General features: G+C 38.1%; 6 protein-coding genes across 8 annotated transcripts; 2 read left to right on the forward strand and 4 right to left on the reverse strand.

Moving 5' to 3' along the window:
- The first annotated feature begins 12,931 nt into the window (after positions 1–12,931).
- Positions 12,932–14,574, forward strand: LOC104457258 (dof zinc finger protein DOF2.4). Its single transcript, XM_010072195.3, has 2 exons — positions 12,932–12,989; positions 13,162–14,574. Exon 2 carries the CDS (start codon positions 13,189–13,191, stop codon positions 14,269–14,271), a length of 1,083 nt encoding a protein of 360 aa, XP_010070497.2. The 5' UTR covers positions 12,932–12,989; positions 13,162–13,188; the 3' UTR covers positions 14,272–14,574.
- A 9,019-nt stretch (positions 14,575–23,593) lies between these two features.
- On the reverse strand, positions 23,594–27,660 carry LOC104457259 (L-ascorbate oxidase homolog). The gene is made up of 9 exons (XM_010072196.3): positions 27,500–27,660; positions 27,264–27,428; positions 27,018–27,127; positions 26,107–26,377; positions 25,263–25,359; positions 24,804–25,149; positions 24,349–24,714; positions 24,185–24,263; positions 23,594–24,068 (listed from the first exon to the last, which is right to left on the reverse strand). The coding sequence occupies exons 2-9, from the start codon at positions 27,405–27,407 to the stop codon at positions 23,865–23,867; spliced, it is 1,617 nt and encodes a 538-aa protein (XP_010070498.2). The 5' UTR covers positions 27,408–27,428; positions 27,500–27,660; the 3' UTR covers positions 23,594–23,864.
- Positions 27,661–32,204: 4,544 nt separating this feature from the next.
- On the reverse strand, positions 32,205–36,615 carry LOC104457260 (pentatricopeptide repeat-containing protein At4g37170). Of its 2 annotated transcripts, XM_039300533.1 has the most exons (3): positions 34,088–36,615; positions 33,692–34,002; positions 32,205–33,172 (listed from the first exon to the last, which is right to left on the reverse strand). In XM_039300533.1, exon 1 carries the CDS (start codon positions 36,536–36,538, stop codon positions 34,370–34,372), a length of 2,169 nt encoding a protein of 722 aa, XP_039156467.1. In that variant the 5' UTR covers positions 36,539–36,615; the 3' UTR covers positions 32,205–33,172; positions 33,692–34,002; positions 34,088–34,369. The 2 variants fall into 2 exon arrangements, with proteins under 2 accessions (XP_039156467.1, XP_010070499.2); XM_010072197.3 differs by having other exon boundaries at positions 33,692–36,615.
- A 4,679-nt stretch (positions 36,616–41,294) lies between these two features.
- On the forward strand, positions 41,295–44,047 carry LOC104457261 (transcription factor HHO5). The gene is given in 6 exon segments (XM_010072198.3): positions 41,295–41,760; positions 41,763–41,819; positions 42,090–42,241; positions 42,341–42,701; positions 43,245–43,321; positions 43,428–44,047. Coding segments are annotated over 6 exon segments (1,053 nt in total). The 5' UTR covers positions 41,295–41,621; the 3' UTR covers positions 43,695–44,047.
- Positions 44,048–61,081: 17,034 nt separating this feature from the next.
- LOC104457262 (LOB domain-containing protein 36-like) lies at positions 61,082–64,603 on the reverse strand. 2 transcript variants are annotated; one of them, XM_010072200.3, is made up of 3 exons: positions 64,530–64,603; positions 62,580–63,644; positions 61,082–61,369 (listed from the first exon to the last, which is right to left on the reverse strand). In XM_010072200.3, exon 2 carries the CDS (start codon positions 63,569–63,571, stop codon positions 62,657–62,659), a length of 915 nt encoding a protein of 304 aa, XP_010070502.1. In that variant the 5' UTR covers positions 63,572–63,644; positions 64,530–64,603; the 3' UTR covers positions 61,082–61,369; positions 62,580–62,656. The 2 variants fall into 2 exon arrangements, with proteins under 2 accessions (XP_010070502.1, XP_010070501.1); XM_010072199.3 differs by lacking the exon at positions 64,530–64,603 and adding an exon at positions 64,129–64,457.
- A 4,182-nt stretch (positions 64,604–68,785) lies between these two features.
- On the reverse strand, positions 68,786–70,363 carry LOC104416771 (protein LATERAL ORGAN BOUNDARIES-like). Its single transcript, XM_010028119.3, has 2 exons — positions 70,270–70,363; positions 68,786–69,793 (listed from the first exon to the last, which is right to left on the reverse strand). Exon 2 carries the CDS (start codon positions 69,734–69,736, stop codon positions 68,852–68,854), a length of 885 nt encoding a protein of 294 aa, XP_010026421.1. The 5' UTR covers positions 69,737–69,793; positions 70,270–70,363; the 3' UTR covers positions 68,786–68,851.
- Positions 70,364–71,839: the final 1,476 nt, after the last annotated feature.

Raw genomic sequence — 71,839 nt, forward strand, 5'->3', positions numbered from 1 at the left:
TACACTTGTCATACACTCTGGATTTTCATTCAAATGCTTTTCATGCAACCCTCATCTTCATCTTTGTCAAAAGAATGTGAATGCATGCGACGCAGTTTCGTATAACATCTGAGAAGTCGACAGGCATCAATAGATATAAGACTTTGACAGCTGATGGAGACCTGAGGAAATCACGATCCCACTTGCACAAGGACCACAAGCTACCGTGAAACTAATTTGTCTAGAGCACTGAATCGGTCGTGATCGTTGACAATAATGAGCCCAGCACGAATTAACATTCATATTACATAATCCTTACAGTGATCATCAATTTTCGTAATTTTTCCACAAAAGTACTTTCATCGTATTTCGTGTACCTCATGAACTTAAGCTCCTCGATCAAATCGTGCATCACACTGGATGATTTAATCGGAAGATGCCCTACGATGACCGCTCGATTCGGACTCTAATCAACTCTGCGTCTAAATTTCCTTTTAGGCAAGGAAAAAAAGAGAAGAAAAACTGGGTTCATTATAGAATTTCGCTTGCTCATTCCATGTACTATTGTCATGCACTGTTACAGATGCACTCTGTTAAAACGCAATATCAAGATGGAGAGAGCGAGAGAGAGAGAGAGAGTCATGCAAAAACGTGAGGTCGTTTTCGCTCATTCTTGACAAGGACCGGACCCGGGGGAGAAAAGCCGGGCAGCGGGCAGGAGGTGTCGGTCACTCCACATTCGGTCTCGCGGACCGGACGGCACGCGCGGTCAGGGGGCCCCCTGCAAAGCGCGCGCGCGCGGGGGAGTTCTCGAAGGAAGCGGGCGAGTCAAAGCTCGGTCAACAGTCCCTCAAACACGAGAAAGAAAAATTAAAATTAACAAGAAAAAAGCAAGTGGGAAACGAATATGGTAATGCTTTTCCATTCCCCCAATTTTTTTCCCCTTTCGCATTGTGATTTCACTTTCAATTTGACCGGAGCAAGCGTCCCTCTCTTATTGCTATTTATTTTTTATTATTTTAGTTTTTTTTTTTTTTTGTATTGCAGGATAATTCCAAAAGCGACAATCTAGGTTGTTGCACTAGGGTTTCTTTTTCTTTTTTAGTGTCTATCTTTTAAGAAAACTACTCATTAGGTTGCCATTGTTGGCCATCCTACGTTATACATCACTATATCAACAGATTTCGGTAGAAAACCGGCCGGAATTGTTACATTGATATTTCGTGCAAATAGTTATGATCAACAAGTAAAATTAGAAGGTTATGTGATTCTCGAAGGATGATCTCCGGCGATTCATCGGTTAACAAAAAAAAATGAAATTAGAAAGTTTAAGACGCTCATTTTGATTCTATTAGCATTTGGAAATGTTTAGGGCACAAGTTGAGGGCCATGACTTCATTCTTAAGGATGAGCTTCCCTTTACTTGGGAAAATTTAAAATTTATTGGGTAATTTCTTTTTTGTTGTCAATTCATGCAAAACGAAGACTATGTGTTAAACCCTAAATGAAGAATTGAACAAGCAGGGGCATGTGTTGAACGTGAGGAGGTGCTTATGCCACTAGCGCTATTGTTTTCACTTGATTATATGTTAATGGGTGTGGGTGGGAGTTGGGGAATGTGATCAATAATTGGGGTCAAGATCTAGGGGGGAATCGAGTCAACCTAACCCACCCTTACGGAATGTCTTTTAGCATGCAAGAATATGTATAGAAGCCGAGGCGCCAATTTACCCGGAATTGATGTTTAGCGACTGATTCCGCTAAGACTTTTCATTCAGAGGATATTTGACGATTTCAATTAAGAAGACACCCACTTTATTTAATGTGAACATGGGAATTTAGAATGGAAATTTTGGTTTTTGGCTGTCCACATAGCAAGAAAGCCGATTAGCAAAACACCCGTTGATTAATGCTAAATCGGAATTCAATTTTTCACGACAATTTTCAATAAGAAGAAACCCACCTTTTAAAAATAAAAAAAATGTATAACCAGGATGTGAACATGAGAACTTTCAAATGGAAAAAATTGGCAAACTTAATTAACAAGTTAGGACCCCGGTCTACGTGTTTGCTAAATTTATGGTGTACTTTATTGGGGAAGCAAATTTTTTTTTTTATAACATAGTATAATGATTTGATTATTGTAGCACATCCCTTTGAGGTCCGACAATTAACTAATTAAAATCATGGAATTCTAAGGATTAACTAATTTCCAAAGCAAGGGATACCAGAAGTCAATGAGCTTTGACATATCTTAATATTTTTTTTCCTTATCATGATGAAAACGCATTATGCTCAATATTTCAAAAACAATGTCCACAAATGTTATCTTCGAAGCCAAGTGATAAGATTTCGTTCTTCGTCTTCACTTATTTCCACGTTGCGATGGTGATTGACGAATGGTTGTGCCAATTGGGGGACAAGCGGACCCCGCCTTTTTCTCGCCTCTGTTGTTTTCACTGCTTTTTAATCTTATCATATTGTTTTTTCTCCCACGTACCTATCAATTTACGTGGTCCAAGGTTTTACAATTCTAACCACATCTTTTTTTTTTTTTTTTTTTTTTGGTCGAGGTAGCTTCGTTCACATTATCGTGACATTACTGTGGCATTTTGTCGCAACATTGGTCACGTTTATCGGGTCAATATTGAGAGTAAACTAATCATTTCATTAGTAGCGGACAATTTTAGGTGTTGGTTGATTTGATCCTCGATTTTTGTCTCATGCAATTGTCATTACGTATAACAGTTTCAAGGGAAGACCATAAACCTTCACGACTTCTTGTCAAAATTGACGTGTTGGGATCTTTCGCGTTGCCTTATTGAAATTCTTTTATCGACTCCTTTTTCCGTATGCTTTGGGCTGATGCGAATCAAGAACTTGCAAAGACTTGCTCGAATGCGCAGCCGATATTTCGAGAATCGGACCCGTTGTTTTTCATATGTTGCCTTGCCTTGTCTATACCTAACACCTCCAATCATGTCCATATTTTATTTTATTTTTGGAAATCTTTTTTAATTAGGATGATATTCATTTCCCCTTTTGAATTTTATCTTAACTTGAAGTGTTCATGGCTTTTTGGAATATAAAGTTTAAGGTCACCGGACAAGGATCGTATGGTGTATTTATAAAATGTGTTCAATGCTTGTAAGAAATATAAAATTGTTCTCATTAACTGAGGACCGTGAGGTGCATTTATCATAAGTCTCCATTGCTTAGTGAATGATAAAATTCTACTGAGAAAACGTATCAAATAATATCATCTTTATATAAAGATATTGTATATTGAAAATATAATATTACATGGGATATGAATAAGAGTACCAATTAAATTATTATTGCATGGAGTACTGTAGATTTTGAAGATGGCTAGCAATATCACATAGAGGGGGGCTTAATAGGTGATTTAAAAAACCTTGACAAAATAATGTGGAATTAGTAGAGCCAAGTTTGATGTAGAGTAACTGGGTAAAACAGAATTATATTCAAGTAGTCTTGTACGAAGTATTTATGAAGTAGTAACTAAGTTTGAGTAGAGAGATAGAAGACAATTCACATAGAGGTTACAGAGGTTAGACTTTAGTGTAAGCTTATGTCCAATCTCTCATGTTGATATTCTATTAGTTGGAATCCACTAATCAATTAATGAGAATTGAATGTGCCTAGTTATACCCAAACACTTCTTCATAAACTAGGTGTTGCTCATACTCAAGTTATCTCCACCTAAGTGCACACTTAAAACACTGCCAACATTACTCAAAAGATTACAATTGTATGATCAAGGAAGACAAATGAAAATAAGTGAAGCCCTCTTTGAAATTTGGAATTGTGAACTCTTGATGTGTCTCTCTTCGACACTTTACACTTCTTTTATACTCAGCATCCAAACTTCTTGTTTGGATAATCTTCATGACAATCAATTTCTAACCTACTCATTGAACAATTGTTGAGAAGATTAGGTAGCTATTGAGGTTGATCAATTGAAATTCTGTTGATTTGGTCACCCATATGATCAAATCTTGATTCCTAAAAATGGAGTGCTTCAACTATGGTAAGAATAAATTTTGCCTTTAAGATAATTGTCAATCAATTGAGATATATCACATGACTGAATATTTTGCTAAGATAATCTTTAAGATTGATAGTCAATCAAAAATCTTCTAAAGAAGGAATCCAAACTAGATCACCAACTGTCAAGAAGATGAGATAAAATATCTTTAATATTCTTGTAAATCACGACACAAACTTTGTCACAGGTAGTAGATATTCTACCAATATTCAATTATTTGCATTACTCCACTTATATCCGTCTTTTGCCTTACTGATATCCAGCCTTTGCCTTACTGATATTCAGCCTTTGCCTTGTTGATATCCATGAAGTTGCCTTACTGATATCTATGCAATTCCCTTTGTTTATGTCCACATAATACATTCCTTCTAACGTCTTGGATATGATCAATTATTCTTGCAAAGACAATTTATCAACAATAGAGATGTAGATTCTATAGACATAAAACCTTGAAACTTCGATGTCAATATGAAATCTCCATCTTTCCAGATTTGTTCATGTTGGTTTTTTTGTTACAAACGATCCTTTCAATGTGAATTTTACTTGAAACATAAACACCGCTTGCATATACCAAAATTGATATAAAGCATGGATAATTTTGTCAACTTCAAGATATATTAGGAGATATTTTTCAACAGATTTCACCATATTCACCTCATTATGTCAAAATAATTGAAGATTAACAATACAATCTCTTACAATTATAATAAGATAAATTCTTTTTTTTTCCTGCACAAATAGAAGGATAAAACACTTTAAAAAACACTTAACTATCAATAGAAGACTTTTGGAGGAATTGTATGCAAGAGAAATAAAGAATTATTTTAAAAAGCTATCAAATTATCATACCGGTCTTTATCGCTAGTCCACAAAATATATTTTAACCACTCATCCATGTGCAGACCGGTATGCTCATCGTTATGATTCACGTTTCACATCGAGTTCAACACGAATTCTAAAGTACTTTCTCTGAAGTCATCCTAACAATTCCAAATTAGTAGTCTATTGAGATGACCAAAGTCAATTGTTAAAAAAAAAAAAAAATGATGCGTAGCATTAACGGGCTTTTTGTTAGGGAAGTCCCTTATGATGTTTTGAAGATAACAAAATAAATCAAAGGCTACTAATGTGTTTAAAAGTTGAGTAATAGACTATGCAGATGATAGAACGTGTAAAGTATATTGTCAAAGTCTATACTTGGAAGAATCAAAAGACAGACTCTATGCTAAAGCTGAACCAGAAAACAAACTCTGTGCTAAAGCTGAACCAAAAGATAGACTCTATGCTAAAGCTAAATTTATTAAGACTGTATCTAAACCTTAAGGCTAAATATGTTCAGAAGCAAAATGTGTTCAGACTTACGTCCAGATTATAAAATCTATTTCAGTCTGAAGACACTCAGACTCTATTTTAGTATGAAGACACTCAGACTTTATATCCAGAATGAGACACAAGTTCAGAACATAGCATGTTCAGAACGAAACAACTTGACAGAATGTAACACAAGTCCCAAACATATAACGATTAGTAATCTAGTTTGGATTCTACATCAAGATTGATTTGATTGACTCAATCTAATTGATTGACAATTGGATCTTGAAGACAAGAACTTTTTAAACAAAGAAGCTCTACTTACGAAAACTAAAATTCTGTTTGTATGGGCGATTAGAATCAATTTGAGATTCTACTTCTATCATTCAACGACTACTAAATCTTCTAGATATAGATCTGTCCAATGGGTAGATTGGAAGACGATCATCTAGATACTGTTTAACGGCTAGTTTGGAAGTGGATGAGTATTTAAGGAGATCAATTATCGATAAGCAAGTAAGAAATGGAGCGTATAATTTATAATTCCAAAGTCTGAGTGAACTTCGATCATACACTTGTCTTTGGTGAGCTTAAACGTTTGTGATCGTGAGAGAAATACCAAAAGAGTGACTTAGTGAAATTGTGTGATTTACCTCTAAGTGTTTGCACTCAAAGTTATAACATCTTGTTGATTACATAGTGGAATCCAACTGGAAGGCTGTTAATGTGGAAGAGTGGACGTAGGCTTGATTTAAGCCAAATCACTATAAATTCTGTGTTCTTGTTCTCTTCCCTAAACTCCTTTATTTTGCTCATAGTTCTATTTTATTGCTAAAATCTGAAATCGCTCTAAGTCTGTTGTTCTTCAGACTCAGTTTCGAAAGTCTATTGTTCTTCAGAATCAGATTCAAAAACAAAATATTTTACTACGTTTCGCAAAAAAATTTCTTCACACCTATTCACTCTCCTCTAGGTATTCATACTAGCACTTTCACTTTTTTATTTATTGAAGTATCCACTTGTTTCTATTGTTTAATACATGTGATTATTTGGCCCATTGGAAACACGATTAAAAAGTAAAAAGCATAATCTTGAAACAAAATTCTGTCTCTATATTTCACCTTGTGCCTTTGGCTTTAGGGCAAATAATGATTTCCCTTCTATATGTGGAACATTGCAATATCACATGTTCCATCTTAGTGATTTTATTCAAGTGAAAGCCACAAGACTAAAGATTTAATAATTTACAACTCAACTTATTAGCTTTAAAAATGAAAGAAAAGGCTAATTACATAAACAATGCCAAAATCAACAAAACCGAGAAATTGTCCAATCAATCATAAATTGGATATACGGGTATCAATTCAATTATAAATTTTCCAATTCTACTAATTTAGTCCTAAATCCTTGCTTAAAATTCTACTATAGTCTTCCAAATCAATTTTAGTTAGAAAATATTGGTGTAACAATCTAACCTCCAGTCATCCTATAATGATTATATTATATCGTCGCATTAGTGATTTCTGTCAAAAATTTATGGGGATGACTGCAAAATTTCTAAATTAAGATGGAAAGAATGATGCGCATGCTTTGGCAAAGCTTCACCACGCACGCAACGCGTACGTGCGGAAATATAATTGCAGAGCGCATTAAGATGACCCGATATGCCACGCACGATGGGGCAAATCATCGCCTTCTTTTATGGTTCAGCCATCAGTCTCGGCCATTGATCAAGCTTTTATCATTCGAGAAGAGAGAGAGAGAGAGAGAGAGAGAGAGATTGGCTGTTTCGTCGTGGGGACACCCCGCTTTACACGTACTTCCATGTGATAAGCCCTGTCCTTGCCACCGGTAATCATTGTCCATCAACCATCATCTCTATAGGAAGGGGACATTATACCCCAACATTGGTATATAATATATAATATACATTATTCCCTCTTCTTTCGTTTTATTTAATTTCTGGGTTGTACACACTAGGATTATTCTTTTGGAAAATCTTGATTGTCATCATAATTATGATCTCTCCCTCTGCGCCAACAATGCATAAAATATTTGGCAAGCATATCGATGGCGCCTATAATCTTTGAGCACTACACAAGATCATTCTTGAGATGCTTAGTTTCGTCATCCCAAAACATGCATGAGTTTGTTTATTCACCAAAAAAAATTGAGTTTTGATGTCCGTTGAAAGATGATAACTTTGTATTCATTAATATTTCATTATTTTGATTTTGATATTTGTTCGGCGAACTTTCTTTAGTGAGTTCCTTTTTTTAGTCAATTGATACAATCAAATGTTTTCGTACAAAAAAAAAAAAATCATAGAAGAAAAGGGGGAGGGGGGCGCCATGATGGCAAAAACCTTCATTTGTTCAAGTGATGGCCGATCACTCGTACTTGCCATGCCGGCGAGGGTCGCAAGAATGAAGGCTATGATCCTTGCCCAAATTGAAGTGAGGTCGTTGTCACACATGTGAGGAGAAAGACATGTAAATAATAAGTGATATCTAGATTTTTTTTTTTGGTCGCATGTATAGAGTTGGTTTAAATGTCAATTTATTTAAATATTCATATGAAACACATCTGATTATATTTCAAGGAATTTCATAAACCAGTCTTTCACACATCTGATTATATTTCTCGTACTTATATTTCTAAACCGCTCTTCAAAATTATTATCTATGACTTAAAATCCACACAAAAAAAATAACTAAAAGATTAGTGCCAAATTTATTTCCAAAATAACCTTATGGATGGATGAAAGGTATTTGAGAAAATGTCATTACTTATTTGCTGAATTTTTTTCTTGAAGTCTTTCAACAAAGAAGAAAGATCATCATCGTAATAGGGAAATTTCTCGATGACATTCTAAATTTCAAATTCTCAAAAGTGGAACAGTTTGAAAGTCAATTTTAATATGATCATAAGGTGGTAAATTGAACACTCAGTTAACATATAAAATTACAAAAAATTAATATATATATATGTTTAAATCTATATAGGCTGCATATGGTCTTTTAGATTTTTTTTTTATTGTATAGGATAAAATTTAAGGTTAATATAACAAAAAACTCATATATGATATACTAATGACAAGTATAACCCAAACTAATATTTTGATCATCAAAAACCTCAAATTGGTACACATATGGCATATTTACCCTTCATTAACTTTCGTCGGATATTATTGCTAAATTGCTAACTTGGATGCCACCTGGACTTGATGTGGCAAGTCCATGTAGATCAATTAATGGGTTACACTATGACAAACCCAAAATTGATATATACATATATATATACATATATATATATATATACATATACATATATATATATATATAAAAAACTTAAATAAATACACATGTGACAAATTTACTCTGAACTAATTTTTGAGTCATCAAAAATCCCAAATTGATACACGCATGACATATTGTACACCCATGACACATTTAACCTCCATTAGCTTCTACCAAATTTTACTATCAAATTCAACAAGAACTCTAGAACATCTACCTCTTCATCGAGTCCTTCGTTGTTTTCTTTATCTAAGGTTGTGGAAATTATGAATGCTATTTAGCGAGAACTCTTTAGTGACACTTTTAGTAACTCTAGTAGTACTCTTGACAAAATGGCTCAACCAAAAGCCACTGTATGGCCTGATTATCGCCTAATGTGGTATCTCATGTTAGAACATTAGATGGATTAAGCCCTTGCAAGTTGTACTTGACCTTCTATCTATGCTCCCTTCTTAAGGTGAGCATAAGTAGTGTATGTTCATGGGTGTTACGCAATATTTATTAGAATCCCAAACCCCATTCAAAAGAGATACTAAACATTTGAGGTGACAACTATTCTTGAAAATTCTAGGTAAAATTTGATAGAAACTAATGGATGGTAAGAATTTTACTTGTGACAATTTAACAATAGCTAACAGATGCCATATTTTCTACGTATAATTAATTAAGGACTACTTTAGGGTACTTGCATAATATGGGGTAAAACCCCAAACTAATTTTACCTATGTCTAATTTTTGAATATGTAACTCTCCAAAAGCAATTCGTAAATGCTTTCTACCTGTATATTTTTCCAGTTAGCATAAATGTGCTGAGCACAATTCATATGCTTTGCACCGAGCCCAAACTATGGTCCTCGAATTTTACCAAAATATACATGTGCCTTGATGCAGAAAGTTATGAAATAGTTTTACCAAAATATGCAATTGCATTGAAGCATAAAACAATGGTCACAGGTAAAACTATGGTCTTAAATAATGTGCCGTGACATAATTGTACCCAAACATTTAGCATAAACCTACTTTGAGATACTTGGTTATGTTGGTGAAAACTTAATTTTACTAATGACAATTTGGAAAAAGTTAACATAGGGTAAATGTGTTATGAGTATACCAATTTTGGTTTTTTTTATCCAAAAATTAGTTTGGGGTAACTTTCTCACATGTATACCAATTTATGGTAAATTCATCATGGGTATCTCAGTTTGGAGTAAGTATATTAGAAGTGTACAAGTTTAGAATTTTGTCATGGTATTAACTTGTTAATTAATCCACGTAGACTTGATGTCAGCAGTTTAATAGTAATATACGACGAAAGCTAACAGAGGGTAAATATGTCATGCGTATACCAATTTGGGCATTTTGATGGTCAAAAATTAGTTTTCGGTAAATTTGTCACTAATGTATTAGTTTGGGGTTCTTCATGGTATTAACTCTAAAATTTGTTAAGTTCCACAAATTGTTTGGTAAAAGACCAAATATAACACTAGATGTGCATTGTATACTAACCAAATGAGTATTTGGGTGTGTGTAGGATAATATTATAGCAATGCTCCATTTTTTTTCTTTTGCGGAAAATAAATGATTTGAAAAACATTGTCTTGAAAATAATTGCTTGTATCGTTTGAAATAATTAGCTAATAAAATTTTTTGACTATCTACAACAATTTATTCCTAAATGTTTACGTGGATCATGAAAATATTTTTCATTAATTTTTGTAAGTGATGTAAGTGATCAATTTTAGAAAGATATTTTTAAAATTATTCTTTTTTTATGAAACAAATGGAGCTTGAGAAAGATATTTTCTTACCCAATTCAGTTTTAAGCCACACCCTTTTGAGTAAACTGACCAAAGTGTCCTTCAATAAACATGCATATCAAGTTAAATATTTAGGGAAAATCTCAAATAGGGACCCAAAGTGACCTACTTTTCTCAAAAGATGACCCAAAGTGAAATCTGTCTCGAATAAAAACCCAAAGTAGTCATTTAGTCTCAAAGAAGGACTTGACTCGCTGGTCGGCAAACTAATGCATCTTCGATGCGTATTCCGATGGCTTGGTTAGTGGTGTTTTCATCCAAAAAATATTCTCTTTTCGTTTTCCTTCTCCTAGTCATCTTCTTCTTGATCCACCCACGGTTCTCCCTATTTTTTGTCTTCTTCGTCAATGTTGAAGATAGGCATTGCCCAAATCAAGAACACCAAAAGTAGGAAAGGGCTAACGAAGGTCGTGGGGCTTGTGAGGCCACCCTCGCCAAATCTGGCAAGGAGCAACCTCACCTAGGGCCAATGAAGGCTCAACACCCGTCGCCGGTAGTGGGCGAGGGTCGTTGAGCCCTCGCTGGCCGTGGGCGAGGACTTGCAGGCCAACCCTTGCTTGCCCTTACCAATGGCTAACGAGGTCAGCAAGCCTTTGCCGGCCACGAGTGAGGCCACCCTTGCCAGATTTGGTGATGGTGGCCTTGCAAACCTCGCCAAAGACAAAATTACCTTGCAATGGCATCTTCTTCTTCCTCCTCTTCATCTCGGCTTCCCTCGCACGGAGCAACCTAGATGTGTTCTTGAAGGTCCAAACTGCCATGGTCAAGCCTCCCTCTGCCACCCTCAACGATTGGGTCGATTCCTCCTCCTCCTTGCACCATCGCCCTTTATGCATTGCTCCTTCATTGGAGTCACGTGCGACACTGGTTCATGGGTTGTCTCTATCAATATCATCTCCATCGGCCTGGCTACATCTCACCCAGAATCAACCTTCTCCACAACCTTGTCAACCTCATGCTTGCCATCGACAATCTCACCAAGACCCCCCATCCCCTCGCCGGAGCTCAACAACCTCACCTCCCTCCAATTCCTCAACCTCTTCATTAACCTCCTCTCCAAGGTCTTCCTCGGCAAAGTCCTGTAGATGATGACCCAACTCGAGAACTCAACTTGGGCAACAACAAGTTCATGGGGTCGCTGCCAACAGAAGGTGACGAGGCTGAAGAAGCTAAAGCGGCTCGACCTCACCAGCAATTACTTCACCAGCGAGATACTGGAGGTTTACTCGGAGATAGAGAAGATAGATAGGTGAAAAGGAAGACAACAAGAGAATTGTTTTTGGACAAAAATACCCCCAACCATGACACTGACATAAGCATCTGAGATGCATCAGTTCACCAGCCGACAAGTCATGTCCTTTTTTGAAACTAAATGACTATTTTGGGTCCTTATTTGAGATAGACTCCACTCAGGTCCTCTTTTGAAAAAATGAGGCAACTACAAGTCCTTATTTGAGATTTTCCCAAATATTTATCAAACTTGCCTTTCAAGTTTCCTCACTCAACCTCAATTTAGAATAAATCTCTCTCTCTCTCTCTCTCTCTCTCTCTCTCTCTCTCTCTCTCTCTCTCTCTCTCTCTCTCTCTCTCTCTCTCTCTCTCTCTCTCTCTCAAGTGTGTGTGCAAATAATTTTCTCATGTTAGATGGTACTTTTATGAAGAATCTAAAAATTAAAGATCCGATCGTTATAATTTCAAAAAATTATAGCTAAATCTTATTGAAAACATAAATGTAGTTTGATGCTCCGGAGCATGCTTATGCTCCAATCTTCTAATTAAAATCGCCAATTCTTGTGATTCATAGGCCAAAGATGTTTCTTGGATAAATTGATATAAATAAACTTGGAAATTAGAAGAGTACGGAAGAGACTTAGATCAGATTGTTTTATCAAGTGTCTACAATAAACAAGAAAAAGATACAAGACGAAGATGAGAGATGAAATTGAAAGGGCAGAATTTTTATTAAATAAAAGGAAAATTTATTAATTCTTTTAAATATATACTTGTACATGAAGGAAATTTTGGTCAATTTACTTAATGTATGCAGTTAAACTAAACAGGGTTTATAAACAGCTCACCCTTTAAATTCTTGTAGTAAGTTCCATACACTTGAAAATCATATAAAATTCTCGTATAATATATTTCGCTTTTAACACGACATTAAGACTGATGGTAGATTGAATTTAAAATTATTGCCAAATGTCTGCTACACTCGGCGAAGATGATGACGAACATTTGCGACATATGACGTGACCATTTTCGGTGGTTAATTGCTATATGAGTTATCTAAATCTTATCTCCAGTTCATGTTCTCTGTAGCAGGAAACTAACTCAAAACTGTGATTTTTGGAATGGGCTTTTATCAAAAAATTTAAAAATAAAAATAAAAATTAAACTTATAATGGAAGGAGCCTATTGTGTACTATATCTACATTTGAAGTTTGAACCATCCACCACCCACGAAGACTTCGTCGACAAAAAGCCATTCAACTCAACTTCCTAGGGCAAGCGAATGTGTGCCCCTCTCTCTCTCTCTCTCGCTCTCTCTCTCTCCCTCCCTCTCGATCATATCCACAGTAATATATACTAGGAAAAAGAAAGGAAAAATCCCTACTTTGCTTTAGCTTTTGCACTACTCAAAAAGACTCCCTCATCTTTGCTTTTCTTGTTTTTGGATTGTTGTTAGATCCACCCAAAGAGAGGGGAAAAAAAGATGATTCAAGAGCTGTTGGGAAGTCCTGCACTTATAGGAGAGAGGAAAATCTCCATGAACCATGGCGCGGTTATTTTAGAGGGCATGCCTTCTCCTTCTCCTTGCTTCTCTCCATCTCCCACGCCTTCGCCTCCTTCTTCTTCCTCCTCTGCCATCACAAAGACGACAGCACAAGCGACGGCAACGGCAACAACCACCGGTAACGGGACTTCGACAACAACGAACTCATCAAATCCCGAGAACCTGAGGTGCCCACGCTGTGATTCTGCAAATACCAAGTTTTGCTACTACAACAACTACAACCTCACGCAGCCTCGCCACTTCTGTAAGACGTGCCGCCGCTATTGGACCAAAGGAGGAGCACTAAGGAATGTTCCTATCGGAGGAGGATGCAGAAAGAACAAGAGCTCAGCTGTGTCATCCTCTGCCTCCAAATCGAGCGCTTCCAAGTTCAAGAACTTATCGTCTGAGATCGGACGGTCGAGTTTTGTCAGTGCTTTCGATCCTGAAATCTCACAGAGCCAGGTCCTTTGGGCCTCACCCCAGAGTTCCCACATCCTGGCCCTCCTGAGAGCCAATCAGAACCCTAACCCTAGTAGCCTTGGTCACCAAGCCTCTCCCTTTATGACTCTGAAGGAAGAGACCAATCTGATTGGAAACCACATGATGCCTGAGCCAGGAATTGCAGAGAGTGCAATGAATAATGCGAGAAACCTGGGCATGATTGACCCTCTCATTCATGTTCCTTCCTCTTGCACCTCCTTTTTGAGAGGTAACCATCAACAAGTCCCACACCAACTCAGCCATCACCAACAAAATGGTATTATCCTCAGTGGTGAAGCTCAAAACTCCGGGATACAATCGCTATACCAAAGGCTCAGAGCTTCCACAGGTAATAATTATGGTTACAGTGAGCACTCGCCGGCAATTCTAAGCAGCGTGGCAAGTACCCCGCCGCTGTCATCTTCCCTGTCCTCGTCCATTCTAGAGTCAGTCCCAGCCACGGCGACAAGTGAACTCGGGTACTGGAACCCGGCTTTCTGTGTGTCAGATCTTCCCAACGCAAATGGTTCATATCCTTAGAGACAAATCACACTCTTTCTGATGAATTTTATGCATGCCACTTCATTTTCTCTGTTTTCACAAAATTAGCTTAGGACATGGTTGTGATAGTTTCTTCTCTGCTTTTTCTTTGGGATTGTGTGCTTTAATGAGCTAGACTTTAGCGTCAGCTCTCTAAAGCTATATATGCAAATTTAATTAGTTTTGTTACTTTTCTCTTTTAGTGTGGTGTGTGCTTAATGCTCTTTTGTTGTGTGTCCAACTTCTGGGGTTGTACCAAGGAACCAAGAAATTTAGAAATGAAAAAATCAAGTGTTTCTTTGAGGTTGGATGTAGACGAATATATTTATGCTCTTTTTCTTCATTAGTCTTTTGCTGAACATTAAGGAAAAAACAAATAAAATTGCAAGATCTTACTTGGGAAGCTTAAAAGCTTATCGTCTTGGTCGACTCAAAAACATTTTAGGGTTTGTAACTTTCGTAGAGATAGCATATGAACGTAAGATTTATGACGGTAGTTTCCAAGTTAGTGTGTGGCACATGACATGAAGATTCTGTTTCTTTCTCTCCTTCATGTTTTTTAACTTGGAGTTGATGAGGAACACGAAGTTTTATGAGGGTACTATGCAGGGAAATTTTCATTAATTCTTAATCGAACCAAAGTTTTTAAAGGGAGGATTCCTATTCGCAGCCTTTTCGTCAAAGACCCTGTAAAAGTTTTTGTCTGCCACTTGCCTTCTCTTTTTCTAGCTTCGTAGATTTAGCATGGAGAATGATATAGAACACTGTGAACTTGCTTTTCTATTCGCAAGTGCTTTTGATTTTTGCTCGCTATTTTTGGACGATGCTATTGTGTCCACCTCCTATTTTGTAATTTTGACCATGATTTTATGTTATTTCTTTCCCATTTCATCCTTGTTTTCGTGATTTCTGAAAGCTCTATCCCTTTCCAATTTTCTGCTTTCCTGGCATTGGTTGTTTTCAAATTTTCTATTTTCTTCTCTTCATAGTTTGTTGTTCATATATAGTCAGTAATAGGTAAATCATGAGGAATTTTTCATGAAATTTCACTTTTTGATCACCCTTCAGTTGGAAAACACTCAAAACAATTTCCTTTTTAGTTCCAAATTCTTTAGAAAACTGTTGTTTTGGCTTCACAATTATGAAAAGCATAGGCGCCATCAAAGATTATTCTAGACAAACAACGTTTTCCACACTTGAAACGTAAAAACCGATGAAAAAGCTATTCTCAACCTTTGGTACGAATTAGATCGTGGCACTATTATTTTTGTAAGAATAAAGAGGGCGGGGGGGAATAATTACATCTGGGATGGTTTGAACCTCGAGTTTTATCTTGTAGTTTGAACCTTAAGTTTTATCTTGGCAATTGCATCTTACTATTCTTCTGGGCCTTTTCCATCCATCAAATATGTGTAATATATGATATTTTTCTTTCACATAAAACGAGAATTTTGAGGCTGCAATTACTCTTTGCTTATCCACTCCATCAAGTTTTGTTTTTTAGATTATGTTTCTTATTGATTATATATATGTATATTTTTTCCTCCTTCCTTTGATATGAAAAAGCTTCATAATTTTTGGATACTTCATGGCCAAGGTCCACTCGTGCCAAGGCAAGTAGAAGAACTCCTTATTTGGGTATTCCCTATTTGAGCATCGGCCAATTATCTAAGTTTAGTTCTCATTTGAAATAAGTATTTTCACGTAACTTTGTAACTTGCGATTGCCCATTTTGAGAAATATCATTTTGCCAACATCAGTAGGCCTGTGATCTTGTTTCTCTAGGCTTGTTTAAAGCCAGACTAAGGTTAAGTTTTCGGGTGGTGATTTTATGGTCGGGGGACGATGAGGCAGACAGTATCCATGCATAAATGCTCAGGCCAGCAAGTGAAATATCGTAATGTTACTGGTAATACGACACAAGAAAGACTAGATTTTAGTTGATATAGAAAGTGTGAAAAAGAAAGGAAAGAGCTTCTATGTTCATGCATTAATAACTTGGAAAGATTCGTTTACATCTATCCAACATGATAATTGTTTGGTTGACGCGATCGGGGTTCTTAGTACCAATATATAAAATTAGTTACATGAATGACTAGGGTTAGGTGACCGTCACAACAAAAGTTAATTAATACTTCATTGCTAATCATTAAAACAGCACCCCGTGTCCACCATGCAAAGCATGTGTTTTTTACTGTAAGAATGGACAGAATGAATTTACCTGATTGGCCCAGATGTCACAATGTCACACTTCAACGAAACTCCATTGTGAAATCTCCCGCGTTTAGCGTATCCAAGAGAAGTAAACAATTTTTATTTCTCTCAACACAATGTAAGATCAACATTACAAAAACTCTATTTGTTTCGGGAAAATGAATGATTGTGAAAATCCCAAGTTTCTTACTCTTGAAATCTCTAACACGCGCTCTCAATTTTGTGAGTAAATTCCGAATTGGACCAAATTATCATTTTTCTTCTCGAATTGCCCTAACCACTTGTCTAAATCCTCATTTGGATTTTCCTTTATTGATAAAAGGGCAATATGGTACTATTAGGTTCTACAAGTAGAGCACAAAATTGAAAGGAATAAAAGGTTGAAGATGCAAAGCGATACTTAGGTGAAGCGAGCAGGATATTTAAGCTCTCCTTGATTAACTTAAAATTGTTATTTTATGGTTTTCGAAGCATATAACTAACCCCCTTTTGAATGCAAGAAATGAGGTTGTATTTACTTAGTTATTAGATTTCCCTTCTATATAACTAGTTATGAATTTTTTAAGCTGAAACAAAGAGATTGTTCTTACATTTGCCACGTGGTACTCGAGTTAGTGGGGGTGGATCTAACACATTGCATTAGAGATATATGTTTAAATTGATTTTCAAACTAAAAAATAGACTGATATTTCATAGACGTATGATATCTTCATGATTAGAATCATGTAAATTGAATGAATGTCCATCTATAACCAATGCAACATCAGTTAAAACTCATCTAGTAAGGCAGCAAGAAAATCTGTCGTTTTGGCCAACACAACAGTGTATTCCCTAGCTCCCTTTTCCTGGAGACTGTTTGCTACCTTAGCCACAAAAAGATGCTTTTTGACCAATAGCTACATAGAAACATATAACACTTTGACCTCGTTAAGTGAGAATTCTATCCGTGGTTACTGTTGTTTTATCAGTCTAATTGTCCCAATAGTAATTCTCGCTCATCACTTTCTATAGGGATCATTGCATCAATAGGCATAACTTTATATCAAAGAGACTCGTACATGAAAACTCAATTAACACCAAGAACATTTCATACCAGCTAAGTATTTTCATAAGGTACTACTGAACATGTACAAGCCCCATCTAACGGAAAAATCAAATCCAATGAGGATTTGCTTCATCCCATACATGCACGTCATGGGCATCTTGCCTTTCCATGTTCTACTTGTATCTAAGTATTGGGAGTGAAGATATTGTAAACTATTCCACCTAAAAGTTTTCCTTTTTTCTTTGGTTCAAAATAATTGATATTAAGAGTTGGAACAAGTGATTGATGAAATTCAGGCGTGAACATACACTTTACATTTGAAAGAGAAGGTTTAATTCAGGAAAAAAAAAAAGAAAAAAAAGAGAGGCTTTAAAAACGTACTTATTGGGAATCAAAGGTAGAAAATGCACACCTTAAATCTTATTTGAGCAAGCTATGTCATGGTTTGGTGGGAATGGCATTTTTCTTCCACATGTTCATAGAGTTTTGAAAATTCTAAACATCTCAAGATAATTAGAGAAGTAGGAATTCATCAAACAAACTGCACTCCTTCGTATACACCAAGAGTCCATTAATGAGAATGGGCTAGAATAAGCTTGGACCCAATTCCTACAACATTATGTGGTCATGGCCTTAGTAGTATCCTCAACTGCTCGGGTGTTCATAGTTTCATGTTTTATTTCACTTCTTGGTTGGGTTTCTTTTCACCATTTTCTCACAATATTTCTTTGTTACGTGTCATCTAGTAGCATTTAACCTTACAAGGTGATCCTTACTGATTTACACGGGATGCCACATGCCTCATGCTACACAGCTTAGAGCCTAAGCTAGCATGCTTTGGGTTACTAGATTCTCACCATTTATAGTGCAACACTCCATTGTTTCACTAGCAGTACAACGCTTGTGTTATTCTCCCACAACTTTGTTTTCACGGTTAAGGCTACTCTCATGTCACTCACTGCTATTACAAGAATCTGCTTTGCCTTCTTTTCCTCCATCACTTTGCTTATATTTGTCTAGATGTGATCCAAGCATGTTCAAGTGCCTAAAGAGCATATTGCCAAAACAAATCAAATTACCTTGATAAGATTTTATTTCATTCTCTCTATGTTGTTATGAAATCTAGTTCATCGATGATTCTTCTTCAATTTCATCTCTTTTATAAAATCAAAGGAAAAAGAATCAAAGAAATCTTAAACCTTTTGTATTTGTGCCAATTTAGTTCTAAATTTTTTCTCTTTGTGCCAATTCAGTCATTTGCGGCTAATTTTGGCCAAATTTTGCTAATTAGGCGTTGGTCGGCTGACATGACACAATCAATGCTAACGTAAATAATTTTTTAATATTTTTTGATATATTTTTATTTTTTTTTTTCTTTTTATTTTTCTTTTTCTTTTTCTTTTCTTTTTCCTCATCCTTCCTCCAGCTAGTCACTAGATCTCGATCACCAGCCAAAGGTGACTCGACCTTGCCGGCCTTTAGCAAGCCTTGCCGGTCACTATCGAGGCTCGAGCCCTCGCCAAAGGCCATGAGGGTTGCCTCGTGCTGGGCAACAAGGCTTGCCCTCGCCGGCCATAAGTGAGCTCAAAGCAAAGTGACCCTCACCAAATCCAATGAGGTCAAGCCTCACCCATGGCTAACAGGCTTGACCCTCGCCAGATCTGGTAAGGGTGAGCCTTACCAGCCCAACACAAGGCCACCCTTATGGCCTAGGCGGCCTCGCCAGAGGCCAAGCAAGGCTCAACCTCGCTGAATCTGGCGAGGTCGAGCCTCCCCCATGGCCAACAAGGGCAAGCCTCACCAGCCTAGCGCAAGGGGTGAGCCCAACACGAGGTTGCCCTCGCAGCTTGAGCAGCCTCGCCCATGGTTGGCAAGGCTTGACCCTCGCCAAATCTGACAAGGGCGAGCCTCGCCACCCAATGCAAGGTCACCCTTGTGGCCTTTGGCAAGGGCTTGAGCCTCGCCAATGGTCGGCGAGGCTTGCCAGCCATTGCCTTTGGCCGATTGCCAAGCTCGACGATCGACTGGAGGAAGGAGAAAGAGAAAAAAAAAATATGAAATAAAATAAAATAATTCAAAAAATATAAATTATTATTAAAATTTGTCAACATTAGGTTGATCGGTGCCGAGTTAGTAAAATCCGATCAAATTTAGCTAGAAATGACTAATTTGGCACAAAATGAAAATGTTTATGACTAAATTGACATCAATAAAAGATTTAAAACTAAATTGGCACAAATGCAAAGGTTTAGGACTCTTTAATACTTTTCCCTAGAGTTGAACATGAAAAGTTTCTTCTCAACTGTCTCCTTGCAAGTAAAACGATTCAATTCTTTTTTCTTTTTTCTTTTTATGAAAATATGCTAAATCATGGACTTTTGGAGACAAATCTTAGTGAGAGATAACAAACATTGACCAATGGAGTGTATATATTTTGCAAGTACTAGATAAATCTCGAGAAAAAGACATGCCACCAACCCAGGCGTGTGATATCAGCATTCAAACCTATAAATGCCTCGGTCAAGTAACAAATTGAATCGAGACAGGTACTAAAACGCACTCAAACTCAACTCAGTAAGATACTGGAATAACTCGAGTCGACTTTCACTATAGATGTCGCTCGAGTCAAATTGCAAGGCCAACCCTATTGAGCATGGAACATGAAGTGCTCACGATTGGTTTCCCTCGTTCATACCCATACCAAAGAACACTTGGTCATAGAGTTAGGATTAAGCACAAAAATTAACTAAAACTGTCGTGAAAAATGTGACAATTGTGAAAAGTATTTTCCAGAATAGGAAAAGACACTATTTTCTAGTGTATACTTGAAACCTAAGAATAAATTGAAAAATATTTCCTGTCATTTGATATAAAAATTTGGTTTGATTTTTTTTTTAAATAAACTTATATAATTTGGGTAGTAGTAACTCACGAATGGGTAGCAAGGAACTAGGTACGAGTACCAAAGTCTCAGGTTAGCCTTGATGCCCCCGACCCACGTGTTAGGGATCAAGTCATGAGTACCCAGGTCTTGCGCCCAACCTTGATGGACCGAGGCTCGAGCCTTGAGGTACCAAACCCAACCACCATGGACCCAAGAACAGGCATTGGGGTCCTAGGCTCCACCTCGAGGGACTCATGCATGGGCACCAGGTCCCAAGTCTCGACCTTGATAGACCTTGGCTCGCGCACCAAAAACTTGCACCCGAGCATCAAGGACTCCATCATGATCTTTCTAGACTTCGACCTAAGTGCTAGGGACCACAAAGCTAGAGTGTTAGGGACCGTGATCGGATGTTGGGGATCTGATCCCACGCTCAGCTTTTGTGGACCTAGGGTGCCAAGGCATTAGGACAGCCTCGATAGACCTAGGCATGGGTGTCAGGGGCTTGGCATCCCGGGCTCGACCTCGTGGACTCAGGTGGGACACCAAGGCCCCGAGCCCAACCTCGATGGATCTAAGCCCAAGCATTGGAGACTTGATCTCAAACGTCAAGGACTCGGGAACTAACATTGGGGTTTCCATGTCCAAACATAGAGTTTTGTGTCCAAGCATCATACTTAGTCATACTTTAACAAATGATTTTCTATTTTTTGAAGAGAAAATTATTTTCCTAAATTTGAGTATAGGTATTTTGTTGATTAGGAAAAAACTTTTAATTGACTTATTTTTTCTAAGCAAATCAAATGCCAAAAAATGAGAAAAACATTTTCTCATAAAATATTTTTTCTCAAAACAAATGAAGCCTATTTTTGGTGTGGATTTGTAATGCTAATGAGAGAGAAGTCAAATTTTACCTAAGCCTTAATAATTTTAGTATCGATAACGTTAGTCATAAGCCAGTATGTCTTGGCCAATTATAGCCCCATTGGTGTGAAAAAACAAGTAAGAAGAACTATTGCAATCTTACCTCAAGAAAACCACGTAGGGATTCGGCTAATAAATTACTAAACTTAAACTTAAACTTAGCTCGAGCTCTCCTAAACACATATCAATTCATGACTAATGATCCAAGTTCTTAACAAGAAAATTATTTTTATATAAGAGTCATCACTAATCAATTTATGATGAGTCGATCAAATACCCAAGGAAAGTAATGAGAGAATTAATTTATTTCTACAAATTAGAAAGTCTAGGGTCAAGGACATGATAATATTAATTGTCCAATTAGTGCCATTTCGGTACCTCAATCTTGTTCAATTGCTAACCAAAATGTTCATGTAACCCTCTCGCTAATTATGAGTCGTAAGGTTTTATTCATAATTAGGCTAAAGGGAAACAATAATCAAGTAATCATCAAAATAAAAATGCGCGAACAATAAACTGGCATTTCTCTCTAGCAACATTAAAGACCCCATTGTAAAGCCCTAAAAGTTTGTTCAGTTTTTGGGTAAAGGAAATCTTTTTTATTAGAGATTTTTGCATATTTTAAAAGAAAACTACTCGAAATCGAATGTGGTCGGATAACGACTTATGGGTTTGGGTCATGGACATGAACACTAAAAGCCTAATTGAAGAAGTGGGCTCAATGATTCAAACCCAATCGGACCATAGCCAAGATCAAGCCTCAATTTATCAAAGGAAATACTTAAGCCCACTCACATCAAAGACCATTTTACACCAACTTTTAGTGCATCCCAAATAAGCCCAGCTCCGAAATTAACCTATATCTCACTTTGACTTATATCACCGAACTCGCTCCTGGACATGGAAAAACAGAGCACAAGGAAACAGAGGACGTCGTCGCCGGAAGATGGCCCTACCCGGCTCGGCCGGCGACGGCGAATCGATGGCGAACTGGAGATATGTCCGACTCGGTCCGGTCGCCTCGCACGTCTCGGAGCTGGGATCCTAGGAAGAATCGACTCGAAACAAACAAAACAGGGGCTTACCGGAAGTGGTCGTCGAAGAGAGAAGGCCTCCAGGCCTCTATGGAGGACGGCAAAGGCGTCGGAGTACGGCCGAGCCGGAGGCGCAAACGACCCACTCCTCTCCCAGTTCGCTTCGCTTCTGATCCTTTCTGTTCTCTCTCACTCTTCGTGCTCCCCCCCTCGCAGCTCACTTTCTCTCTCTGTGTGCAGAGCTTGCTTTCTTCTCTCGTGTGTGGACAGAGTTCATTTTAGTCCATGTCAGAAGAAGGAAAAAAAGCTTCTTTTCTTTGTCTTCTTTCTTCGATTTTTCTCCTTCTTTCTGTCTACTCGGAAATTTGGCCGAACTCTCCTTTTTTCCTTTTGGGTCTATAAGGGTACGGAGAGAGAGACCCCTCGTTTGTCCTCTGTGGCCGGGGCGTGTGCAACTGCATGACATGCAACTCATGTATGTATCAGTCCTAAATCATATTAATGCCATACGGATCCCAAGTGTAATGCAAATGCAAATCAAAGTGAATGATATTTTGGTTTATGAGTTGGATCAACCTTTAATTTTCTTATGCAATAAAGAACTAAATATGATAGCTAAAATTTAGGTGTCGATATGAATTTGGCCAAAGTTCACCTTTGGAGAAGAGAAAACATGGGGACAGGATTGAAATCAAAACCCACGGGCAATATCCGGTTCACTGGGCAATATTGGTTCAGTAGTTTGCCTGAATTTCCAGGTCCTTGGCCCACAAGGCACATGGATTTGAAACGCACCAAAGGCCAAGACAGTACTGAACTCAAAAAGGTCAGTCCAGTCCAGCTATAAAAATGCTTGGCAATAACTTGAGTTTGCTCCAAGACATGTTGGCCTGATCTTGAAGCTGATTAACACAATAAGTTCTCAATGTGAACCAGATTTTTGGGTTGGTTAGATAACCACAATACAAAACCAGACTCTGAGAAGAAAGTATTGCCCAAAAAAGAGAAGAACTGGAGAAGAAATTAACATCATATATGGCCCAAACCAAACCAGTCGGATTAACGGCATTCAAAGCCTTCTGTTAGATGTAAAAGCTGAGCTTTAGGATAGCCAGAACCATATTTTCGGTTCGGTTAGATGACCACAATATGAAACCAGACTCTGAGAAGAAAGCATTGCCCAAAAGAGGGAAAAACCCGAGAAGAGATTAACATCAAATATGGCCCAAACCAAACTGTCCGATTAACGGCATTTGAATCCTTCTGTTAGATTTAAAAGCTGAGCTTTAGGACGCCCAGAACCATATGATTTGGATTTTGGACTGAAATGAATATTAATAAATAGCTTTCTTATGAATCCCGTACATGTAACTGGCTCAGAACTAGGAAACTAATGGGGAACAGCTTCTTTACTTCTTTTCAATTCTCTGCAGTCATACCTTCATGACTAATTGAATGAATAAATTATAGAAACAGTTTAAAATTCGTCTTTCTAATGGTGTCGTCCCACAGCTTGGCCACAGAGCAGAGCATTGGAGGGAATGTTGTACTCATTGGCGAGGCTCTGGACTGGATTCCAGACCCTGAGATAGAACTGCTGCCCGAGATACTGCTGTTCCCATATTGCCGATCGCACATTCCACATGCCTTGGTTGTCCAATGACATGTATATGCTGGTCCATGAATTTGGATACACCTGCAAGATTTTGGATGAGGCTAAAGAGTTAAGGCAAAGAAGAAAATCACAGTTACGGAGAACAAACACGAAGGTAACCTCTAATTGATTCACAATTAGAATGACCAAGGAGTTACCTGAGCTGTGTGTCTTGTGAGTGTGTCGACAAGATTATAGCTGCTCCTGCTGGCTGGTGTCCACTGCCCATTACCATACCTGCATTTCGAAGCAAATAAAGATTAGAAATTCTGACTGACTCAAATAGAGAAATCAATGTGCTGAGAGATGCAGATCGACTCACCCAACAACCCAGAAATCATAGCCATCGAGGTGCCAGGATTGAACGGTGTTCTCGTTGTTTTGGAAGACAATCTCGATAAAGTCATGCAGGGAGGCCGGAATCACAGAGGTGGCGATGGATGGAGAACCGCCGGATGGACTAGTTTGCAAAGAATCTGTGCGGAATACTCCAGGAATGTTGAAATAGTCGGCAAGTTTAAGAGGAGTATCAGCATTGATGAAGGAGACCCCATTGACAGCATAACGTTGTTTTCCATTGATGAGAGGGGCCGAATTGGCCAACACGATCGTTCTTGATGGTGTGATCTTTCCATAGTGGAAAGAGCCTTGGGGGTTTGGTCTAGCAGCATTTGCTGTCAAATTCCATCTTCAAGGACAATCAATATGTAAGTCGCAGATCTATATCTTATATTGATAAATGCATCACAAACTGTTGACAAGTACCATCCTATGTACCTGTAGGTTCTAGCTTGTTTCATGGACCAGTCAACTTCAATTGTCGGGCCAGCTGGCAGAGGCCCGGAAACTGAACTGTGTGAGTTTGAGTAGTGGAGAATGGCTGTCGCGGTGAGGACAGTCTTCGTGAACCGAGTTGATGCAACGACATAGTAGTCCTTCGGTGGCTGATTTAGTGTCACCAAGACAGTTACCGATTGGCCAACATGAACATCAAGGGAGTCGTATATGTTCTGAACTGTATGAGATCCTTCAACTTCGATCAGTTTTAGTGTGTGGCTCTGGATCCTGAAGTTCAACGAGGTTGACAGCCCGACATTTGAGATTCTGAACTTGTACGTTTTACCTGAATGAAATGAAGTTGAGAGGCAACAATTGGTGTAAGGGCTGTGTTTACATGACATGAGAAGACACTTTATAGCAAAATGGAATGGCAAAATCAACGTTTGAATGAATTACCTTGATCACCAGCAAAAGTCGCCTGAGGCTGGCCATTTATAATGACACCATCAGGGAAAGGAAGAGATTTTCCAGAGTCCAAGGTCTGGCGTAATGTCTGCAAGTGGCAAAGAGTAAAGATTGACGGTGTAAGAAAGAGTAGGAGACCGGAGCAGACACGAGCAACCACCTTCCTAAATTTCAGTTCTCAAGAAGGTAACAAGATATTTGACTAAGGAAAAGCTTGACATACAAGTAATAACCAAGAACCCTATCAATGTTCACTTTATTTTCAACAATTCTCACATCGATTGCCAGGCATCAGCAGAAACAGGAAAGGAAATCTGATCCGACACTAAAATGATTCCAAGTTTTCAAATATCTCTGGTTACTTCTAACGTCAGAGGAAGCATTAATGCAAAGACAGAAAGTTGTGAGTTCAAAAAAGAAAAAAACCTTTCAATGTTTGGGTTCAAAGAGAAGGAAAACCTCCAATCAGTGGTAACCTCAAATACAGGCTACTGTACTGTCACGAATGAACAATCAAAGATTGACTAGCTAGCTGGTACAGAATGTTCACAATCTTAGCCGTTCTGGCCCAACTGAACAATGTCCACGAGAAATTTTGCAGCCAATGGCAAATGCATCAACATGGCAAAAACAATTTGCAAACTTCGCAGCATGACAAGAGTCAGCAAGCTATTTGATATGTACATCGTACAAGAGATGCATAGCTCAGAGTATAACATTCTTTAATCGATCGAAGGACATTGATTGAACTGAGCACATAAAACTTCTGTGAATGCACTCATCTACGGAAAGGGATAAAGAAATGGATAAATAACTAGAGAAACATAGTCCGCACCTTATGACTGGTCTTGAACCAATCACCAATGAGCAACGTGAAATCTCCATCAGGAGGTGGATAAGGAATAGGAATCGGAGCTCTCTGATAGACATTAAGTGCTCCGTATCCGCCAGCAGCCTTGTGAAGGGCGGTCGAGGGGAAATATGTGTAGGAACCAATCTGGTCCTTGGGCTGAAAGATATATGTGTAGTTAGAGTTTGGAGGGATGGGACAATTTGTGCCCAGGACACCGTCTTGCCATGAGTTCTTCCTCTGTTTGATCCCGTTCCTGATTGCGAAGTACCAAGCGGGTTATAATCACTAAAATTATCCCAAGTAAGATGACTATGTATGCAAGAGAAGCACAGTTAAACAAAAGTAGGTCAAATTGTTTATTATTTTTGGATATTTCAGGACACAAAGCGGTCTAAATAACTTGGCCAAATGCAGTTTCATACAATTGACTAGTCTATTTTTCCTCTCTTATGTCCCGTAAGCGTGCAAGCAAAGCATCAAATATCTGGCAGAACTAGCTTTCCTAGAAGCATAGAGACTCCACGAAAAGGAAGAATATGTTCGAATGTCGTTACTTTAAAAAATAAATAAATATTCAACTGCTTCTGCAAATGCTGCTAGATCCATGAATTGACATGAAACCCACTTTTTTAGGCCGGGTAAGTGTAAGCCACATTCCAAATCAAGGATTTCTAAAACAGGAAAACATGCGAGAAGAAAGTATTTCCTTCTTGACTTTGCTATTCAAAATCAATAACTTGAAAAGAGAGTATGCGAAGGCGACTACTGCAGTTAGCAACACCCTCAGCAAAAATAGTGCAGATGTACTAAAGATGGTTCCAATGGCGGACCCGAAAAAGGGGGAAAACAACAGCTTAAGCCAAAACAGCATATGCGACCATACCGACACTCACCAAGTAAGAAGAAAAGGCTCGTCCAGCTTGTTGATCAGGTTGAGCACCAAGTTGTCATTGGTGACCACATCGAGCCTTGGCCCAGGAAATTGACCGTTTATCAGGATAACCTTCAAAACCCCCAAAAAAACAATCATTAGAAGAAGAGGAAACAAAAGCAGAGAGCTGGAAACGTCTTCACCAGCTCATTCACGAACCCTGAAAACACTTCAGAACAGAGAGGCAGAGTCGCGCAAATCAAGAAACCTGCTGGGGAACGCCGAGCGGGGAGATGGTGCCGTAAGTGACTGTCCACGTGTAGAATCTATAAGGGTCGTCGGCCATCGCCAGGGACGCGCCGAGGAGAGCCAGGACGGCGCAGATCTGGCGCGCCAGTCTCGCCATTGCCATTGCCACTGCACCCGCAAGAAGCTGGAGAGATGGGAATCAGTCCATAGTCCTCTGGCATTCTTGAGATAACACAGAGAGGAATCAAAACTCACCAGATTTCAGGGATGATGGTGATCGGAACGAAGGTACAGAGAGAGAGAGAGAGAGGCAGAGAAAGAGAGTCTTGTGGAGGAGATGGGTGGGAGCAGTTCGCAAGGTGCAGAGCCTTAAATAAGGACAGACGCGGGAAACAGAGCTCTTAACTCAATATGGGTGCCAATATTATCATTATTGCTGCTGTTGTTGTTGTTAATTTTTTGTTATTATCATTTTTTTTTATTTCTAAAAGGCTCTTTTTTTTTTCATTTGATTTTTTTTCTATTTAATTTATTTATTATACAGTGCTTGCTCTGTTTTTGAGGTTGGGTAGAAGTAGAAGACAGGGCCCAGGTTCATGCACGATGATGAGATGTTTTGTCTGAGTGAGGTTGGGACTAATGATACGATATCATTCGGCGCGGGTTCACGCGTTTCCGCGTTGATGATTGATGGAATTTGGCTTCGCACCAAAGTTAGGTAAACAAATATAAAGAACATTTAAAGCGTACACATGCATTTAACAAAATGATAAAAACAATAATAATTAAAAAATAACTTTGGTGTTCTTTGACGATTAAATCTTACCAAAAAAAATCTTACCACCATATCCTCTTCAAGGGTGCCTTTGGTTCATATTTTTCGAGACGTTTTTGACCTTCAAAACCTCTTGAAGTAATGCTAGAGTGTTGGGTAAGCCTTTCCGAATAGCGTTCGATCAAATGCTAGTCTTAGGAATGTTGAAAATCCAAAGTAGGGACCGGCATTTAATAGTAGCATTTGCAGAAGGTTGAAATTAGAGTTAAACATTTTTTTCTTCCAAAAGCACCCTCATCAATTCTTTAGTTTTTCGATTTTGTCCATCCTTGTTATTGTACATATTTTTTGTGTGAGAGTTTACCCTACGAGGGCTGATGAGGCCAAATCTATCTAGCAAAGGGATGGCAAGAGCCGCTTGAGGTCACGAGACCAAGCATCAGTCTCTTAGGTCGTGCGACCCTCATCAGGGATTGCCCAAGTCAAGTGACCTCAATTGACAGCCATCGACATTGGATGTGGCCCCTCCAAGACTTGAGTCCTTCACTGACTCTAGTGAATGGTTTGAGTTTTTTTAATAAAAAAAATATATAAAAGATGCAGCCAAAGCCCCTTGCAAAAAAAAAAAATGGCCAAATTTTATTTGAATCCAAGTCCCCTTACAAAGAATTTTTAATAAACGTCATTTGCATTTCCCCAAAAGCACTTTGACTTTCAATTTTCTTGTTTTGTATATCATCTTTTGAAATTGGTACAAATAGGTGCTCTCTTCTAGTATATTACCAAGATTGGGTTCTACACCATTTTATTCCAACATGCAGGACTCCCATTCCTTGATTAACACGTGTCATTTCTAATTCGACCTGCAAGTTTATATGCTCTTTAAATGCACATGTTTGGACAGCATCGACTATGACCGTCCCAACTTCACTTTCACGAAATTTCCTCTTCGTTTCGAGAGAGGGCCAATGGGAAGGATCCTCGTTAGCAAACGAGAAAGTTCGTGCATATTTCTTTATTCTTTCCCTCACCGAATTCAATTTCTTTATCCAAACTCAAGCTCAGGTTTTATCCATTTGACAGAAAAAGCTCAGGTTTTATCCGCCTCCAAAGCAATTTGAATACTCACCGGAGTCCAGCTAGAACAATTTGCAAGACAGGTTGGCTATAACTCAGTTGATGACACCCCGGAATTTCACCCACCGACTTCCTTTTCTTTTCTTTTCTTTTTTGTGGGTCAAACGCCTTTATTATTGGAAAGGCAAAAACTTTTTTTTTTTTTGAATTTTATGTCGCATATCCCAAAGCTTATTTTGATTTTAATTATCATTTTTCTTTTTAGAAAAAGTAAGCTTTCGTTGTCAATGAATGTTGTTGACATCTGTCCACATGTCTTTAATTTCCAACCCCTCGACTCCGGCAAGATGCCCGGTGAATTTATTTAATTTGGACCAGCCTGACATTGAATTTAGCATTTGTGTCCGCTGACATATATGCCTTTTTTTTTTTGTGAAAAATACGAGAGTCCCAAATTAGACAAGGGTTTCATTGAGTAGATAAGTTCGGACTTTTTATTTCGTGCGCGACCTACATAAAAAATGCTCTCGCCTGCAAAGGGATTGTACGAGAAATGTCGGAAAAAAAAAGATTTGCCCATTAACCCGGAAATTCTTTTAATACGGATGGAGACCAGTTTCTGAAATAAAATTTTTTTTTTTCTGGGAAGAAGAAAAGTTCAGGCCAAAATAATCTAAATTTTGAAAATGACGCATATCATGCAATTGTCAATTCGCCATGTGAGGGGTGGGTCACTGTGCTTTCAAAGCGCATACAGAGACCAAACAAAAGATTCTGGTCAGATTTGAAGGAAACAACATTTTTTAAAAAGCAGAAGACAAAAGGTTGCCGATGTTGGGCTACCGACAGAAACGGGCGGTTGTTGTGAAGTTAGGAAATTGGATTAGGTTTTCTGAATCTTGCCAGTAATGCATATAAATATACGTATATAAATATATATAATTTTTTTTATATTTCTTTGGATGGCAGAAATGGTGCAGAATTTCGCTGCAAAACATGGACAATTTGGTCTCTCTCTTCACCTTCTACTTCGGGAAAATGTATGGCGCGTGAAATGAAAATATTTCTTGAAGAACTAAACTCTTGGAAAACCTGTTTGGATGTCTTTCAGTGTTTCTAAGAACAAACATTTTAGTTATATTTAGCATTTAAGAATGCAATATCTATTTAGCTTTACTTCCTTTTGAACTTGCTCCTTATGATTAAAATTGCACATAAAAAAGTTTGGTGTCCATAGAAAGGTGAAACACCATGACATGATTGATCATGTCAAATTATCGCTATGTATGATACTCAATAAGGGTGATCAATTCCCAAGTAGTTCAATCCCCACCTTGGGACTAAAAATCAAACCAAGAGGATCGGTTAACACATAAGCTATGCTTGGTAGTTATGATAAAATTTATCATATCCTGCATTTGGTGTTTGCTCAAGACAGGATTAGTCAGATATGGGGAAGATATAAGCCAAATAAAATTATCCCATGAGAGAGATAGGATAAATGTTGATATAATTTCTAATATCTATAATAAGAATAAAATAACAGACTTCTTAAATTAACATATTTAAAATTATATTTCAATATAAATCATATTTGAATTCTAATATAAGAAATTCAAAATAACAAATTAGTTTTTGTCATTATATATTCAAATTTAATTATATCTTTTAATATAAATACAAAATATATATATCACATATTTTTGTTATTTTAGTGTTTTAGGTATATTAGTATATTTTTCTATTTAATAAAGTTTTGTTAGAGAATAATGGAAAGAGAAGAAAAAATAAAAAATGAAATTAATTAAAAAAGAGAGGAAAATAAAATAAAAAAGGAAAATAAGAATAAAGTAGACAAAAGTGACGAAAGAGATTTTTACCATCTCCCTTTGTGAAATTTGTGGTTCATTTATATTGACATACTGTTCATATTAAATAGTACATATAATATAATGTGAATATATCCGATTTTATAAATGCAATTACCATGGATATAACAAAATCCCTGAGATTTCATATTCTATCACGTCCAATCTTATTCCAATTAGAAATCCAGACGACCAAACGTAACCATAATTGGACCACCTAGTCCTAGTAGTGGTCTAATCCGGTTTTTGGGAGGTCTAATGGAACTAACAGATTCACAACAATTCAAGTTCTTCAATCGTTGCATTAAATTCCACAACAATCAACCCTCTTACCTCTGTGAAGCAAGAAAAGCAGATCTTGGTAAAGGCACCTGAAGAACACCTCACGAAACGGCCATTACCGAGCAAAACCTTAGAGGCTTGTGGAATTAGCACAACAACAGGTGAGGACAATGAAAGCAAGCACAACACACAGCTAGAATTCGACAAGTCTCGTGAAAATGAACGACCAGCCGTGGGAAATGCAACATGCAAAACAGCGAAAAGACAAAGCATTGGATATTACCTTGATGAGATGCAAAAATAGAGCAAGAGAGGGAGGCGAGAGTCAAGACTCAAGATGAGACCACGAAAGGAAGCACTGAGCTCGAGTGGAAGGGATGCGACTCAAGTGAGAGAAGATGGTGCTGTTTGAGAGTGGAGCGAGAGGGATGCGACTTAGGCAAGTGAGGGAAAGAGCAAGGCATGAGAGACGATTAGGATTTACACACTACAATCACTACTGTTCTTTAAGAAATAAAAACAAATTTAAAAAATAAATCGGTCCGGTCTGGGCGATCCAATTCCCATCTTGAAACCAAGAACCCGACCAAAAATCACCAACTCCATATGGAACCAGCAACTGGACTGGAGCCCCTAGGAACCGCCGAAAACTAGGTGGTTCAGTCCGATTAGGGTGGTTCTATATGCTCACCCCTAATCCTCGATCACATCTCTGATTTGATGAATTGCAAATTGCATGCAAACATAACTAAATATAAATGTGGATGATATATGTAACCTATCAATCATAAAATTGATAAAAGAACGGAACTACTTTAAAAGCTGACGATACCATCTGTATTTAAAACGGTATGCATTTTCTTTTCCCTTATGATGGAGTTTTGGCATCCCCCATATAATACGCTCACAATCATTCAAAATATTGAAAATGGAAAGGTATCCAAAATGGATTGAATTCTATGAAACAGAGCAGATAAAATTGCATCAACTCCATCAACGCCTTGGCTCTAGTTATTTGGCTTTTTGATTCACCGCAAAACTAAATTAGCATTAGCAAATACGTTGTGGCCCCTAATCCTTGGGCGTCAAGCTCATACGCAGCAGCAAACATCATCTGGCTCTAGCCATAGTTCCTACTCTTACCAGCTAGTTAGGAGACTGCAAAATGAATAAGTATAGATCCCTTGGAACTACTAGATACGAATCATCGCCAATATCCTCATAGAAAAGACATTGCTTTTCTGGTATCTAGTGGATCAAATAACTAAAATAAGAGCGTCCACTTGGGGGTCTGCTCCTACAACCTTAACGATAGTTTAACAAAGACAAATCATAAGGTTATTCATCATCCAAGTCTTAAAACTGATCAGACCATCACGCAACAATGTGCTTTAACTAACCTTCACATAGTTAGCAGAGACTGCAGTGCAACATTCTTGACCTTGAAGTTCCTGCCAACAGCTGCAGGTTTTCATTTTTTGTCCTCCCTTTCTTGATAACCAGGGAAAACCCACAGGCACACAGATCAGTGGGCCGCATAGGAGCAGGCATGTTGCCCCATCACCCCACTTCTGGATGAGATGTAGATACATGCCTCAAGAGAAAAAATTAAACCCTCCACCTCATGGTTCGACTTCTGGGTATCCCAAAAACTAGGGTGCACTACACAGGGGCTACATTGTGACTGCAAGTTAACAGATTATGAAGCAGTATGGACAGTGAGCATCCTGAGATGACCTTAAGTTTAAGCACGTTAGCTTATGTTTTCAGATAATCAGTCAGCTTTAGGGGAGCCTTAGCATTGCTCACTCTTTCCATTGCTGAGCAAGGCTGTGTGGACAATACAATTATTCATGAGGAAGTGACTTTCTGTAGAAGAAAGGCCCCCGGGGGCTTGGTCTGGCAGCACTTGCAGTCAAATTCCACCTTCAAGAACAATCAAGATAGAAACTTTAATTTGCTTTGTACAAAAATTGGTGGTGTGTCAACTCATGATAAATATCAATTCTTTCCATGCTAGGATTTACTTGAGTTTGACTAGCACAGTGCAATATGTTAGGAGACATTTGGACATCAAGACAGCCAATTAGATAATTCCATATCACAACCAATAGGGACCATGACATGTTCATAGGACTTCTCTAACCTTTCGCTTAATCTACTGTTACAAGAAGACAAGGCTGTCTTATTTGTAAGATAGACTTGGTTTAAATTGAAATCATTATTTCTGCTAAATAGCAACTTGTCTGATTCTCATTAACCACAAAATAAAGAAGTTCATAGAAAATTTTAACCATCTGAGATGAAATTGCACTCATTCAGTGACTAAACATTCAGTAATTGGTTAAAATTAGCCACAAATTGTCCAAATGCACCAATCGCACAGTAAATTCAGTAATTCAAGTCAAAATTGAGTGATCCAACTGCAAATTTCCAAGTACATACCTGTAGATTCTAGATTGTGTCCTACATCAGTCTACTTCAACTGCCGGACCAGCAAGGAGGGGTCCAGAAACTAATGAGGGGAATTTGAGCAGCGATGTTGACAGGAGAAATTGAGTAGATATATCTTCCCTCGAAATTGTTCCTCGATATGATGATGTTGATGGGAGAGACAATGATTGTACATTTGAAGAACGTTGAAAAGCTTATGGATAAGCTCTAAGATTCTCTTTCGAACATGTAGCCAGCAAAAGGCAATAAGATGAAACGAATATCAACTATAAAGATGCAAGCCTTCTGAAGATTGTGTTGGACTAGAGAAAAGCAAGATGAACTCAATCATCGATATATGGGCCACATCTTCTCAAAAATAAAAATTGCATTTTGCATTATGGCTACCTGATTGACGTCACTTAATCCCAGAACTCCCATTGGAGGCATCATAATAGTTTTTGGCCACCAAGAGCAACCACCTTTCTGAGTATCCAATTACCAGATAATTTGCGCGAATAAGGAAACCTCGCTGAGATAGGTCATTTAAATCTCATGCACTGGCAGTCTCTGCATTCAACATGGACATGAAACCTGTTCAACAAGAAGATTTGAGTCTTTGTGGAAGACCACCAGGATGATGTCTTCATAAGACCCATGCAGATGCTGGGCATACTCAAATATTTCTGATCACCAATAATCTCCACATGAACAAATTCCATTCTCAAAGCAATGGAACCGATTTGAGTCCCGCACTATAATCTTCCTCCTCATAATCTTTGAGATATATTTGATAGCAGTGTGGCAGTCTCCACATGTTCTTAAGTTCTTATACACCTTAATGGGAGTCCCTGGCGATGTTGAAAGAATACCAAAAGCAACTGCAAGTTTCTCACTATGGAAGGCAAGATTTTGCACTTTTTGCTCTTCCTCCACATCGTGTAGCACAAAATTTGTGTCAGGCACATATCCTTCTTCTTTCATCCTCTTGGACATCTCCATCAAAAATACATGTATCTCATTCGATTTTGGATGGGTTGTATCTCCGACTAAGAAAACATGTTGCTTTCTCCCAATCTGAGTCCAGCTCAAACCGGGTTTCTTCACCACTCCTCTATCTTCCATAATCTTTCTGATTTTTGTAACCTCATCCCACATACTAGCCGTAGCATACAAATTAGCCATAGTGATATAGGTAGCTGGATTCTCTGGCTCAATTTGAAATAATTCCTCAGATGCTTGTTTTGCCAGTTCTATGTTTCCATGAATTCTGCAGCCCCCGAGCAATGATGCCCACAAAAATCTGTCAGGCTTCATTGGCATTGTGCTAATGATCTCTTCAGCTTCTTTAAAACGGCCTGAACGGGCTAATAAATCAACTATACAAGCATAATGATCGGGAGTATGTGTCAGTCCATGCTGTTCAGTAATTGAGTGGAAATACTCAAGACCTTTATCTACTAACCCAGCATGAGTGCAAGCAGAGAGAACCCCAACAAAAGTGACATGATCAGGCCGAATACCTGATTCTAGCAACATGTCAAAATATTTAAGAGCTTCTCTGAAAAGACCATTCTGAGCAAACCCAACTATCAGTGACGTCCATGAAACTAAATCCGGGTGTGGCATCTCTCTAAACACTCTCTCTGCACTCTCCATATTTCCACACTTGGCATACATATGGACAAGGGCACTTTCTGCAAATGAAGATGGATCAAATCCACTGCGCATCATGTACCCATGGACCTGCTTACCAACCTCTTCTGCTGCATGATCAGCGCATGCATTCAAAACCCCTGCAAATGTGAACTCATTCGGCCTAATCTTGGAGTGCATCAAATCAGAGAACAACATAAAACCCTTTTCGATCCTCCCATCACCGAAGTACCGATCTATCATTGCTGTCCACGTGACAACATCTCTATCGACCATCCTATCGAAAATGTGCCTAGCCTCCTCCACACTCCCACATTTACCATACATATCCGATAGAGCACTCCAAACAACCTCATCCGATTCCAACCCCAGTCTCAATATATGGCCATGAATCTCTTTTCCTTTGCGTAAACATGGTATAGCTGCAGCCGCAGCAAGAGCACTGGAAAAAGTGAACTTGTTCAACATTGGATTTTCAAGCATTTGCATCATTCTAAACAGTTCGATTGCCTCCCCGGGCATGTCGTGGCGAACATAACCAGACATCATCGCGGTCCACGAAAAATTGTCTCTCTCCGGCATTTCATCGAATAATCTCCTCGCGTCCGAAAGTCGACCAGCCCTCGCGTACCCGGATATCATAGTATTCCAAGAGCACAAGTCCCTGTGAGGCATTTCATCGAACGTCTTCCGGGCGTCGACCAGGCTATCGCATTTCGTGTACATGTCGATGAGCCGGTTGGAAATGACGACCCCGGGCGAGAACCCGGCTCTACCCATGTGGGCATGGACCATCTTGCCCGCTCCGACGTCTCGCTGCCTGAGGCAAGCCTGCAGGAGGGTCGAGTACACCAGAGCAGAGGGGCGCTCGATCCGACCCAGCAACTGGACGGCTTCCCTCAGGCGCTTCTGGTCGCACATGACGTCTATGGCTTCCTTGAACTTCTTCTCCTCGCACAGGCGACGCACGATCCCGTCCCTCCTGGCGTCCGACTTGAAGAACGCCTTCCGGAGGCTGCTGGGCTCGTGCTGCTGCTGCTGCTGCTGGGCTTGGGAGGAACGAGAGCGAGAGAAGAGTCTTTCGCCGAGGTACAGCATTCTCGGGGAACGGCAGGGCTTGGGATCGAAGAAGCTCATGCTGGAGCGAGAGCGAGATCCCAACTTCAGCATTACGAACGCGGCGCTCGAAATCGTTCGTGTCATGGCGAGACGAGAGCATCGCTGGCCGCCATTTGTGAAAAGCTCGCGAAGAAGGAAACCGCGAAGGCAACGCGCTCTCTCTCTCTCTCTTTGATTTTGCTGGAATGTCCATTTTTTGCGCTGTTCGATAGGAGGAAAAAATCAATTTCATGAAATTGGAGAATATTATCTAATTTTATGTTGGGCTAATACAATAAAAAGTCTCAGACTAGTACATTTGTGAGAAGTTTATCCTCCCTTAATTTTTGTTAAATTTTACATTTAAATCTTTCGGTTAGATTGCATGCGACATTTGTCATTTTATTAATTTATGATTTTTTTCTAATATTAATTCAATTTAACAAAAACTAATGAAGAGTAAATTTATTATAAATATACTAATTTGGGGTGTTTTGGTTAGAAAATTAGTTTGGAACAAATTTATTATAAGTATATAAATGTGAGATTTTTAATGATAAAAAAATTAATTTTAAGTACATCTATTATAGATATATCGATTTGAAGTTTTTCATGATATTAACTCGTTTATATTTCTCATGACATTATAATTATTTTAGTAATTATACGTTGTCAAATGAAATCAAGAATATATTTGATATTATTTGTCGTGTAGGGAGCCTTTCGTGCAAGTAAACGCTACCTTCCAATGGTCAAAAGCCACCAAAGTGACTTCCCACAAAATAGAAAAACAAAAAGAAAGATGAGGCCAATTATTTGGCATATTTCCCGTGCAGAATCAAAAGGGAGAGAAACAGGAGTGGTGGCTAGAAGGATAAGTGCGGCACGGATTACCAATTTGAGAATTTTTATGTCATAAAAAATAATTTGGAAGTATATATGGTAAGATTATACCAATTGAAATTTTTTGTGGTATTTTAGTAACCATACGTGATCAAAGTAGATTAGGAAAATAGAAATGGCCAAAACTATATATAATGGACTAAATTTTAATTGGTGTTGATTTATAGGTTGTTACATACAATATAAGTAACCATTTATATTTTAGTTTAATCCATAATGATGATGCACAGTTTTGAATCCATGCGATCTCATTTATTATTCACGGAATCACAAGTCCTATTTAAAGAGCAATTATTAACATGAAATAAAATGATTTGAATTAGCACTTTTTTGAAAATGACCTATGCCCATCAATCCAAAATTTCATGGGCCCATTCCTTTAAAATGCAGTCGTGCTGGCTGGGGTCTTGGATTGTTCCTTCGAATGGTGGTATCCTTTTCCAACCCGCACGAGCTACTTCTTGGGCATTAAATGAAACTGTTTATTAGTCTCCGACTACTGTTAATCTCATTTTATAATTGTAATTTCATCCTTAAAATATTATGGGGCCTAGAGGAGAATGGTTTGGAATAAACATTTGAGAGGATGTAGTAAAATTTTGGGAAATCTTTTCTTTTCCCAACCTTGCTTTTTATTCAGACATCACTTCCCCTTTTATAGCTGAGGTTAAGGGTAACAGTGACATTTTCAAAGGTCGGTGTGGCAAACAAAGCATGTCATGGAATGGACAAAAATAAATAGGATAATGTTCTCGGATCGACAAAATGTGAAAAGAGTCGATACAAACTCAATAGTACAACAAACCTTATGGTATACAATTTATTGAAGTGGTCATGTTGATCATTCATAAATTCTCTCACTTATTGATGGGTTCATGATCTGAATTGAAATTCGAATCTCCATTAGAGTTAAATTATGGTTACCATGTGTCTTCAGGATATGATTCTTCAAAACACCATAGGTCTAGGGAAAAAAATCCATCGATTTTGGCTAATTTCATTTGTACTCATCTAATGCTTGGTGGATGGCATCTTTGGTGGCGTGATACCCATGGGAATAATCCCATGGCATGTCCTTTGATAAGTAATGGGTCATAAGAACTTTGGAATAGCTTGATCGTTCATATAGATTCCTTTGAAATTATCGATATTCTCCGTGAATTTTTTGAAACTGCATCCAAAATGAGATACGCATGATTTAGCAATAGGAATAGGACAGCTGGCATTGAAGTGTAAATTTTTTTATTCTCTACTGAAAAAAATAGTTGCTTGGACTACAAGGTTTGAGTAGTTCTACCAATAAAGCTGACGGGCGAAACCATCGGAGAGCCTCTGCAAAAAAGCACCTCAGAGAATATTCCTGAACACCTTCATAAATAAAGGCAGTAGTAATCCTATGGACAGTGGCCGTGGGAAATTCAATGGCCATGCTATAGTTGTGAAATAAATATCGGAATAGCCATTTTCAATTACTCTGAAAAATCTGGAATGTCAAATCTAAGAATACGGACGAGCGGCAATCTAGATTGATCCCAAACAATCCAAGATTTTAGACCTTCCTGATCGTTAATTTCAGACCAAGGATTTCTATCTTCCAAACCAAAAACAATTCACGGGTTAAAATTAGCTTTGAAAGATGTACGCACAGACGTGCATCCTCGCTTTTGATGCTGAGTTTCCTTGCTAGAAATTGGAAAACAGCACGACACGATGTACAGTGCTCCTGTCTTGTTCTCACGAACCTAGACCTCCGCTACATCATTCGACACATGGCAAGCAAGCCGCGAGATACGGATAAAACCCAAAAAAGAGAAAAGAAAAGAAGAAAAAATCTAGAATCGAACCATCATCGAACCTTAAGATATCACGGGCCTCCCTAAGCCGCAAGAAATGCCAAAACTCGTGCGAACGTTAATCGAACGAATGGCGACGGAGGGGCGGGCTGTCCATTTCCGAGGAACAGCATCTTCCTTTCTTTTTCATCTGCTGTCGTCCTGGAGAACCCCAAAAGACCGATACGAAACGGGACGTAAAATCATCATCATCAATCGAGGAGGAGAAAAGACAATGCCAAAGCCAGCGCGAATCCTTATCCCCAACAGCGCCACGAGACTCGCCAAAAAAAAAGACAAAGGAACTTCTTCCTTTTCCACGGAAAACATGCGCGACGAAACCGGAGGCTCTCGACACGTGTCCGGAATCGGCTGCCCGAAGAAAAGAGATTCGGGACGAGGGAGGGAACGGGCCGATCCCTTTTTTTTTTTTTTTTTTCACTATTATTATTCCCTCGAGGGGAAGGAAGGAGCAGCCTTGAACAGGGGCGCGATCCGCATCGCCGAGGAGGGGAATCTGACCGCGGTCCGTCGGGCACGTGGCGGCGTGAGGTTGGCGGGTGGGGCTGGGAATTCTTGGGCGGGTTTCGGCGTGAGATTCTCGATCGAGGGGTGCTCGATGAGCGGTGGTGGGGGCTGCTCGGTCCTACGGGACGGACGAGGACGATCGGATGGGGAAAGTTTGCGGTGCTCCAAGGGAATCTCCCACGTGAGGATCGTTCCCCACCCCCTTCCATTGTTGACCAACTCATCTTTGTCCCTCTCTCTCTCTCTCTCTATAGCGCACTAGCGCACCGAATTTTTTTTTTATTGTTTCAATAGTACATTCTTCCATTTTACCCTTGTTCACCAATCATGGAATCTTTTTTTTTTTCATTTTTTTGGGGTTCGCGCGTGTCGTGTGATCGTCATGCTGCGTACGAAGTTTATGCTTTTATCATGGTCCAAGAAGACGACACGAGCCGGAGGGTTTATGTGTGAAGGGCTGTGATTCGTGAACGAGGTTCTTTGAGTATTTTAGAATACTTTAGGTGGGCAATACGGTAATCATACATCTATGTACTAAATGCAAGTAATTGGATAGATAAAAAAATATATTCTCCATTCTTCGATAAAGATAAGATTTACGGTCATGATTAGTATTGTATTTGTATATATATAGATCTCATTGTATCCATTCACAAGTGAAATACATTCCAAGGATTCTCACGAGAGTTTCTCTTTCCTTCAATACGAGTGAGTAAGATTCACTTGGGAAAAAATTCCTAAGGCTGCACAGTTTAAGAAACACTAAATTGATCAATTCGTGATACTTTGCTCGATTTTATTGACCTTGAGCTGAGTAGACACACTGTCGCCTTTTGATTAGGTGGCACCCGCTTGAGCTTGATAGCACGATGATTCAGTAGTATTTTGATATGATTGAGGTAATATTTGATATGAATGGGCACGGATTGGCACGTTGAAGGAAAGTTGGTCTTGCCAATTGGCACGTTAAGGGAAGTAGTCCTTGCCAAACTCCAAGAGTGAAACCCTTCGATGACTTGATTGAATGGTTAATTGCTTTATTTGGACATGGGAAACTCGATATTATAATTACATCCATTTTCACTCATAGTAACCATGAGTGTGACAATCCATTATCTTATGAGTTGAAAAGGCAAAACCAAATATTTGCAATTAAAAGTAGTTAGGAATGACTATTGGATAAATTTCCTCTAGCTTGAGTTGCTTATGATTGAGTAAAGCATTTTTGTCACGAAAATCATAAAAAGTGTAAGAAATATATAAAAAGAAAAATTTAAATATTTGTTGGTAAAATAATATGTTGTCTTGTCCATTTAGGTAAGATTTGAGAATACATGAAGATAATTTAATGACAAAGTAAATCCAATCATTTTTTTTCTTGGCATATTAATTAATAATGTTAGGAACCAAAGCAACACCGTACAATTCCTGACCATATTTTAAATGAAGAGCATAAATCGACGGTGCCAATTCGATAGCTCTCCCCGGGAGCGCGAAATGACCAAAACACCCTGAACCTAATCCCACCAGAGATAAGGACACGTAGGTCAACCAATGCGGGCTGTCTTTTCATTTTCGCCGCGTGAGAGAGTTCCGGAATCTCAGAGATTCTCGCCCATCCGACCCGGGGGAACTCGCCCGAGTCGGGGCACTGAGTCGCCCGAGTTTCGTCCTGCCTTCGTAAAAATACGCGACGACCCGAGAGAGGGGGCGAGAGAGAGAGAGAACGAATCTCCCCGTCCTGAATCTAAAGACATTCTTTATAAGGAGGAGCTGCTTGCACCTCAGTTTTTGCGGCGTAGGCAAATGTAGAGAGAGAATCGTCGCAGGAAATCGAAAGTCCCCATCGAGAAGAAGAGGAAGAAGAAGACGAAAGGGAAGGGAAGGGAAGGGAAGGGAAGGGAAGGAAATCTTGGGGGAGAGAGATGGAACTGAGCTTGGATTTGAGCTTGGCTCGGGAGCCTCGGCCGGTGTCCGAATTCTTCAGGGAGGTGTCCGGGATCCCAGATCGCGACGAAAGATTGTCGAAACTCGATGACTATGTGGCGAGATTGGAGGAGGAGATGGGAAGATAGACCCTTTTAAGCGCGAGCTCCCTCTTTGCATGCTGGTCTTGAACGACGGTGAGTCTCTCTCTCTCTCTTCAGTGGGTTCTCTCTGGTCTGGGCAGGAGCCGAACGATCGAGACGATTGGCTGAATTCGGCGAAACCCTTTCTTTTTTTTTTCTTTCTTGAAGCTTTCTCTCTTCAATATTTTGTCGCGTGGAGATGAAAAAGAGGCATGGCGTTTTATCTCTTCTTGACGCGGCTGATTTCTGAAAAGAGCTGAGATTTTTCTGCTTAAAGAAATGGGTTTCTGAATTAGTTATTTGTTTTTTGTTAATCTCTAATAGCTATGGAAAGGTTGAAGGAGGAGCGATTGCAGTGCAAGGAAATGGAATTTATTCGACCGAACAGGAATTCTGATAAAGATAAGAGGGCAGAAGTGGAAAACAAGGATTCTTGTGATCAGAGGAAGTGGATGAGCTCTCCTGATCAGAATCTGGTAATAAGACTTGTCATCACTAGTTCGTGTTAAAGTCTTCCGATTTTTTTTTTACCTTTTTGGTTGCAAGAAATGAATCCATCCTGTGTGAAATTTTAGGATCAGTACGCAGCCGAGAAGAACCCAATTGAGCCGTGTAGCTACAAGAAGAAAGGGGGGGCGTTCTTGCCATTTGGCCTCCATAGAGCTCCTCCGAAGGAGGGCAAGGATTCTTCACCGATTTCTAGACTTACCCTTTCGACTCCGGGCTCTATGTTGGCCTCTCCTGATAATGATAATATCAAGAAGCTCAGTTTTGAGGCGCCCTTCTCGACGGACCATGAGAAATTGCAGAAAAGCCCACAGCAGGCGCAGCAGCACCGGCTGCAGCAGCATCAACTTAGGAAGCAAAGGCGGTGCTGGTCACCTGAGCTCCACCGCCGGTTTGTGGAGGCGTTGGAGCAGCTCGGTGGAGCGCAGGGTCAGTTACTAGAACCTGAGTTGTGTTTTTCTTGGATTATTACTCTTGGACAACGGTGAATTGTGACTACTGATCTAAAACAATATTTTTTTGTGAGTGGACTCCATAATCGCTTTCTGTTGATATGACAGAGTTTTCACTTGAACTGGAATTTTTTCGTACTTGTTGAGTACTTATTCTGTCTTCTGATTGAGGAAGCTTGTCTGAAGTTGTAGTTTGATTCTTTTCAATTGATAGCCCGGACCAATCTGGTGTGAACAACATGAGCATTTGCAAAAAGCCCTTAAGAATATTTAGTTGTTCCCTTGTTCTACCTAAAGAATTGGAGTGATGAAAAAAAGTGGAAATGCCTATCGCTCTCTGTTCCCCTGTAATCCATGATTCCCCATGTTTTAAGTGAGTTCATGATGATAAGTGAAGTCACTTGCTCTAATTATGCTGTCTGAGTTGGTTAATGTTTGCATAGAAAATGATGAAAAGTCGCCTGCAGTTTCTGATCGATAGTAGAAGAAATCTGATGTCTCTCTTTTTACCAAATTGCAGTGGCTACTCCAAAACAAATCAGAGAACTCATGCAAGTGGAAGGCCTCACTAATGACGAAGTTAAAAGCCATTTACAGGTGAATTATCCGTCATCCATAAGAAAGTTGTCTTCTCCAATTACCTCATCATTTGCTAATCTTTTGTGCTAATCCTGATCACATCGCTGTTTCCTAATTCTTGCAGAAATATAGACTTCATGTCAGGAGAATCCCATCACCATCTGCCGCCGTGGAAAATGGCTTATCTTTAGTGCAAGAACGAAGTGGCGTGGACCACTCAGAGCTGAGGACCTCAGAGTCTGATTCTCCCCAAGGCCCTCTCCTTGCCTGTGCATCTGCTCGAGCAGCTTCTAGTGCTGGAGGGGGAAGCGCGGAGATGACAGATGAAGAAGAGAACTCTGAAGGCCACAGTTGGATTACTGTGCTCGGAGAGAAAATCACAGCCCATTAAACTCAGCGACCAAAACCGCACACGGGATCTTAGAACGTTAAAATAAAACTCAGGTGATGAGAGAAACTAACGATCATTTTCTTTCTTTTTTAACTAAGGCATTTTCGGAGGGGAGAAATTTCGGCGGTTTTAGTCGAGAGAGAGTAGAGAAGCCTTGGATTTGATTCCTCTTCTCCGTGTTTTACGAACTTGTTCTCTGTTTGTATTATAGCTTGGGCTCCATATCATCCCTGGATGAAGAGGTTTTTCCTGGAGCCCTTGATGGATTCATGAGGTTATGTAACACTACTGACTTTTTATCGAATGTGAGGTTGTCCAATACTCCCAAGAAGTTATGAACGAGATTGCCGCCACCAATTGAGTCACTATCTTCTGCATGTTCATCAGATGTAATAGCATCAGTGCTGGCTTCTGTACAATGTTCTGCTGTCGGATCTGCACGGGGGGAATTCAGACAGGAGTGGTGAAACTCAGAAAAAAGTAGAAAAAAGAAAGCAACGCAAGACCATAAGTGATCCTGTCTTAAAAGACACCAACTTTACCCGAACAGATTCGTAATCCAATGCACTTGGCACCGATGGAAATGCTGTCCCTATGGTACAATGTCCACGCTGAAAAAGGAACCTTTTTCAGCATGTGAAGAGCCTTTGATCAATAGGTGACTTAGGCTAGGCTCATCGGCTAAAAGTGCTTGCTTAATCTCGAAATGATTTAAAAGGGAAAAAAAATCAATTTTGTTAATAAAATAAGCAATGTAGGTAGGCCAACCTTGAAAAAGGAAATTACTTGCCTGGACTGCTCATGTATAGGGTTTTAAGTCTTGTCGGGTTGGGTGAAACTCGATAGGTCAATGAGATATCATACCATGATAGAAACCATGGTTTACATTTTGAGTAGAGATATAAATGCAAAAAACTAGGGGTGAATAATTTAGGTTGGTTGATGTGAAAAATCGTTCCTTTAATGTGGATGCATATGAGGATTGAAGAATTGTCAATCATAAATTATGTGCCAATTAGGTCTACCAACTAACCTTCTCAATCAATTCAGTGGATTAGTTTCTAGATAATCTTGCCATCTTGCAGGAAGGAGCCATCTTGTCAATAATTCTGTATATGTACTTTCTGCGATACTTTCAATTTAATATGTTCATTGATTTTCCAACTTATTAATTTCCCTTTTCATATTCATTTGATACGATTCACATGAAAAAAAGCTCAAGTCCAATGTGAAGTTGGAGTGAGCTTTTTGATTGATTCATAAGTGAATGACCGATCCCAAAGGCCAGTTGTGCATTTCTCTTGGATTTCTAATAAAATAGTAATAAAACGAGACTTTCCTTGGTAAGCGTATGTTTCACAGATAAATTAACTTTCAACTCCTTTTGAAGAGAAAAATGGTAGTCATATGCAACATGTCATATAGCAATAATACATGGAGAAACAAGTTAATGAAAAAGTGAGGAAATTCAAAACTTAAATTGAAATCGAGTGAAAAAGCATTTTATGTAAGAAACTCGATGTATATCATATTGGCGGCTCACCAATGCATGACAAATAGACCAATCTTTGATTTCCTTTGTTCCTGGTTACACCCATTTTGCTCCTTGATTCTACACTTTCTTAGATCTTTATGTCTACTTCTTCATTTTTGGCTAGATATTTCTATTATCTTAGGCTGTGATGAGGGCAACTTTTCCTCCCAAGTCCTGCTCAGTATCTGGGAAAACGATAAGTCCACTTTATCGGCTTAGCTAACCAGTTTTCAGGTATAAACACTACGCACCAGCCGATATAGACAAAACAGTCATTTTCAAGATCAGACAAGAGATCAAGATATGGTGACCCCACGAGAATATTGCGCACGACTCAGGATCGCTTCGCTCCATTTCAATAATACGACACCTACTTGTCTTTCTTATCTTCATGCCGTCTCCAGCGTCCTGCTGATCAATCTCGTTCCCGCTTCTTATACATCTTTTATCAAGCTTGCTGTGAAAGGAGCTGATATTGATTTAGAAATGCGAGAAAAAAATTTCGTCATTTGAGCTAACTTTTGGGATGAGAAATGCTCAAAATTACCCATCATCGATATTAAAGCCCGACTTGTCAACAAATTTGGACCTAACAGTCACATGAAATGGCTACGAATTGAATGTTTCACACATTGGTGGTGCTTTTGGTCTGAGAAAGGCTTAAAATCACCCAATTTCTGCATCAATGTAGACAGCAACTTTAGGAATAATATTTGAATGCACTCGCTTCAACAGTCAATTATTGTGGATCCTTTAGTAACGTGTAATAGACACATAATGTAATATTTTAAGTTTTTAAAATAATTGACAATTATCGCGTCAACTTTAATATTATATAGGATTAGGAAGTCCTGACTTTTAAATCGCTGGCCTTCATTATCGTCAATTTCCTCACTTTAAATTTAGGCCGAGTCCTCCACTACACTTTGGTCTATAGCCAAATTTTTTTATTGGTACTAGACAGATGTATAGGGAAAATCGATTATAAGGGTAGGTTCCCCTCCCCTAGTAAAGTAAATATATTAGTCTATACTATATAGGAAGTAATTCATATTTAGTTTCGAATCTCAAACTCTATATTTTTAACAAAAATTTACATTATAATTTGTATGCAATATGCAAAGATGTAAATCCATTATATTAGAATAAAATCTCTCAAATCTAAGAGATGTCTTCTCATCTATAAAAGTTAAAAAGCAAATTTTTTTTTAATTTTCTTCATCTACATAGATGCAAATAATTTGTCTATCTTCTTAGGCTCATCCTATTTTCACCCTTAGTGGCTCCCGACACCCTCTATTACATTGAATTGACTACATTAACTCTCTTGGGTTCCACTTTTGATTTAAGATTATTTCTTGCCATTTTCACCCCTTAATATTGGCTATTGACACTCTCTATCATATCAAATTAACTACATTATCCTTTATGATTCCCGCCCTTAATTTAATATTATGTCTTACCTTTATTTCTTCTTCTATCTTCAATTTTATTGAAAGAAAAACTTACTAGCATCACTTTCAAACAACTTTTCTTTTCACCCTAGCCAATTCATCCATGCCCGTTACATTTCAAGGCTTCCTTCACGTTTTGCTTCTTCAAAACTTATTCTCCACTATTATAACCTGAGCAGGCGTTAATCATATATTGGAGTAAAGAAATGTCAATATTATCTACAAATTGTTTACTTTATTTTCGTAAATTATCCTCATGATCGTGAATTTTTGACTTCAAATTTTGGTACAAATCGACTCAAAAATTGAATATTATGGCTGGTGTATGTATTATACACAATTTACTCAAAGATTATCCTCTTCATGTGCTTAAATTACTTTTTGAATAATTGTTTCTTAATACAAACAAAGAAATATAAAAACATGACAAAATAATTATTTTTTTGGTTAGAAAAATCAAATAATTAGGGGCACCAATTTTGTAACAAATTGAGAAAGAAAATGAAAAAAAAAGAAAGAAATAAAGGCAAGCATTGGTTGTAAATCAAGAGTGGGCTTCATGTTTAATATTAATAAATATTATTTGAGAGGGGCATTGGTATTTTGTCTATATAAAAATTGAAGCAAATTAAAAAAGAAAAGGTAAGAAATAATCTTCAAGCTAGAGTGGAGCCCGTAGGGGTTAGCGTAGTTAATTCAATGTAAAATGAGGTATCAAGAACCAATAAAGGGATGGGAATAGTATGAGCCCTTTTTAGTGTGTACTTTTTTTCTAGTTTCCAATGGATTAAAATAGTAAAATCTAGAACAATTATTGTCTATATCAAATGTACATAGAATTGATTTAAAAGTTACCACATAATACCTTTTAGTTTGTTTGAAAGATGAAAACCAGATAATGAATTCAAATTGCATGAGTCTTGTGTATGAGAAAGTATCCATTTAACATTATATTCTCTTGTATTCTACCTTACATTCTAAATAGGGATAAAACTTGTTACGAAAATATAATTGAGTTCTAAAACTTGCAAAAATGTGCAATCAAGTCTTAAAACTTGTCAAATTGTTTCAATCGAGTTTTAAAATTAACACTGTCAAACTTCCTAACGGAAAATGCTGATGTGGAGGTGACTTTTTTTAGTCATTTCTCTCTCCTACGTGGTGAATAGTTAAAAAAATAAATAAATTCCACGCATGCAAAATGACGTTGCGTCCTCCTTTCTTCTTCACCATTGTGTCCTCCCCCCCCCGTCTCTTTCCTTGTGCTATTCCCGAGTGTCCCCTTCCCAAGCATCTGTTTTCCTTCTTCATTGTTCAAATCACATGTCTTCTTCTTCTTCCCAAATTCGTCTAAACTCAAAGCCCAAACTTGTGTCATCGTCTCGTTCCCTTCGAACAAAATTGACGCTCGGTCTCCCTTTGAACCCTAAGCCTCAAATCAAATTTCACGATCTGGAGTCCTCTTGCGATTTGGGTCCCCTCCCAAGTTAGAGTTTGACGCCTAGCATTATTTGGAGTTCATAGAGCTCAAGTTTGACGCTCGTCGTGAGTTTGTGTTCTTTTCTTTGACGATTGCAAGTTTGTGTGAAGATCTCTCTTGTGGGAGTCTCGACATCTCAGCAGCGAAACGAGTGGTGTTGGGGACGATGACGGGGTTAGCAATGGCGATGGTGACTCCTCCTCATGCAGGTATTGCTCTTTGCATTATAGCATTTGGGTATCTCATGGTAATGCTACAATTTCTTTTGTTTTGCAAAGGTGCTTTAATCTTTGCATTATGCAAAACGACATCGGTTGGCGTCCTCATTTCTTCATTATTTGGAGTTCAGAGAACTCGAGTTTGACACCCATCAACTTTGTGTTCTCTTCTTTGACGATTGCGAGTTCATGCAAAGACCTATCTTGTGGGCATCTCGACGTCTCAATGGTGGAGCGAGCAGCATCAGGGACGGCGATGGGAATAGCAATGACGATGACGACTCCTCACGCATGTATCGCTCATTACATTATAGCATTTGGAGATGTCATGGTAATATTACAATTTTTTTTTTTGCAAAGGCATTTTACTCTCTGCATTATAGTAGCGTTTTACTCTCTACATTATGGTTGTTTTGCATTTTCCAATTATTGCAATAAATTAGAACATTGCTGAAAATTAGAATATGGCTACCGAAAGGCGGCAATAGGTCCCTTACTCTCACTATTTATCATGTAGTTGTATTGTGGTTGTAAAGTGCATTGTGCTAATTTGCTGTTTCTGTATTGATTGTTAGTCTTTTATAAAAATATCTTCAATTTAGAACTTGAACATTACTTCAATAATTTGATGATTGAAAGTGCTTTGCTCTTTGTTTCTGTTCCCTTGTAGGTCTAATGGCCGATAACAAAGTTTATGTCACTATTTGCTATAGAGGTAAATTTCAAGTTGGCCCATCGTTGGAATACATAGGTGGAAGGGCTGATGTTGCTGAAATAAGTTTAAGTAAGAGTTCACTGTCTAGTATAATTGAAGCTATTGAGGCTTTGAGTGTGTGTAAAATAGAGAAACTCTTTTACAGAGTTCCTGGAAGTACGACTCTTGTAGACGGAATAACTCTTAGATATTTATGGGATAACTCTGATGTGATAGATTTGTTTTATCATTATCTGCATTCTGAAAATATTGAGCTATATGTTGAGCATGTTGACGATGAAGAGACAGGAGTTGAGACGGAAAATGGAGGTATGTATAATGTGAATGTGGAAAAAGTTGATAATGTGGCTAGTAATATATTTGAAATTGTGATTGGGAATATTGATGATGATAGGAATCGAGTTGAAGTTGCCAATAGGGATCTAGATGAGGAAGAGGATGATGATGCACATTATTTGGTGGATGTGGAACAATCAAGTGACGATGATGATTTTAAACTAGTTAATGCAAGGAGAAAATTAAAGAAATTTTCAGCAAGACATAAGCTCAAAATTGGTGCTTATAGTGAGGCAACTGATACTTTCTAACCATTGATTGTGGATGAGGCTTAATCGTTAAATGATTCTAAGTACGAAACAAAGTACCATGATTCAAATGAGGATGATAGTATTCAATCAAGTTTAAATGATGAGGGTGACGAAGATGTTGATGTTTTTTCAAGGAGGAGAAGTAGGCTCTCATCATATAAGCAAAGTGGTACAAACACAATATTTATTGTTGGCATGACATTTGAGATGTAATTGAGTTCAAAAATGCAATTTTGAAGTATCTTATGGCTGAGCAAAAAGCAATCAAATACACTAAAAACACAAAAAGCTTTGTAAGAGTTAGATGTGCCCAAAAAAATTGTAATTGGATGATCTATGGTGCTCTTGATAGCAAAACTGGATTATTTCATTTGAAAAGGTATATAAATTAGTATATATGCAGTATCACTTTCGAGAATAAGAGAGTGTCTAGTATTTATTTAGCTAAGTACTTCATGATTCTCATTTCTGCAATGCCTAAAATCAAAGCACCTGAACTAAAGAAATTAGTAAGAGAATAGCTAAGAGTAAATGTCACTTTGAGTCAGTGTAGGAGAATAAAGCTAAAAGTATTAAAGGAACTATAAGGCAATTACAAGAAGGAATATGCATAGATTTGTGACTACTTAGGAGAGCTTTACACCGCAAGCCCTTCAAGCAATTTTAAATTGAAGGTTGAAAGCTATTGTCAAATTTTCTACCATTATTTGATAGGGCTTACATTTGCTTTGATGCTTGCAAGAAAGGTTTTTTGGTTGGATGTAGGAAGATCATTGGATTTGATTGATGTTCTTTGAGGGGTTTAATCAAGGGCTAGTTGTTATGTGCCGTAGGAAGGGATGCTAACAATTAAATGTATCCAATGGCATGAGTAGTGGTAAGAATCGAGAATAAGGACAAATGGACTTGGCTTATCAAATTGTTGAAGTTAGACCTCAATATGTGTAATGGTGATCGATGGGCTTTGATAAGTGACCTACAAAAGGTATGCAATGCTTCTTTATGACTCATTTGTAAATTGATTATGACATTTATGACATTATAGTACTTATTAGTATTAATGTTTTGCTTTTGTTTCTGTTTTCATATATATATATATATATATATATATATATATATATATATATATATATATATATATGATATTTGTTAGGGTCTTGTCCCTTCTGTAGTTAAACTTTTGCCATATGTAGAACATAAGATGTGTTCAAGGCACATATTTTCCAACTGGAGTAAAAAATACAAAAGAAAACTTTTGATGAGACAATTTTGAAAATGTGTCAAGAGTAATAATATGTCATATTTCAAGATGCATAGATAGAGGTTGAAGGAAATGACTTAGTAAGGTCATGATGATTTATTCCATATTAAGCCAAACATTGGTACAAAGCCTTCTTTGACACCAACATTAAATGTGATGTCGTTGATAATAATCTCAATGAAGCCTTCAATGGGAGGTGCGTGGAAGCTAGGTGCAATGCCATTGTGAGTATGTTAGAGGATATTAGAATTATGGTTATGAATATAATGCATACTCAGAGGGATAGATTTGCTAGGTTGACTATAAATTATGGTCCAAGGATTATGCATAAGTTACATGAGAATACAACTGCTAATAGGTATTGCCATTGGATATAGAATGGAGATGAAGGATATGAGATTACGGAAGGTGATGACAAATATGTTGTTGACTTGAATTTAAAGACTTGTTCTTATAGAGCTTGGAAACTTAGTGGAATTCTATGTTGTCATGCCATTTGTGCGATACATCATAAGAGAAATGACCCAAGTGACTATCTAGTTGAGTACTTCAACAATGCAAAGTATTTAAGTGCTTATCAATTCATGATGCGTATAGTGAGATGACAAAAATTTTGGAAGAAAACCAATAAAGAAGCTCATTAACCCCCAACAACGAAGAACGTGCCTAGTGGGCTAAAAAGGAGTAGAAGAAAGCAACTGATTGAGCTTGTAAGAGGTGATAAAATGACTAAAGAGGCTAAGCAAATGACTTGTTCTATTTGTAATGTGGTTGGACATAATTGCAAAGGATGTCATTTAAAAAAAGTTATTTTCTCAACTAACTGATCATCTTAATGCAGGGCATGTTACTTTAAAATGTTGTCAATCGATGCTTAATATGTGCTTCTTAGGCCAATGCTCGGGCCAATATATGTACATCCAATGCTCTGGCCATTGTATGTACATCAAATGCTCATGCTAATGTAAGTACAACTGAAACTTATGCTCAATCTCAAGTTAATTCCGCTGGACCAAGGCTCGGAAAAAGACAAGTAAGTTGTCATCTAACCATTATTATAAGTTTTATATGTCAAGGTTCCAATTTAGTAATTATGAATATATATATTCAGGGTAAAGCTAAAGTAACGATAAGCGTAACTGAAGGAGGATTCGAAAGCCATGACAATGCTCCCGCAAAGGCCAACTCAATACGAGACAATAGTGGGCATGTTAATGCTTCTACTCAGGTTAGTGCAGATGTAAGAAGGTGTAGTACTAGTGCAAATATAAGAGGATGTAGTACCACCGCAACAGTCCATATATGATGCACGTCTATTACCAATGTAAGAGGATGTAGTGGTGAGGCCAATGCTTTTTGTGGAATTCGTTTTGATCAAAGGGAAGGCATTTATTGTGCATTAGCCAATGTAATGGCTAAGGATATACCTGAGAAAATTCCGATAAGTAATACCTAAATCCCCAAGCATACATGTATTGTGACTACATTCTCATGTTGAATGAATTTTTTATTATTTCAGTTTAAAAGACCTGTCATTAAAAATGACATGATACAAAGAGAATCACATGCTAAGAGGATGGGTGTTGATGTAAATCCTATGACAAACCTTCATATTCTCAAGGTGAGTAATACTTTTAAAATTTCTAATAGCAATTACTTGTCTCCTTAAGCTAAAAACATGCTCATTCTTATGTAGCCTAATATAAACAGTGCAAGAATCTTTAACCTATCAGGCAAATGGGTAGTTTCAAGAGCTACGTCAACAGCAAAGGTGCATTCCTAAGTCAGTGCACAACTTGAATAATTAAGAACTTGTCCTCAAAAGCATGTTGCTGTAATACGAAAGGCACCATCACAACCCTAATCAAGTTTCTAATCTCAATCATATCATGCATCAGCAGCTCCTCGAAAACACATTGCGGTGAAGCCGAAGCCACTATTGCAACCCAAGGCCAGTTCCCAACCTCAGTCATCTCATGCAATAATAGCTCATTGAAAGCACGTTGCAATGAAGCCAAATGCACTATCGCAACCTAAGGCTAATTCCCAGGCTCAATCATCTCATGCTACAATAGCTCAGAAGCATGTTGGTATAAAGCGAAAGGCACCATCACAACCCTAGGCAAGTTCCCAACCTGAATCATCTCATGCAACATTAGCTCCTTAAAAGCATGTTGCGGTGAATCCAAAGCCACTATCATAATTTGAGGCTAGTTCCCAACCTCAGTCATATTATGCAGCAACAACTCCTTGAAAACACATTGCAGTGAAGTCGAAACCACTATTGCAACCTAAGGCCAGTTCCTAACCTCAATCATCTTAGGCTACAACAACTCCTCCAAAGCCTATTGCTGTGAGACTATATATAAGGAAAAACACAAGAATTATGAATAAAGTGAAGGCTGAACCTACTGGACCACCGAAGACCATTGTATTGGATTGATATGTTTCCTGAAATTGGTGTTGTTAGGTGAATTTATATCAATTATTAGCTGGTTTTCTGTATGATACATATGTAGCTTTTGTGCATAGAACCTTCTATACACTGAAAATGCATATTTTGTTGAAAAGAACCTTTTGTGCATTGAAAATGTAATCATGTTGCTTTGTCAATGAATTGTGTTTCAGTGAGTTATGTGGGATGCTTGGTTTTGGTTTGGATAATGCACGAAAGTGGTTGCTCTTCAGGATTGTTAATAGATGATTACTGAAATTGGCCATGAAGAATTTTCATTCTTCCAATACTTTTGTCTTCTTCTTTCCCATACCTTTTTCTTGAGTCCCTTGGAGGCATTAAGGTAACTGATACCACCACCTCTTATTGCTAATATTTCATTATAGATGATGGGGTTTTGCTTTGCGTGGTCTTTGTGATTTGTGTTGGATGATTCATGGAAGATTTGATTAGGTAACTTAGGTATTGTAGTCGACTGCTTTGATTTCGCTTGCCAGCACAAAGGGCGAGGAAGAATTCTGTTATGTGCTCGGTGGTCAAATCGACTCTATTAGGAGTGGGCGCTCATGGCGAAGATGTGGAATCATGTGTTGGTCGATGACTTGAATTGGGTGTTTTCGTTGTGTACTATTGGATTGCTGTATGAGGGAAGCTATTGAAATAAGGATGCACTTTGTTTTTGACACATTCAATTTGTAAATGTTTGAGGCAAGCTCGTTATTAAAATCATAAAGAAATCACCAATTAACAATCTCGATCGCATAATAAGAAAGTTGTCACCTTTTTTCGAGGTTACAAATTTGTTCTAGTGGCAATAGCTCATATAGTGCTATTAACAAGCACACAAATCAAGCAACATTTTTCAATGCAAAACTAATTTCTCGCATGGCAAGCAACCGGTCTTGCAAACTACAAACTCACATTAGATTTCATTCCCATCTCAATTATCCACAACTAGTGTTCAAACTTACAAACTTAAAAACAAGGTACTATGGAAGACTTAGAAAATTCCCACCAACTTTCACATTACATATAACCAATATAGCAATATAACACATGCATAGAATGAATGCCGATTGATATAACATCTTTTGTTTCTTTACTCGTGCGAGCTCCTCCTTTAAATGTCTATTTTTCGCCTTTTGAGTCTTCATTTCAGTTAGCAATGAGCTCACATTGACTTTGTCACTCCTCGATTGGCTTGATTCACACAATGCTTGATTTCTTTCAAGGAGGTCAACTATTATGTCCCTCACATGATCTGGTATATTTGGATCAACCCACATGAAGAAATAGCAGCAACTTGGACTATCAAACTTAGCATATCTATGGAACCTTCTTCTTGCGTTTTTCCCTGTCTTTGCTGTAAGAATTGGCAATTGAAGACCACAACATGTTGGCTCCAAGTTGACCTCATTAGGAGTCACGCCACTTGATTCAAATGTTAGCACCCTCATTCTTCTAGGCTTCGTATTATAGGAACCTAATAGGAGTTTATTATATGTATTATGATTCCTTCATAACATCTTGATATAAGTATATTACCAATCTCTTTAAGTAGATTGTTAGGTGAAACATATTCTCAAGTGAAGCAATAAATATAAATAGAAAATAGATACATATATGGGCACTAGATGTACACATATATTCTATCTATACCAGAAACAATGTCCTATATAGAATGAAATAGAAACTTATCAAGTTCCCACTAGTACTCAAATCATGATGGATAAAGAGTACTAATTTTACTATGAGTAGAATCATAATCTGATTTGAGACTCTTATATGAGCTAGGGGTCAATGTAATAGTTCATATTTATGGAGCCATCCCTTTCTCATTGGCCCCTCAAAAGAAGAAAGCAAGAAAGGACCATAAAGAAAGGGATCTTATACAGGTGCTTGTGATAGACCATAAAGAAACGAACTTCATGAATGCTTAGGAAAAAGAAGACTTTAAATGGTAAATTTATATCGCCTTTTCATTCTTGTGGAAAGGCAAGATACTGAAGCTTTACGCACCAATTGTTATTACTTATTCTTTGCTAAGGTGTGTGCTTCTTTTGCATAACGCAATGAAAAACATCTCATGGATCTCCCAAGTAGTAACTTCTGCATAATGCAATGTGTTTACTTGAGAGATTTAGGAGATGTTTTCAATCTCTAAAAACATCTCTCTTTTCATATGCATTGGATGAACAAACAACCATGACTTACTTTATACTGCATCATGTTCTAATTTGTCACTAGTATTGGAGAACGGAAAACAACCACGACAAGAGATGCATGAAATGCTTAATGATGACATAGAAATTAACTTGGAAAGAATCAAAAGTGCCTTTGCTTATTTATCTCTCATGTTCCCAGTGAGCGAGACCTAAATTCTATAATGCAAAGATTAAAGCGCATTTGCAAAGCAAAAGAAATTGTAGCATTACCATGAGATACCCAAATACTATAATGCAGAAAGCGAGACCTGCGTGAGGAGGAGTCGCCATCGCAATCCCCGTTCCTGTTGTCGTCCTTGATGCTGCTTGCTTCGCCACTGAGACGCTGAGACTCCCGCAAGATAGGTCTTCGCACGAACTCACAATCGTTAAAGAAGAGAACATGAACTCACAACGAGCTCTATGAACTCCAAATAATGATGGGTGTCGAACTTTAACTTTGGAGGGGACCCAAATCGCAAGAGAACTGTAGATCGTCAAATTTGATTCGGGGCTTAGGGTTCGAAGGGAGATCGAGCATCAATTTCATTCAAAGAGAACGAGACGATGACACGAGTTTGGGCTTTGAGTTTCGATGAATTTGGGAAGAAGAAGAAGAAGACATGTGATTTGAACAATGAAGAAGGAAAAGAGACGCCTGGGAAGGGGACACTTTGGGAATAGCGGAAGGAAAGAAAGGGAGGGGGGAAGGGGAACATGATGGTGAAGAAGAAAGGAGGACGTGATGCCGTTTTGCATGCATGGAATTTTTTTTTAACTATTTTCCATGTAGGAGAGAGAAATGACTAAAAAAGCCACGTCAGCACCATGTTAGCATTTTCCATTAGGAAGTTTGACAGTGTTAATTTTAGGACTTGATTGCAACAATTTGACAAGTTTTAGGACTTGATTGCACGTTTTGCAAGTTGTAGGACTTGATTGCACATTTTGCAAGTTTTAGGATTCAATTGCATTTTCGTGACAAGTTTTAAGACTTCTATTGCACTTATCCCTTATAAATATGGATGACGCCAAGATTAATTGAATATCTTACGTTTCTTGCAATAAAATAACTTTATTATTTTAATACAACTATAATCAAAATACTTATTTACTTTCATTTAAAAAGTTCAAGAACAACGTTTAGGAAATATCAATTGAACTTTGTATTTCTTTTTAACCTCTTTAATCACTAATGTGCACTTAGGGTGCATTTGTTTCACAATAAATGAATGATTCGGAAAACAATTTCCTAAAAATAATTGCTTGTATTATTTATAAAAATGAATGAACAAAAAAGAATCATTATTCATGAAAAAATATAGGCATAAATTATTATTGATAATGAAATATTGTTCATTGACTGATTATTTTAAGTGTCACAAGTGATTATTTTTTGAAAAATATTTCCCTATCACATTTTTCGTAAAATAAATAGAATTTTAATAGTGTGAACTTTAGTCAAAAGTTCCATGTATTTTTTTTTTTTTTTTTTTTTTTTGACTTCATCACTACCTACACCCGAATGGAAGTGTTACACTATTCAAAATCTAAACCAAACTTTTCATCAATAACTTAACTTTTTATAATAATTGACAATTGTCCTTTAAAGTCTCAAAGAGCCTCACATATTGAATTTTCCTATGTTATTTCTGCACTAAATGATCCAATCCAACTAATTAATAAGTTTTAACATATTATATTTTGACACAAAAATAATGATCAACTTTTGGTTATTATTGACAAGTGTCAAATTGAGTTGATAACGATAGTTTGGTCAAAATAGTCGACGGCCTTTAAGAATCGTCAACCCACTAGCGAAGTCATTGATATTAGACATCATCGAGTCGTCACCCGACGACAAGGTCATCACAACTATGGCCAATTTTACTAAGTGTTGGAATTCGAAGGCAATAATATTTGAATTGACACAAGAACATAATTGCTAGATAGTTATGTCTATAGAATGTTTGTATCTTCTTGCCATATGTAACTGTTTATAGAGTGTTATATATACCCCAAGTGCATTCTTTGTAAATCCCACCGATCAATCCATGAGGTCATGTTCTCGCAAATTTATTTATTATCTTTACTTTCTTGCAATATATATGGTTTGACACGATTCTAATCTCCATACATTTAAGTTTCTCATTATTTATTTTATCGTCCAAAATCAATGAAAGACCCTTTGCAACCTTTATCGATTCATTAATATTCTCCAAAGATTTTTCATCACATTTTTGGCGAAACGTATAGTTACTAATAAAATCAGAAAATAGCATAAAAACTTTTCTTTTTTTTGAGGTGCTAGAGAAACACCTTTTTGCTGGCCAACTAATAATTGGAAGATGATCTTAGATTTTGTGAAGTGGCCAATTTGATTGGTTCCTATATAGAAAGGCTAGTGTCCCGCATGTGCTTCTTGCGTGCAGAATTACCCTCGAGAAAATATCATTAACAATATCTGTTGAATTTATTTAGTGATATCATCCTAAAAATAGAAGGAGAATCGTCGTATATAAAACAAACAGGTTAAAACCTTATTTAGCATACTTGCATGAAGTGAGATTGTTAGACAAAATGGTAAATGGGTGTTTTACTCGATAAATGAAAATTACAATTGATAATTTTGAAAAGCAAAAAGTGAGACAAATGACATAAATTATACCCTAATTTTGGGCCTTCTATTTCATTCCTTGACCAATAACTAGATTGGTGGTCCAAACATATATGGAGAAAATGTAGTCTACAAGGTAGCGTACAAATCAAACCATGACAGCTTTTGGGCTAGAACAAGAATATTGGGAGCCCAATTATATATGGAGAAACTATCGTTTGCAAATCAATTTATGACACCTAAATTCTTTGCAAAAATAGCGGTTTGTACTTTGTAGGGAGCGTGCCAACAAATAAGAGATTGACATTCCTTCACCAAAAAAATAAATAAGAGATTGACATTAAAAAGAAAAACGAGCAAAATTTAGGACCAAGTATCGCATTAAAAGGAAAGGGTTAATACCCTGAAAAATCCCAAACTGGTACACTTGTGACAAATTTACCCAAAACTATTTTTTTGACCATGAAAAACCCCAAATTGGTATACCTATGACAAATTTACCCCGACTGACTATAAAAAACCCTAAACTTGTACATTTATGACAAATTTACCCCAAACTAATTTATTTGACTACAAAAAAACCCCAAAATGGTAAATTTGTGACAAATATACCCTATGCTAAATTGGATTAATACCACAAAAAAATCACAAAAATTGTAAAGGGTGACAAACGGAGCGTAAAATCCTAAATTGGTATACTCGTCAATTGTCACGTGTCATTTAACTTAATAATTTGATAATAAAATTTAACGAAAACTAACAGAGGGTAAATTTGTCACAAGTGTACCAGTTTAGGGTAAATTTGTCAAAAGTATACTAGTTTGGGGTTTTTGATGGTCAAAAAAATAATTTTGGGTAAATTTGTCACAAGTGTACCAGTTTGGGGTTTTTCAAGGTATTAACCCAAAATGAAATTAAGTTTGTCTCGATCATCGCATAGTTGCGTAAATTTATACATCATATCAAATTCTTAACTATTAACACTATCTATTACATGCATATAATTATTTATTTAAATGTCATTCTACATGGTATCTGTACTTTAGTGCAAGGTACCCCGCACACATCAGAATAGGTCAAACATGATCTCTAAGGTCTAACGAAAATAAGGATTTATTTATTGGTTTTATAAAATGGGTGCAAAAAATTATATTTTAAATTTTGAGAGAATTTATAAATGTCTCTTGCAACTTTGCTTGTGTTTACGGCTGCTTTGTGCATGAGATCCTAATTTCAATTGGCATCATTATTCTGCAATTATATCGATTTTATTTAGAAAATAATTAATCTATGTGAACGTGCAGTCCTGTTCATATACCTACCGTGTATTTACATGTTTATTAAATGCATACGTATTATGCTGCTTTAAAATTTATTGCTCACCAAAAAATCTAATCTTGTATGTAAAAATTATATATTATATGCTGCTAATATCTACTTGAAATATCACTGTTGCCCGATTACGGTAACAACTCTCTTCAATCTTTCTCTATAGATGAGCACTACGTTACTTCGCGATTGCACATGCTAGCGGTAGTTAAAGCTAAACGAGCATCATAAACAAATAAACAAATAAATAAAATGAACGATATAAAATAAAATAAAATAAAATAAAAAGCTATATGAGCATTGAACTAGATGTGTACTATATGACATGGAGATCATAAATCAACTTAAATTTTATTCTTTTAATACACATTAGTGCACATATTATAAATTAATGGATCGCACATGCTCATCAAGTCGTTTCACTGAATTCTATGAACCGAAAAGATTGGACTATGGACAACTCGAAAAAATATCTAAAGTTTTATACTTAGTGATAAATACGACGGTGCGGTGATAGATTAGATTGAACTGAATGTTTAGATCCGCCGGTCAATATGGGCTCCTAGAGTATTAAATCCTGGTCAACTAACTGAAAGATAAACATAAACAAAAAATAACTAAATAAAATTTAAATAATGCCCCAGATAAGGGGCAAAAATAAAATATTGATTACTCAGGGTGTGACTTTCCGCGGTGCAGATACTTTTTCTGGAGCCATCAAGCCACTCAAGTCGAGAAGAAATTATTTTATTTAATTCTAATACTTATGTGTTAAATCAATTGCAATAAAAAAAGGCAAGTTGCTTGTGAAGTGATTGTGAGTTACATCTATAAGGAATTTTTTTTTCCAATTTGAAGAAAAGTTAAACCTTAGGCCTTTCCCACATAAATGCAATCGAATCATAACATGTCAATTTACAAAATATATCCCTAATCAAATTTTTATTTTTGAAAAGTTGCCATGTAATCCTTTTGATCATTCCCCCTAATTTCCTGCTTGGCATTATAAAACCATGTATCTAAAAAAAATTAATGGAAAGATTGCATTGCTATATCCCAAAAGTTTTAAGATCATATCTCGATCAATGTCAGATTCTCTCTTTTGTTCCTACATTGCTTCCATTCCATTTCAAGAACCTCATCAGGACCGAACATTTCATAGCATTGCCTCAAATTTTGATTTGTAACATTCAAAGTGATAATTAGAACGGCCTCATGATGGGATTCTTGAGAAAAGATAATACAGTTGAGTTGACAAATCGATACGCTTAAGCTGACCCTTGCCATTAATTGACCATAAATACAAGAACTGAGTAAAGAAATACCTTGAGATAATATGTTATACTATACTCCCAGTCCGTTAGATTGACACCCATTTAACTTATTATATTGGCGGACAACATATAATAAGTCCCTAAGAGTACGAAAAATTAAGTACCATTTAGACGGTATCAACGAGAAAAAAAGGTTCCATTAATCAACACATTTAGGTCAAAGACGATGGATTTAGAATCGATAGCCGAAAAAAGAAAAAAAAAAAAAAGGAAGAAGAGAGAAAGGACTAGCATTTTCCTGGATACAAATTTACAAATATTTTTTTTTTCAATGTAAGACATAAGCATGAGCATCATTACACTAAGGATGAAATTGTACTCCAAAAAATTATTTGCTCCTAGAAATTGTTCTGTATCGCTAGCGACTTTTTGTGTATCTCCCAGGAAGAAAAAAGGCTTCAGAGCCTGGATATATCCATTGGCGCACAATGAACAACATTCTCTGCATTTTTTGAATGTCCCCCGCTTGTTTCTCCTCATGTATGATCTGCACAAGAAGTAGAATTACAAAAAAAGAGAGAGGGTTTATCGGCAGAACTCTTGACATAAAACCCTAGTTTGATTTTTCACAAAATCAATAAAAATGTAGCGCTTCTTACGTGGATAACATGATTTTAAGCAATAACCATCGGAGTCAATAATTTCGGTTCGATCAAAACCCTAGATATCTCACTCTACTCATCTTTAGGTCTTGACTAAAAAACGCACCAAAGTCAGATTTTGTACTGTGTGAAATTGTTGCTTCACTAACTCATAGAAATTACGAGCCTAAATCTCAGGCATTGGACTAGGAACAATAGCTATTATACTAATTGCTCAACTCAAAAGCAACAGAAACATCAATTTCCATAGATGATTATTGAAATAAAAAGGTTCCCATCGTGATGCGGCTTGAGTTGTCCGTTCTTGGAAAACAGGAAGCATCACAGCACCAAAGTCAATGCATAAGATCTCCTTTTGCTAATATGCATATGCAGAGGATCTTATAGTAACCAACTAAGCAGTTCAGGAAATGCTAAGTCCTCTCATCACATATATCACAATACTTTCTTCCTTGTCGCCATTAGATGATATCTCAAGTCAGATTTCATATAATGGCGATTCCAAAGACACTGGATCAACTATATTCCCCACATAAGTTAACCCAAATAAGCATTTTCTATGTCATTCTATATGCCGTAGGATGTGGTGAAATGGAGGGCAAGCATTAACTTGAACAATCAAATGCCACAGTTTGACGTAGAGCTGCTACCGAGGATTGAACATTTCTCTGTGTGTGCAAAGAATAAAAGAAATCTTCCCCCGAAACCTATCTTTGCTGATTCAATCATCAAATATAGACAAGAACTTGTGCTCTATGGGTCTCTTGAGTACTAGTCTCCCTATTATGAGGATCGAAATCATGTGCATTTTGTCGTAATTCCAAAAGATCTCTTCACGTGCAAAACCTTGTCCATTATGCTGCGATCTATGGCTACCGAACCCCCCCAAAAACCACCATGAAACTCAACCTTTCCTTTGCCTACCAAGGCCACCTTCGTCAATTTATGAAAGAGAATACCAGATTCCACACTTCAAGCACCAACACCCCATAAATGCAGAAGACGACAAAAAGAATCGCTCACGTAATAGAGAATTCCTTTGGTACAACCAAGGCACAGAGAGAGAGAAAGAGAGAGAGAGATAGATACACGTACCTAGAACCGTAAAAACCGCCTCAAGAAACTCGGCATGGGAAGAAACAAGAACTTAGCCAAAAAAAGGAAATTGTTCATCAACAGGAAGGACCACCGTTGTTGTTGTTGGTTCGCTCCTCGCTCCCAGACCTCTGCTCTTGAGCATGCTCTTGCTGATCTTGTGCTTGTCCCTGTTGTGGCTGCAGCGAGAGCTGGTGCGCCTGAATCTGGTACGGATTGTCGAAACTCCCCAAAGCCAGGGACGGGGAAGCCGGCGGTGGAGAGATTACATTGCTTGTGGGGTTGTTGTACCTGGACGGAGACACCGAGTTCCCGACACCGTCAAAGCCGCTTGCGTCGAACTTGATTTCAAGTTGTTGCTGTTGCTGCTGTCTAATTTGCTGCTGCTCATAAGCCCTAATCATCTCTTGCCGCTCCCTCGCTGCCACGGCGGCTGCGAGTTGCTGCGCATCAAACGCCTGCTGCTGCTGCTGCTGCTGCTGCTGCTGCTGGCTCTGGTGGTCCCTGATGACTAGCGGTGGCCCGCCAGCAGCGGCAGCAGTCGGGATTCCCATCATCGGCATCATGTTGTAAGGCACCACCGCTGACATCGAAGGATTTCCCATGTACGGCGGAGCTCCAGAGGGTTGCATCATGGTGGGTATCATCGCGTGGGGCCCCACGTAGGTGGCGAGCTCCTTCTTGGCAGAGGCGAGCTCCTTCTGGAGCAGGTCGAGCTTGTGCTGGAGGATAGAGATGAGGCCGACGCAGCCGTAGACCGGGTCCCGCAGGCGGGTCTCAGCCTCATAGGCGAGGGAGTTGACGGCGTCCTCGCGCTGCGAGACGTTCAGCTCGTTGAGGAGCTTAGTCACGTTGCTCGCGCCGAACACCTTGTGTACGTAGGCGAACTTCTGCGGCTGGTCGGCGGGGAAGTAGGGGGCGAAGACGCACTCCTGGGTGCACTTCCTGCGGAGGCACTTGCACGCGGCGCAAGGAGAGTTCGACGACGACATGTCATTTGCCCAATCTCTCGTCGGGAGAGAACCTCATCAAAGAGAAGAGACCCAAGATCTATCAAGAGCGACGCTGCAAGATCATAGGAGTACGAATCAAATCGAGCACTCGAAAAAGCGAAATTCAGCGAAATACTCCAATCGAGTTCATCGACAGTCCATGTACGGAAAAATTCCGGCGGAAAAACAAAACCAAGACAAAGGAAATTCAAGTCGTTAGGTGGAGGGTTAGCGGGTTTGTAGGAAGAGAAGGGAACCAGATGCAGATGCGAACGCAAATGATACACTCAACCCGAGAGAAATCTTATATAAAAAAAAGAAGAAGGCCGATTGAAACTTTGTCAGATCTTTTCTACCAAATCATCGCCATCACCGCAATCTAGGAACGGAGAAAGGCTGTCAGTGCAGCCGTGTGATCCGGTGGGTCCGGCGGGGGGTTTCAGAAGTGCAACCTAACCCTAAGCGCTTCAAAAAGGTTCTCTTCTCCTCCCCATCTAGGGACAAGGAGAGGACGGGAATCGACGGTTTGGTCATAAATCTTAACCCTCATAAATTACCTCTTGCTTTCGCCCCTAGCGCGCGACTCCAAATCTGAATCTGAAATTCTCTTTCTCTCTCTCTCTCTCTCTCTCTCTCTCTCTCTCTCCCCCTCTCTCTCTTCAACGTCGTATCATACTCCTCCCTCCTCCTGCATCAACAGCCCAGGAACGAGATTTTCCCTCCGATCCTCCCCGCCGTTCGTCCATTCCATTCCAACCCCCACCCCGAACAAAACCCAGAAAATATTCTCTCGGAAAGACGAAGCATTTGGAACGAAGAAGGGAGAAAGGCCAAGAAGAAAAAGAACAAAGAAGAGAGAGAGAGAGAGAAAGAGAGAGAGAGGGGGAGGGAGAGGGAGAGAGAAAAGAACCGCAAGGAAAACTCAAAGTTTTAATCATCATCGGTATGTATGACGTACCTGGTCCACGGTCTCCAACCTGAGCGATGAATCTCCCCCCTCCCTCCCCCTCTCTCTCTCTCTCTCCCCCCGCTCTCTGTGAAAAGAGAGTGCAGCGGATGGAGACAAAAAGCCGATTCAAAGAGAGGCGCTGAAACTCGAGAGCGATAGATATAGAGAGAGAGAGAGAGAGAGACGTGGGTGTGAAGCGAAGGGATTTGGCCTTATTTTAAAGTATGGAAATAGGGGGAGGGAGGGGGATTAGTGACAGGAGCTCTCCCCCTCTCATTGACCAAATCCGATGCTCCCATGGAATTTGTGGCTTCCTTTTCATTTTCCTTCCATGTATGCGAGCATGTATTTAAAGTATTCACGCTGGGTTTTTGACTTTTTCCTTTTTTGTTCCCCCTCCTCGGTTCGTTTTGGTTACTTGGGATAACAACGAAAGTTGGTTTCGCCTAGGTTTGACAAGTTCTTGGGGGCGCCCCAGGGTTAAAAACAAAATACCCCCAAAAAAAAAAAAAAAAAAAAAAAACCTGCTGCTGCTGATCTCCAAGGAGTCCTTTTCTTTTTTTTTTGACCAACACATGCGTGCGAGTGTGCCTGTGTCCGTGTCTGTGGCAATTTTATTTTATTTTTAAATTTTTTGTATTGTTAAAAAAAAATAATCCCATCATTCAATCATCCTTGTTGAGCAAATACCCTACACTACACATCGATGTGATTTATACCTAATGGTGTTATCCTGGTGGCCTTCGGAAATTCTTTCAAGAAATCAACTCATTATCTTAGTGACTAAAACTAATAATAGTACAAGCGTGATTAGTAATATAAGGGATGAAAATTATGCAGTGGAGATACGGATCAATATGTATATATATAAAGTTCATTCTAAAAAAATTGCTAGAAAATTCGGTGTGACAATTATAAGGATATCTTCATGATCTTACGTTGGTTCAAATAAGAAGAGTTTACCAATTACGATAGGAATATCTTAAATTAGAAGATTTTGTAGTAACGATGTATCGAACGGCTGAATTTTGTTGCTAATTCATGCTATCTACCCAAAAAAAAACAACATATGTGAGATCAAAATGATCGTGTTGTGGATATACAAATGATTCTTGACCTATTAACATCATCAACTAACTAATGAAACGACATGAAATAAGTTCAGAGTTGAAGTATCTTTAGTTACCTATGTATAGACAACGTGTATATTATATGTCCATAATTCGGTTTTTTTTTTTTTTTCCAAAAGAAGAAGAATCCATCCACAAGTTGAGCAAACGTGCATGAGATGAGATATTTATAGAAAATCACATACCAACGTACTTTCTCTATAAAAGTATTGGTATATTTTCCAAACAATATTACAAGTACCAACGGGCGTAACAAGCAACAATTGATATTTAAATAAGATGATCACATTCAAGTATAGTCCAATTGTGGTAATTAGTATGCAATTCAATGTTTTGTCTATAATTCAATTGTGATAATTAGTATGTCGCAGTTGTGACTAACTATACAAGCAATAACTAGTTTGTAAATAAAAGTATCACATTCAAGGGGTTCATCTATAGTCCAATTGTGATAACTAGTATATTATGAAAGGGGTTCGTCTATAATCCAATTGTGGTAATTAGTATGGCGTAACCATAATTGACGTTACAAGCACTAACCAATATGTAAATGGAAGGATCACGTTCAAGGGATTTGTCTATAGTCCAATTGCGGGTATGTCAATCAAGGTTCATCTATAATCCAATTGTGATCATTAGTATGATGTAATCATAATTTTCTTGATATTATTGTAATTTACTCTGTATCTATAGTAACATAATACTACTTCCATTCATTTTCAGGATAAGAAGGATGAAATAACAGTCATTGGACCGTAGAAAACCATAAGGAAATACATGTAAAAAAGCTTCTGCAATCTTTGCATTTACCACACTGCTTTTAGATATACATCTTCGCATCCTTAGATAATTGTCATCCTTCGAAAGATCCCAATCCCTCAAATTCTCCACAAAGCCAAGCCCCCAATCACTTGGAAACCCTAATCTTCCGCCATCCATCATCACACGTTCCCATCTGCCTCTAATTTCCGTCCCCTTTCTAGGTGCTGTCACCTTATGCAGGAGAGAGAGAGAGAGAGAGAGAGGGCCGGGGCCGAACTCTCAGAGAGAAGGGGGGCTGCAGTGTGTAGATTGGCGATAGCAGACGGGCAACGAGCAGCAAAACTTTGATGATATGATAGATAAACTCACAAAGCTGTTTATGGTGAGATGATATATAGTTACCAAAATAAGGATACAAAGCTTAGGATCCATGGGATGAAAACTTGATGGTTTTTTTCCAGGTTTTCCCATGACCCTATTCAATGACAAAGAGTCTATCATACATTTTGCAAACACTTGGTATTATTGATTGCTTAACATTCCATAAAGTCACTTCAACAGAGCCTTTATGTTTTGGCGAAGCAAGAGACCTCAACTCTAAGTGGTTTCTCAAGCGGTGAGCATGTTTCCCCTGGCTCAAAGCCCGGATTAAAATTACTACAATTGCGCAATCTCTTTGCCCCCAGAAGTACACCCATGTAGATTAGTCGTGTGCTCAGGCGACCACCATGAACCACAGCCCTGACCATCAACCAAAAACTCCACACCCACCGACCACAATCGACGACCCAACAACCTCCATCTTCGTGTGGGGTCTCTTACTCAAATCTGAGGTCGCACCTCTCAGATTAGAGGTTGTGCACCACTGATCCGAGGTCGCCAGACCTCTGTGAAAGGCCAGAGAAAGAGAATTGCAAGATAGGTGCTCTGACCAGGTGAGACGAAACCAAGTGTGGGATCGGAGGCAACGACGATGCATTAAGCTCAGCTGCAATGGCGATATCACTAGCTATTGGGACAAGTTTGAAGAAGAATAAGAAGAACAGGAAGAAAAGGAAAGACAAAAGGGTTAAATAAAAAGTTACAAACAATATGTTCGATTCAATTTGCTTTCAGTTGGCAATACTAATCAGCACGTCATTGCACAATTTTGCTCAGTCAGCAAGACATCAGCGAAAAACACATGATATGACACATGATCTAATGGCAGCTTAACATTGAATCTTTTTTTGAAAGTTCTCATGCTTGAATGAACATTTACAAAAAAGATATTTGGTACTCAATTACAAATCAAGTAAAAGTTTAGAAATTTATGTTGTCATTATTCCGTTGTTCAAGAACAAGAAAAGAAAGTCTTTAAGTTCTGTAAATCATTGCCTTGACCTAATCTTACACAATTCTTGGAACGGAAACTCAACAATGGTCGGCAGGATACCAAAATGCCAATGTGGGATTCAGAAATGCTTTCCAACAAATTCAATTGACACTTCGAACGTTATGGGAATTCGAAATATGAATATTTAGACCTTCTAAAGAGCATGCGCCTTTCTATTTAGGCTGTGACTTAGAGCGACATTATCAAATGGCGAAAATATTGAAAGCGTCCAAGCTCTGAATGTTATGAAAATTTGAATAGTTCAATTTTTTTCTCCAAATACACAATGGATAGAATAACGAATCGGGATAGATCGACTCACTTTCCAAATTTTTATGGGGGGTGAAATTGACATAAAGAACAATTGAGATCATGCTCTAGAGCCCAAAGTATAAATATAAGATATTAGATCTACCTATGAATAATTGAGATTGGCACGTGAATAGGATTTTCTGGTCCGGTACAGGGACCACCGGAGCACAAAGTCGAAAAGGACTTCGTATTTTTTTTGACAGAAACCTACCAATGCCATTGCATGTCAACCATTTTGACTCTTCCTCCAGATTTGTAACCACTTTTCAGTGTCCTGTTTCAGCTCCCTTTTTCCTCTCCTCTCCTCTCCATGCTCTGTACTTTTTCAGTTTAAGAGTACCTATCATGTGCATGGCTTTGAGTTTGATTGGCTTGACTCCTTTAAATACATGATATGAATATTAGGAAATCTTTGATTCTATGGTCCTAAGAGGCACTGCAACTTTATAATTTTTTTTTATCATTGGATTTAAATGATATAGATCCCAATCATTCAACAGATCTCTAGGTATAGACGGTTGTGATTTTTACTTTTCATCCAACGGGTATATGATGTATGTACAATATCAAAATGAGTTACATCGCATCAGCTAAACTTTATTTAAAAAAAACATAATTTTATGATTCTGAAATAGTGAATTCATTCACTTTCTGAATGAAAGAAAGAGAGGGCACATACCTAATATGTGAAAATCGCCCCCGAAAAATCTGAGCATCTAAGATAAGATTTAGCGGAAATGAAGTAAAAACATTCACCAGGAAAGGCCGACATCATCATTCTGGCCCTCCATGCCACCGGATCGTTGCTCTTGATGTTTTTCGATGCATGCTTGTTCCGACTTCAACGAGAGACGATGAGCTTGCTCGTGGTATGGGTTCATGAAACTACCCAATGCTAGTGATGGCGAAGCCGGGCCTGGAGGAATTGCATTATTTGCGGTGTGGTACTGTATTGCAGAAACAAATTCCCCAACACAGTCAGAACCATTTGTGCGATACTTAGTTTCATGTTGACTTTGCAGTTGCTGTTGATCATGATGCCTCCTAATTTGCTGCTGCTCACAAACCCTACCCATGTCTTGTTGCTCCCTCGCCGCTGCAATAGCCGCCAGTTGATGTTCTTCAAGCAACAGTTGTTGGTCTACCAACGTCGACCCTCCACCATGCCATAGTGCGTCGCCCTTGCCCCTAGTCGTGATGACCGGCACCGTGTTGTGCAATGCCATCATGGACGACAAGGGATTACCGGCCGGAAACATCGCCCCAGGAGGTTGCACTGTGGCTGGCATCATTGAGTGGGGTCCCATGTAGGCAGCGAGCTCTTTCTTGGCATTGCTGAGCTCCTTCTGCAGCAAGTTGAGCTTGTGCTGGAGGATGGAGATGAGCCCAACGCACCCATAGATGGGATCACGGAGGCGGACCTCGGCCTCGTAGGTGAGGGAGTTTGCTGCGTCTTCCCGCTGCGACACATGGAGCTCGTTCAAGAGCTTGGCCACGTTGCTCGCGCCGAAGACCTCATGGACATAGGCAAACTTCTGGGGCTGGTCCGCGGGGAAGTAGGGGGCGAACACGCACTCAGGGGTACATTTCCGGCGTTGGCACTTGCACGCAGCACACGGGGAGCTCAGCGACGACATAACATTTGTCCACCCTCAATGCGAGGAAACCCCGTCAAAGAGAATGAATATCAGCAGCTGCAAGATCAAAGAGAAGGAGAGACATTTAAGGGTGAAATCATACATTAACATAATCAATTCAATTCACCTATAGTTCAAGTTTCAATTGACAATGAAAAATTGATTAAAAAAAATTGTACTTTAATTTTGAAATGATCCAAACTCAATAGGCTACAGCCTAAGCCACAGATTTTCGATTCATATACATGTATCTTAACACTTTTTTCCTTTTCCAGGATGTTGATCTCAAAACACATCACATCGATTTCGTCTCTCAAGGGCGAGCTCAAATCTGAATCTGGAATTCTCTCTGTAAAGATCATTTCATCGCAAGCAACCTCTCTCACCTATTTTATCACTTTCGCACTCTATTCAGAAAACAGATCCTTCGATTCTCCTCCCCAAAAGAAAAACCCAGAATAGCAAAAACATTTCGAGGAACGAACGAACGAATCAGAGAAAGATATTAAGTTCAGCATCGATGGATGACGTACCAGGTCGACGGTCTCCTCCAGCCTGAGCGATCTCCCTCTCTCCCTCTCTCTCTCTATCTCTCTGAAGAGAGTGCAGCGGATAGAGACAATTCTGATTCAACAGAGAGATGTGGGTGTTGAGAGGAATTGTCACGCGTGCTTTTAGTTTTTTCGAAAGGAAATGCAATCTAATCTATTATTTTTCAATATATAAATGTTGATAATATCTTGCCTATAGCATAAAGCGAACTCAAAACATCTTCCTACCTTAAATTTTCATATAAAAGCTCTAACCAAAGCCAACATCCATTGTAAGGGTGCATTTTTTTCCCCGAAAAATGAATAATTTGAAAAATATTTTTCCAAATATCATCGTTCATATTACTTATAAAAATAAATGAACCAAAAAAATATATTTATCATTTACGAAAATGTATAGACATCAATTATTGTCAATAATGCAAACCATTTTAATTGACTAAATATTTCCAACGATATAAGCAATTATTTTTCTGAAAATGATTTCTAAATCATTTATATTCCGCTAAATAAATGGACCCTAAGATTAACAATATGGTACACGACTTATAAAATACTAATTTAAAAAGTGTACATAAATCTCATGATATTTCTCGAGTCTTTAAAAAAAATAAAAAGATAGATATTTATAATCTTACAATAATTTGAATTCCTTTCCATAAATAGTAGCAACCCAAAAAAAAAAAAAAAAAAAAATTCTTTGCACTATATTTGTTAGGTTGGACTAGGAGGGAAGGGAGAGGCTTCTGAAAACACAATCGTATTTAGAGATGGAGAGATATGATTAGGAGCGGGGATTGGTCATGTCAGTTATATGTAGAATTTGAAGGGATTTGCGGATTCGTAAACAAATTTATTTCTACCCTTATTTGCATTAAAGAATTTTTATTTCTCTTTTTCCCTCGTTAGCATCCAAAACAATATTATAATTCAATCCATTCAAATCCCTTTTTCTTTCCTCTCATAATTATTTAAATCCATCTTTTCCTTCCTAATTACTAAATCCAAACTCAACGTTTTACTTTTATTTTTTTCTCATTTTTTCACATGTGTGCGCGAATAACCTAGAGAATTCTTTTTCCGTGAGTATCACTATTAAATGTGTGTATACACACATATATTACATCCCATGTAGACTTTTAAATTCTCAAGACATTATTTATGAACATCAACTGAAGTAATCATAATGCTTATAAGTGAATTTTCAATTAACATTATTTTCAACGAAGACAATGAAAATTTGTGAAATTTTGTTCTGATTTACCTGACTTTTACAACGCAATGAGTTGCTTTTGTTTTCAGATAGCTTAAAAGGAAATTGCTTATTTCAAATAATGTCTTCTTTTCCAAAAAATGATATATTTACTAATCATGACTTATTCACTTTACAATTTACATATACTACTTGCTTATTATGACGTTAATAACAAAAATGCTATTTACGATACTGTTCATATCAACAAACTATGGCAAGCAATGTTGGAGAATTGAAGATGCATTGTTTATCAGCTCTTTACATGTCGCATGAATCAATCATCTTTATTCACATGAA

This window comes from Eucalyptus grandis, chromosome 8 (assembly GCF_016545825.1).
Source record: "Eucalyptus grandis isolate ANBG69807.140 chromosome 8, ASM1654582v1, whole genome shotgun sequence".
In the NCBI taxonomy this organism is placed as follows: domain Eukaryota; kingdom Viridiplantae; phylum Streptophyta; class Magnoliopsida; order Myrtales; family Myrtaceae; genus Eucalyptus; species Eucalyptus grandis.

What these genes read in the sequence shown, in the direction of transcription:
- LOC104416771 (XM_010028119.3), bottom strand. Translation starts at nt 69,736, where the DNA reads ATGTCGTCGCTGAGCTCCCCGTGTGCTGCGTGCAAGTGCCAACGCCGG.
- LOC104457259 (XM_010072196.3), bottom strand. Translation starts at nt 27,407, where the DNA reads ATGGCAATGGCGAGACTGGCGCGCCAGATCTGCGCCGTCCTGGCTCTC. An exon ending in CGCTCGGCGTTCCCCAGCAG is followed by an intron (nt 27,128 to 27,263) that starts GTTTCTTGATTT and finishes GGGGTTTTGAAG; the next exon opens with GTTATCCTGATAAACGGTCA. An exon ending in AAACAAGCTAGAACCTACAG is followed by an intron (nt 24,715 to 24,803) that starts GTACATAGGATG and finishes TTGTCCTTGAAG; the next exon opens with ATGGAATTTGACAGCAAATG.
- LOC104457260 (XM_039300533.1), bottom strand. Translation starts at nt 36,538, where the DNA reads ATGACACGAACGATTTCGAGCGCCGCGTTCGTAATGCTGAAGTTGGGA.
- LOC104457258 (XM_010072195.3), top strand. Translation starts at nt 13,189, where the DNA reads ATGATTCAAGAGCTGTTGGGAAGTCCTGCACTTATAGGAGAGAGGAAA.
- LOC104457262 (XM_010072200.3), bottom strand. Translation starts at nt 63,571, where the DNA reads ATGTCGTCGTCGAACTCTCCTTGCGCCGCGTGCAAGTGCCTCCGCAGG.